This window comes from Rosa chinensis, chromosome 5, assembly GCF_002994745.2.
Source record: "Rosa chinensis cultivar Old Blush chromosome 5, RchiOBHm-V2, whole genome shotgun sequence".
Lineage (NCBI taxonomy): Eukaryota > Viridiplantae > Streptophyta > Magnoliopsida > Rosales > Rosaceae > Rosa > Rosa chinensis.
Genome location: NC_037092.1, coordinates 65,102,851 through 65,174,649, shown reverse-complemented (window position 1 = coordinate 65,174,649; position 71,799 = coordinate 65,102,851). Strand labels below are relative to the sequence as shown.

Below are 71,799 nucleotides of genomic sequence, written 5' to 3'. Positions count from 1 at the left end.
TAGAAGTGAGCACCAAATCGATTTGTGCTGAGTTTTGATCTACTCCAGGATAGGAATAAGGTGTTGAAAGGGGACCTTGGAGATTCAATCATGCTCCCGTGGTGCTACGTGAGTATGACTGCATTACACCAGTACAAGCAGTGGACCTAAACTTGCTTTATTTCTGGGTTCGTATCACGAACATCCTACTGTTATATAAGGTATGTCATACTATCAAGAACATCGCTTCTGTGGCTGGGAAATTCATTGAATTGGATGGCAAGCTTTTTGATAATTCTAGGAAGGTAAGGGTTAGGGTTTTTCATGGTATTGACAAACCTTTCTTCCTCAAAAGACTCTAAAACTAGATACTAATTTTGAAGCTGAAATTTCATTTTTCTTTGAGAATCTTGTGGGTAAGTGCAAGGCTTATGACCTCATTTTTCATGAGGAAGGACGCTGCCCTGTAGCTGATGGTCGAGCAGCACTAAGACTAGAACATGCGATCTAGAAAAGAGGCTGGAAGTCCTTAGCCCTTCTTTGGGTTTTGCCAATAGCAGGTTTGTCAATGGAGCATTCAAATTCCAAGGCCTTGAAACCCCCATCCTGCCTCCTATCAGCAGAGTGCTCTTTGGATCTAAAGAATCTACTTCTGGACGTAAACCAGTTCTGCTGTGTGACCCGGATGCCGATTCTCCTCCAGTGCAGATGACTGTCTTGCACTTGTTCAAGTTGATGAGATGGTATTCACCAAAAGGGACAGGCCTGCTTCCCCGTATTCATCCTCAAAGAAATTGAAGGTACTGTTACCTAACTTGTTTAACACACCAGCATGCATGGACTTGCCTACAAAGACGTTGAAAATGCCGAAATTCACTACCAAGTTCACTGCTAAATCACTTGGGATGGTTGAAGCTCCAGGTAGTATTTTGGTGCCTAAAGAAGCAGTGCAGGAGGGGAAGTCCGAGACACGGAAGAAAAGAGGAAAGCCTTTTGGTTCCAAGAACAAGAATCCTTCCAAAGCAAAGAAAATAGTGGAAGCACAAGAACTTTGCCTGGCCTATCTTGCCAAGCCTCCAAGCCCTAGTTTGAAGTGCAAAGAGAAAATTTAAGTCTTTATTTTTTAGAACTTTGCCTATTTACTATGCTTTGTTTTCATAGTTTATATGCTCGCTTTAATAAGTGAGGATGATATGTCTTAATGAGTGGTGTTATCCTGTATACCACTTGTTTTTATTTGCCCTCTATATTCAAGGCAGTGGAAAGGTATATAATGTACCGTTCTAGCTTGAGCTAATGAAATCGTTTTAATTTGATTCAAAAAAAAAAAAAAAAGTGAATTGAACTACGTGTATCTGGAAACCTAGTAGAATAATCAACAATTCAAAAACTATTTTTGGGACTAAAATGATCAACCAATAAATACCCTTTTCTCAAAATTTGATTGAATTTCTTCTCTTTTTCAACAAAATGCAATCAACCATGACATTATCAATCAAAGAAAATGATTTTGGATTTGGAAAGAGAAGAAATTTAATCAAATTTCAAAAAAAGGTATTTCTTGGTAGCTAAAGATAAAGAAGAGGGTGACGTGGAGCTTTGTAGATGTTGTATAATATCCAAATTATGATAGAAATTTCAGAACTACAATAACGATTTAAGTGAATTAAACTACCTATATCTGAATGCCCAATAGAATAATCAATAATTCAAAAACTAATTATGGGACTAAAATGATTGACCAAGAAATACCCTTGTCTGAAATTAGATTCAATTTCTTCTCTTTTCCAACAAAAAGCAATCAACCATGGCAATCAAAGAAATTGATGAAGGTCGGAAAAGAGATGAAATTGAATCAAATTTCAGAAAGGGTATTTCGTGGTAGCTAAATAAGACGAAGAAGAGGGTGATGTTGACCTTTGTAGATGTTGTATAGTATCCAAATTATGATAGAAATTTCAAAACTACAATAATGATTAAAGTGAATTAAACCGCCATCTGTATCTGAATGCCCAGTATAATAATCAACAATTTAAAAACTATTTTTGGGACTACAATGATCGACCAAGAAATACCCTTTTCTGAAATTAGATTCAATTTCTTCTCTTTTCCAACATAAAGCAATCAACCATGACATTATCAATCAAGAAATTGATGAAGGGTCAGAAAAAGAAAAGAAATTGAATCGAATTTCAGAAAGGGTATTGCATGGCAGCTATAGATGAAGAAGAGGACAACACCGGAAAATGCAATCAAGCATGACATTATCAATCAACGAAAAAAATGATGGGCAGCAAGAACCATAATTGAGAATCATATCAAATTGATAATTCCTAAATTAACAACCAATTAAGGAAATGAAAATCAACCTTCTCGATAAAACATGATAGATAGAGAGAGATGAAGGCAGAGACTTGACTCAACGTTAGTTATGGAGACAGAGAAGCTTCCCAAAATAATAAGCTTTTATTTATTTATTTATTGAAATAGTACTTTATTAACTCCAAAGATTACCTTAAATAATAAGCTTGTTTAAGGTAACTTATATAAATGGGGGAGGTAAGAAGAATATTTTTTTTCTCTCTTTGTCCTTTATTTGTCTTTTCATATGAGTTGACAAACTCTAATAACAATTGAAAAAAGATGGAGGTCAAAATATCAAATTAGGAGGTCAACTAGAACCACCCTTACATAAATAAATCATGTAAAAAAATAGGTCAAGAGAGAATTTTATGGGTACTTTGAGGCAATGTTTTAAAAAAAACGCGCCTAGAGGCGTCCTATGCTCAAAATTTCAATTAAATTGAGTCAATTTTGATGCCAAAGCAACGAGGCGCAAAAAGCGCATAAAGCGGTGCCTAAGGCACCAAAGGCGCACGCCCAGCAATTTTTTTTTTTTTTTTTCAAAACCATACCTCATGTGGAGGAAGGTTTTCTCTCAAGCTCTATTCCATGTAGTTGTGCTAATCCTTGGTGTTAGTTAGAAGGTAAACAACATTACGATCTTTACCGTGTTTGTCTTGTGCCAACTATTGAATGAATTTAATGGTGCTGGTGAGGCTACTCTGCAACACGATCTGGTTGCTGACTTCTTTTTCTGCCTCTACATCTATCTTACTCTGTGATATTTATGAATTTGGTTTGAGATCGTGTTTTCTTGAAGTTAAGATTGAGACTAATGGAAGATGAACTTTTTTTTTTTTTTACAAAAAAGAAAGAAAGATAAGAGGATAAGGTTTTAAACTGCTTTTGGAATTAGGATAGAGAGGTTAAGTGAAGATAAAATTCCCTTTGTTTGAACTAGAAAAATAAAAATGAAGACAGATAGAGATTAACTCTATCAAGATAACTATAAAAAAGGGCTAGAGATTAAGTCAAAATTAGTAGTGAATAAATTTATTTTCTTACATTATTAATGTTCTATAATTATAATATATATATATATATATATATATATATATCAATCATAAGACTTACGCCTTATGCCCCAGGGTATGCCTCAGCATTTTAAAGTATTGCTTTGAGGTTTTAGTTAATAAGTGAGTATATTTTTGGTAGATACAATATATGCTGAATTTATTCCTAATATTGTATCTGTACGTTTTTATTTTGGATTATTTAGAAATTGAGTTTTAATATTGACCCGAGAGCTATATCCATCATAAACTTGAAAGAAATTTATAAAATAATGAGAGTGAAATCCACACTCAAAAAATTACATTTTACACTCCCACTTTCTAGTTTTTATGTATGTTATGCTGCTTACTAATTCACTTCCAATTTTGCCCTTCTTCCTATCAAAAAGAGAAGTCATTCGTCATCTATTATCTTAACCAAAATGCCAACTGATTTCTTCATTGTTAAAGAAAAAATACTGGAATTGGATTGATCAATCTGCAACTCTATTGGAGTCAAAAATGGATCACACTAAGAAGACTGTTTAGAAATCCACTAGAGGCAAGGCACCAAGGAAGCAGCTGGCAACCAAGGCGACCCGGAATTCAGCTCTGGTGATCGAAGGACTGAAGAAGCCCCACCACTTTAGAGTGGGAACAGTGGCTCTGAGAGAAATCAGGAAGAACAAAAAGAGCACGAAGCTTTTGATCCACAAGCTTCCATTCTAGAGGCTTGTGAGGGAGATTGCTCAGGATTTCAAGATTAATCTCAGGTTCCAAAGTAGCACCATGGCGGCGCTTCAAAAGGCGGAAGAGGCTTACTTGGTGGGTCTGTTTGAAGACACCAACCTCTGCACTATTCACTCTAAGAGGGTCACCATTATGCCCAATGATATTCAGCTGACTAGGAGAATTAGAGGCAAGAGACCTTAGGAAAATCCATATCCCATTTCTTTGGTATTAATATTTGCTTAGCTTAGAATCATGAATGAGATTAGAAGGAGAGGAAATCAATATTAAATACAGAATCCTTGAATCTCTAATTTGCTCTACTATAGCTTATATCATTGGCTTAAACACTATTTTTCCAGAGCCCTACGACTTACCGTAAACTAGTTACTCTTGAGAGCTTGTATGACTTTCTTACAATCAGAGACTTTATTCCTATTTTTACTATGCATGCTGTGAAGCTTTACTTCCTTATTCCATTGGCAATCAACTGGATTTTCTGAAACAAGCTGTCAATGGGTATCGGGGTGGCTTAAGTATGTGAAATGGTGTTGTAAGATCAAACATTTCCAACATCCTCATACGAAATTCCAGTTCGAACATCAATATGTCTTCGTCTACCCTCCTAGGAAAGACAAGGTTGAGTAGCTAATTAAGAGAAAAAATTGAAGTTTAGGTTCAACAGACATTATAGGATTGAGTTTGAACGTGATGATTGATACGCTAAAATTAGCGCGCAATTTAACCCTGAAAATGTCATCGTTAGTATATAGTAAATAGGGATCGTTCTATTCCGGGGATTGAGGGTACACCTGTCATTGTAAAACAATTAAAGAATTAAAATAAAAACAAAGTATAATATTTACACATATATAAACAACTTACGAAAATGAGGGGGATTTAGGTTTAGGGTTTTCGAAAATTAAAATAAATAAAGGGAAGAAAACATAAAAACATGAATACAAGAATGAAACATAAGAAACAAAGATCAAAACCAATTCCATAATCAAATTCGAATCAACACTACAATTATTCTTCCAAGTTATGAGAAAGAAGTTGATCATGTAAAACATTTGAAGCAAATGATTTTCCATATTTTACTTTCCTTTACTAATTAATCTAAGTGAAATCACATAGATCAATCCTATCAAACATGCAATCAAAGTCTAGAAAGCTAGCAAATCAAAACATGTTCAACGCAATAAACAAGAGAAAGGTTATCAACTTAAGTGCACAACTTAGTATGAATAAGTTCATCTAATTGCAATCCTTTTCAATTAAATTCGATTCTTGTCCAAAAAATTTACTACTTTTGATTCAAGTTCACAAAACTATTAGGTGAATCATAAACTTAAATCTAGCATCAATTATACATAAACCCTAAAATGTTTCGAACCACTTATAATAAACATATAAAAAATATCAATCAAGCAAATTTAATTGAACAATCTCACAAAAGCAACTTAGAATCATAATCATAGGAATCAAAAACTTTATTCAATCATAAAATTTCAGAATTAAACTTAGTTCAAATATTGTTGTCAACTAGAAACAATTCCAACGAAATCAAACAAGGTTACAAAGAAAGAGGGCGAATTACACCGTGAGATGGAGATGGGGATGGAGAAGTTGACGTTATGGAGTCTTGAATCTTGGAAGCAAGTCTTCAAGGTGAGGGATGCTCACGGCTTGGTTCTTCTCTTCTTCTTCCTTGCTTGAAACCGTGGAGATTGCACTAGAGGATAGAGAGAGCTTGATGTTTTTTTAGAGAAATTTCTGAATTGTAAGGTGTGTAAAACGTCTAGGGAGAGGGAGTATATATGGGGAATGGCCAAAGTGCTTTCCAAGCTTCTTGATTCTTCTATTATTTTCCAAGGAATTATCAGAAAATGCCACATAACTCCAACCAATCGAAATTTGACATGTAAGCCCTATTGTGTTGTCCAACCAATCAAAACTCTCCAAAATAAATCTAAATCCCTTCATTATATATTATTGCCGAAATATATAAGATATTTTTCTGATTTTCTTCACCAATTTCGGCAACAATATCTTTAGAGAAAATAGGGGACGAATCTAGACTTGTTTTGAACATTTTCTTGTTGCACACACTTCTTTCCTTAAAACTCTCCCTTGAATATCTCTTGCGTAATCTTTTTATTTTCTTCTTGATTTTCACGCCATCTCCTTCTTTTCCTCTTGGTTTTTCACGGCAAACACTCCAAACATGTTTCTTTGCATCACAAACCCTAAAATCCAATGGGCTTATATCCATTTTGCCGAAAATCCAAGTTAATCTAGAGAGTTCTTAGGCCATCTTGCGTCATCTTCAAGCCTTTATGCCTCCAACATCATTTCCTTCAATATTTCGATCAAGTTTCTTGGTTAGCTCTGGAATCTTGCTTGATACACTTTGCTATTTTGAACAGGGTTTCCTGATTGGAACAGGAAAGCTTCATTTCTGCTCATTTGCGCAGTCCTTTGCCTCTTGTCTTAACTCCTCTCAACGTTGGCTAGCTCCTCTTCCCTTTCTTGAGTTCATTTCCACTTGTTTGCTCCGAGGACCTGAATAAAGAAACTATTACTAAAAATAGAAACTTTCCTAAAAAGAAAATAAAAAGTTTCCAAAAATGAAAAATAGAAACTTCCTAAAAGTAAGAAATGGAAACTTTCCTAAACTAAAAGGGAAACTTGCTAAAAACAGGAAAAAGAAACTTTCCTAAACTAAAATGATTCATTTAAGGAAATAACTAAGTAAATACGAGGAAATAACCAATAAAACGTCGCATTAAAATGCTCCTATCAATGATTTGACCAACAAAAGAAGAAGAAATTAAAAGTGGGAGGCTCATGGTGAGCTGGGAATGAAGGTTGGTTTATGAACATTCATCCACTCTTGAGATGGGGACTTGTGTGAATGAGAAATGGAGGAATAGTAAATTGTTGTTAGGTATTGCAAGGAAGATGGTTATGATTGATAGGACATAGGGAAAAACGATAAGAGAAACAAATGTAGTCATAAAATATAGGGCTAGGCACGGGCCAGGTTCAACAAAAATTTTGCTGGGCCAGCGCCTGGTCGGTTTTTTAAGGTTTGGGCCCAAAACCCGTTTTGCACTCAATAGGGAACGACCCGTTTCATTTCGGGCTAGGCTTCCGGGTTCACAGGCCCAAACAGCCTTATAAAAAAAAAAATAAAAAAAAAAGACCAAGATCGACATCAGCTGGATTTTTAGGCCACCACAATCTTCCTTGCCTAGAACACCTCGCTTTTGACCTCGAATCCCACAGCCTCAGAGCCTTTCCAAGACGCAAAGCAAAACCCCTAATTCCAAATCCTGTAAGCTTATTAATCAAACACCCAAAATCATGGAACTAATCCGATTCAATTGATTCGTAACCCAAAAATTCAGTGCATGATTCAAAGCTATTTGATGAAAAGTGAATTGAATCAAAATAACAGCTACAGGTCCTCCTCTAGCGAGTACCTTCCTCGCATAAACACAAAATCAATTACTAGAAAGCCTTAATATATAAACACATTCATAGCAAGAGAGATACAGTAAGAAAGAGAGAGAAACCTTTGGATGTTGGATTGGAGGTCGGAGATTAAGAGGTCCATGGCCTTAGAATTCAGAGAAAAGGCCTCAGAATTCTAATCAACTCCATCAGGAAGCACTCCGAGGCTATAATCTCTCCTTATCTGTATTGCACTTACTGGCCTCCATGAAGCTGAAGCTCCTCTCTTCGCCAAAATCTTAAGCATTGGCCGATTTGGTTCTGGAGCTGGTCATAAAAGTCGGGGACTCAGGGCTAGTTTGGGATTGCTATGACTTTTAAAAAAAACTGTTGCTGCTGTGTTGTGAGAATAATTAGTTGTGAATTAAAACAGTTTCGTGTTTGGTAAATAATATTTTTAAAAGTGCTGTCAGTACATAAAACAACTGCAGAGTGTGTTTTGATCCACAACAGCTTCTAAAAGAAACCTCTAGGCTGCTTCTAAAATCTGCTGCTAGTGACCTATAATTTTCAATTAAAGCTGCTTTTTATTTATATACCAATCACAATAAAATTTAAAATTTTGAACAAAAGCTGATTTTTTTAAAAGCGAGACAATCCCAAACAAGACCTCAATCTCAAATAAGACATTGAAGAATACGACTACTGAGGACTGAAGAATACTAGTATTCCTATTGAGACTTTTAACAATTCGGGTATGACAGGCTTTCTTTGTGTGAAAAAAAACTAGGCTTTCATCCTCTTGGTTCCATACTGTCTTGTTGTAAGAGACTAATTCAGAATTTCAATCCCTTTCGCTGAAGCACATTTTTTGTTACACCCCACATCTGATATACCTTTTTACTGAGTTACGTGAAATTCGTTATGGTTACCGTTCGCAGTTATAATTTTAACGTTTAGGGGGTGGTTAAAAATTGACTTTTTATGAGTTATTAATTTGAGAAAACTTCCTTCATGAAAGTTGTAGAGAACGTTAAACTGAGCGCGTGCATATGTGGTACGTAAAAATCGGAGTTCGTATGTGAAAGTTATAGCTTAAAATGTGAAAGTTACTGTTCATGGTAACAAAAATATAAATATGAAAAGTTACCACTGTGGGTTTCCATTTTCGGAAACCCGGTAACTCTCCCTCTCTCTTCACCCCCGACTCCTTCCCCTTTCTGCCCGAACTGTTCCACCTTCGATTTCTCCCTCGTCCGGCCGACCCACGACGGAATCCGGCTATCCCCGAGCTCGCCTCCTCCCCCTTGACACGTTGGCGGTGGTATTTTGCGAAGATTTGGCCGGAGAAGCTTGATTTCGCGCCGGGAAGGTAAGGGGTGCAGTTTGCTATTTTTGCCGGTTTCCGGCGATTCCGGCCTTCTCCGGTCACTAGACCGGCGTCGAAGGTCGGGTTTTTGCTTGAGATTATTTTCCCTAAGGTCTTGCTTCTCAATTTGCAGTGTAGAGGTCGAATCGATCGAACCCGATCCTAGGGTTCTTGAATTTTTCTGGAAAATCTTCACCGGCTTAATTGGAGCTCTTCCAGGTAAAATTGGCACTTGTTGTAGTTGAGAAAGAGATTAAGCATGTTGAGTAGGTGGTGCTGCCAAAATTTGGTGGCCATTGGTGGTGGTTGGCCTGGGGCGCGTGGGCCCCACGCGCGGCCACTGTGGGTGGCGCGTGGAGGCGTGTGGAGCTGCAATTTATTCTCTGTTTTGGCTCCATAAATCCCTTAACGATGGTAGTAGTATATACATGAAGTTTGGTGGAGATTGGAGGGATTACAAATTGTGTATAAACGAATAATTAACGATTTACGTGAATTCGATCGCCGAAATTCGTTCGAATTCACTTTAGAATTTATATATCGATGAATGGATATTGATGGAATTTCGAGGATGGATTTATTGTGAATTAAGGAGTTGGATTTGAAGGGGGGACGTTATGAATTTCAATTTCTAATTATCATAAAGTTACTATTCGTACAGGACGAGAGGAATCTTCGTACGAGGAAAATACCGAGCGATGTCAGGATTGAGCATATATAGTGAGTGGACTTTTATTTTTCAAAGAATGATGCATGCATTTATTTAAACGGTTCCGAAGTTATAAATTATTTATCAATTTACTTTCTTGAGCATACGGTTATTTTCGGAAACGGTTTTGGTTAATTGATTTACTTGGAGATTTTATGGCGTGCGGGGTCACGTCATTGGTTTACGCTTATCTTCTTTTATTTATTTATTTCCGATGTGATTCCCGGATTTATACTATTTATATTATACTTATATTCGGCGATTTATGATTTTTATGAAATGCGATGAAGTTAATCTTTATACTTATTTATATCCTAATTATTTTTCTTGAATTTGAGACTATCTTGGCATGTGGGACACGTCATGGGAAATTCTTTTACGAAATATGGGGAAGCCTTATGTGTTTGTGGTTTTACTTGGTTTTCGGATTTCTTATGCCATACTTTGGGTGACTTGTCATTGCTAGCATTGATCTTCCGCCTTTGTGGCAAGGTGATGGGATCACCGAAGCCCTCCGCCTTTGTGGCGCTGGTTACTGTCTTTGTGACAGTAATTCTAAAGCCCAGTATCCTATCGTGACACATAGTGGCGTAAGGGTATATTACGGGAGTAATGGGAGTACTTTAGCCTGGGAGGCTATCACCCGAGCCTGGGTGGCTCACTCGTATGGCTATCGTCTTCCCCTACTCATTATACTATTTTTGACTAGCGGGGCTAGTCCGATTTGTTTTAGCCAGCGGGGCTGGTTCTATTTCTTTGAGTATCGGAGTTTCCACCTTTTCTTTTATTCGTATGTGACTAGCGGGGCTAGTCGGCCTTAAAGAGCGAAACTCCTCTTATTTTATTTTTGTTAATCATTGCATGCATCGGGAGTTTTGATTGTTATAAATGTGGAAAAGTATAAAATCCCTTTTTCCTTTCAATGATTTATTTTTGTCCACTCACGCTAACGTTTTTATATACTTTTCCCTGGGCCCTTCGGTTTCAAATGCCCAGATTGCAGTATTGCTGCTCGGTGTACGAGTGTGAGCCATAGTGACCGTACCTGCTTCAGCCATCACATTCTGTAGGTTACCTGTTTAACCTACTGCACTCCTTGTCTATTTATATTCCTAGAATGCTCTGATTACTAAGGGATATGTGACCCAAACTTGTATGAATTATATTTGAGGTCTACGACCTAACTTTGGTGATTGTAGTAACTTTTAACTTTTGGAGATTGTGTATGATGTTATTAGCTTTGAGATGGGATTGGTTGAATTTAGGAGCAGGGTTGCTCCAAGAGTTATGGTTGGATTATTTGAAGTGAATTTTGGTTTTCCGCAGGATTTTGGGTTATCCATTTTTAAGGGAGGTTATGCCGAAATTTTTAGTAAATCTCCTTTAAAGGTGGGTCCCGCAGGGCCACTTCTGATTCCAGGGTGGAATTCGGGGCGGGTCTTGTCAGTTGGTATCAGAGCACTAGGTTTCTAGATTATGTAGACTTCCTTACTTCCTTACTACTTTATATGCCTAATGACGCCTGGTACCTCCCGAGTGATGGCCCGACCGCGGCGGATCCCCATCGTGTGCTCTTCGGTATTAGTGTGTTATTATGCATGTAAAGTAGATACCTTGTTGTACTGATCCTTGAACTTCTCAAATACTCTTTCTTCAGGTACTATGGCCCGAAATCGCCGAGCACGTAGGGAAACTCCTCCTGTTGAGGATGATGAGCAGATACCTAGGAGGTTTGCGGATACTTTTGGGCAGTTCTTTCGGCAGATTGCTGCAGCGCTCCCCGAGTCACGTACCGACTATACTGTGGAGCGTGCTAGGAGGCATGGGGCCCAGAATTTTTCTTCTGCCGCCTCACTTGTAGAGGCTCAGCGGTGGATTGACAGGATGGAGAGAGTTTTCTCCCAAATGGACCTTCCAGAGGATAGGAAAGTGACTTTGGCGGTACAGTTCCTTGAGGATACTGCCTGGCATTGGTGGACTGGTGTTGTCAATGACCCTGCAACTGTTGGCCCGATGACATGGGATGTGTTCAAGACCCATTTCTATGGAAGGTACTTTAGTGATGCCCACCTTAATCGGATGCAGGATCAGTTCTTGGGCTTGGTGAAGAGAGATGATCAGTCAGTGTTGGAGTTTGAGCAGGAGTTTCTCTCCTTGGCCCACCATGTGCTGGATTTGGTTCGCTCTGAGCAAAACAAGATTCGTAGATTTGTTTTGGGACTTGGAGGAAAGTTTAAGGATAAGATGTTAGGCACACCGTACCGGAGTTTTGCTGAGGCAGTATCTTATGCCATGGACATTGAGTCGGACTCACCTGCTGGATTTCACCCTAGGGATCCTGGTGGCCCTAGCCAGGGTCCATCTAAGAGGGCTACTTCTACGTCCGGTTCTGGTTCTTCAGTTGGTAGTAGGAAGAGCAGTGGTTCCAGTTCGAGGTCCCGTACTAGGTTCAGAGGACGTGGCAGGAGATTCTCTCGGGGTTAGTTTAGTGGACAGCAGTCTGGGCAGCTCGAGAGGTCGAAGAGTTATCATGGTGGTTTGAGTGGGGCTTCGTCTAGCCAGTCAGCTCAGTTTGGGCAGTACCAGACAGTGGGATGTTTTATGTGTGGTCAGCAGGACCACTTCAGGAGAGACTGCCCTCTTTTGGCTCAGGGAGCCAGATCTACCCCCACTCAGACTGTTGGTCAGTCCTCTGCTGGCGGATCGACTAGCGGTGCCCGCACCAACTCGGTAGGCCGAGCTAGTTCTCAGCAGGGCAGGGCTCAGCGAGGTCGTCCTGTGACCCATGCTAGACTGCACGCCATGACGCAGCAGGAGGGCCGTGATTCACCGAAGGTCATTGTTGGTACGTTGTTTATCTTTAATCAACCTGCTTTAACCTTAATTGATCCTGGTGCGACGCACTCTTTCATGTCAAGTAGATTCGCCTGTTTTGCAAATGTGCCATCATCACTCCTTATTGGTGAGTGGTATGTTTTTTTACCTGCGGGAGAAGCACTTAAGATAGATTGGGTTTTTAATGGTTGTGGTGTAATGGTTGACGGTTTTTGCCTGGAGGCCAACCTAATTCCTCTAGATCTTGTTGAGTTTGATGTAATTCTGGGGATGGACTTTCTGGAGACACATGGTGCTTTGGTTGATTGCTTCCGTAAAGAAGTAGTGTTTCGAAGTTCAGGAAAACCGGAAATCACTTTCCGTGGTGAGAGGAACATTCTCTCCTCTTGCCTGATTTCGGCCATTACAGCTGAAAAGCTTTTGAATAAAGGTTGTCAGGCTTACTTGGCTCACATTGTGGATACAAAGAGGGAGGTGTTAAACATTGAGGATATTCCTGTGGTCAGGAAGTTTCCGGATGTGTTTCCTGATGAGCTACCTGGTTTGCCTCCAGAAAGAGAAATAGACTTTACCATTGAATTGCTTCCGGGTACTACACCTATATATCAAGCACCTTATAGAATGGCCCCAGCCGAGTTGAAAGAGTTGAAGACCCAATTACATGAATTGTTGGATAAAGGTTTCATTCGGCCAAGTGTGTCCCCTTGGGGTGCTCCGGTACTTTTTGTTAAGAAGAAGGATGGCACTTTGAGGTTGTGTATTGATTATAGAAAATTGAATAAGGTCACAGTGAAGAACAAGTATCCATTACCACGGATTGATGATTTATTTGATCAACTGCGGGGTGCCAAAGTCTTTTCTAAGATTGATTTGAGGACAGGTTACCACCAGTTACGGATAAGAGAGTCTGATGTACCCAAGACCGCTTTCCGATCACGTTATGGTCATTATGAGTTTGTGGTGATGCCTTTTGGATTAACCAATGCTCCTGCAGCCTTTATGGATCTCATGAATCGAGTATTCCGCCAATACTTGGACCGTTTCGTGATCGTGTTTATTGATGACATTCTGGTTTACTCCAAGAGTGATGAGCTTCATATTAAGCATTTGAAGATTGTACTTCGGACTTTGAGGGAGGCTAGACTATATGCCAAGTTGAGTAAGTGTGAATTCTGGCTTAACAGCATTGGATTCTTGGGTCATGTGGTGACAGCTGAAGGTATTAGTGTGGATCCTCAAAAGGTGGAAGCGGTTTTGAATTGGGGAAGACCCACCACCGTGACGGAAATTCGAAGTTTCTTGGGTTTAGCTGGTTATTATCGGCGGTTCGTGCAGGATTTCTCTAGACTTGCAGCCCCCCTCACTAAATTGACCAGGAAGGGTGCTAAATTTGTTTGGTCGGAAGAGTGTGAACAAAGTTTCCAAGAACTCAAAGGACGTTTAACTTGTGCCCCAGTTCTAGCATTGCCTGATGATAGCTGGGAGTATGTGATTTACAGTGATGCCTCAAGACAAGGTTTAGGTTGTGTGTTGATGCAGCATGGAAATGTGATTGCTTACTCATCTAGGCAGTTGAAACCTCACGAAATGAACTACCCGACTCATGACCTTGAGCTTGCTGCTGTAGTTTTGGCACTTAAGTTATGGAGACACTATCTTTATGGGGCACGATGCCAAATCTTTACGGATCACAAAAGTCTCCAGTATCTGCTTAACCAAAGGGACTTGAATTTGAGGCAAAGGAGGTGGTTAGAGTTGATTAAGGACTATGATTGCACTATCGAGTACCATCCAGGAAGGGCCAATGTGGTAGCTGATGCACTTAGCCGAAAGCCCTCTAGCTCTTTAGCCCAGTTGAAGGCAGTTCGAGTTCCTTTACTCTATGAATTGTGATCTACGGGGGTTAATTTGACGATTGAGAATGAGTCTGGAGCATTGATAGCTAGCTTCCATGTGAGGCCGAATCTCATTGATAAGGTGCGGGAGGCACAAGATGAAGATGAATATTTAAGACAATTAAAAGAGGCAGTGAGTGATGGCACTAGAACGGACTTTATTCTTAGAAGAGATGGAGCCTTAATGTTTGAGAATAGAATTTGTGTGCCTAATCTTCAGGATATTAAACGATAAATTTTGGAAGAGGCTCATAGTTCTGCATACGCTATGCATCCCGGCGGGACAAAAATGTATCGAACTTTGAAACCATACTATTGGGGGAGAAATATGAAGAGAGAAATTGCAGCATATGTGAGTAGGTGCTTGGTATGCCAACAGGTAAAAGCAGAAAGACAGAAGCCTTCAGGATTACTACAGCCGTTGCCTATTCCGGAGTGGAAGTGGGAGCACATCACCATGGATTTTGTTTCAGGTCTTCCACGAACTCGCAATGGTCATGATAGTATTTGGGTGATTGTGGATCGACTCACCAAGTCTGCTCATTTCTTACCTGTTAACAAGACTTATGGGATGAACAAGCTAGCGGAACTTTATGTTAATGAAATCGTGAAACTTCATGGACCACCCGTTTCCATTGTCTCTGATCGAGATCCTCGTTTCACCTCAAAATTTTGGAAGAGTCTACATGAGGCTTTAGGTACTGGATTGAGTTTTAGCACGGCATTTCATCCGCAGACTGATGGTCAGTCTGAGAGAACTATCCAAACTTTGGAAGACATGTTGAGATCCTGTGTTATGCAATTTAAAGGAAGTTGGGATAGCCATCTGGCATTGATTGAGTTCGCTTACAATAATAGTTATCATTCCAGTATTGACATGGCTCCTTACGAAGCTCTCTATGGAAGACAGTGCCGTACTCCCTTATGTTGGAATGAAGTGGGAGAAAGAAAGCTCATAGGTCCGGAGATTGTGCGGATTACCACCGAAAAAGTTAAGTTGATCAAAGAAAAACTCAAGGCAGCTCAGAGTAGACAAAAGAGTTATGCGGATAACCGCAGGAAAGACTTGGAATTTCAAAAGGGTGATTGGGTGTTCTTGAAATTGTCTCCTTGGAAGGGCGTAGTAAGGTTTGGAAAGCGGGGGAAGCTTAGTCCCCGATTCATTGGACCTGTTATGATTAAAGATCGAGTTGGCCCAGTTGCATACAGATTGATTCTACCTCCGAGGTTATCAAAGATCCATGATGTCTTCCATGTGTCCCTGCTCCGCAAGTATATTGCTGATCCCTCCCATGTCTTAGAAGAACAGCCCATTCGTTTGAAGGAGGATCTTATTTATGAGGAGGAACCGATCCAGATACTCGATAGAAGAGAGCACGTCCTTAGAAACAAGACGATACCTTTAGTTAAAGTATTGTGGAGTAATCATCTGGTGGAAGATGCTACTTGGGAACCGGAAGACTTAATGAGACGACAGTACCCCCACCTGTTTTGACAGGTACGTAAATTTCGAGGACGAAATTTTTTTTTGGGGGGGTGAATTGTTACACCCCACATCTGATATACCTTTTTACTGAGTTACGTGAAATTCGTTATGGTTACCGTTCACAGTTATAATTTTAACGTTTAGGGGGTGGTTAAAAATTGACTTTTTATGAGTTATTAATTTGAGAAAACTTCCTTCATGAAAGTTGTAGAGAACGTTAAACCGAGCGCGTGCATATGTGGTACGTAAAAATCGGAGTTCGTATGTGAAAGTTATAGCTTAAAATGTGAAAGTTACTGTTCATGATAACAAAAATATAAATATGAAAAGTTACCACTGTGGGTTTCCATTTTCGGAAACCCGGTAACTCTCCCTCTCTCTTCACCCCCGACTCCTTCCCCTTTCTGCCCGAACTGTTCCACCTTCGATTTCTCCCTCGTCCGGCCGACCCACGACGGAATCCGGCTATCCCCGAGCTCGCCTCCTCCCCCTTGACACGTTGGCGGTGGTATTTTGCGAAGATTTGGCCGGAGAAGCTTGATTTCGCGCCGGGAAGGTAAGGGGTGCAGTTTGCTATTTTTGCCGGTTTCCGGCGATTCCGGCCTTCTCCGGTCACTAGACCGGCGTCGAAGGTCGGGTTTTTGCTTGAGATTATTTTCCCTAAGGTCTTGCTTCTCAATTTGCAGTGTAGAGGTCGAATCGATCGAACCCGATCCTAGGGTTCTTGAATTTTTCTGGAAAATCTTCACCGGCTTAATTGGAGCTCTTCCAGGTAAAATTGGCACTTGTTGTAGTTGAGAAAGAGATTAAGCATGTTGAGTAGGTGGTGCTGCCAAAATTTGGTGGCCATTGGTGGTGGTTGGCCGGGGGCGCGTGGGCCCCACGCGCGGCCACTGTGGGTGGCGCGTGGAGGCGTGTGGAGCTGCAATTTATTCTCTGTTTTGGCTCCATAAATCCCTTAACGATGGTAGTAGTATATACATGAAGTTTGGTGGAGATTGGAGGGATTACAAATTGTGTATAAACGAATAATTAACGATTTACGTGAATTCGATCGCCGAAATTCGTTCGAATTCACTTTAGAATTTATATATCGATGAATGGATATTGATGGAATTTCGAGGATGGATTTATTGTGAATTAAGGAGTTGGATTTGAAGGGGGGACGTTATGAATTTCAATTTCTAATTATCATAAAGTTACTATTCGTACAGGACGAGAGGAATCTTCGTACGAGGAAAATACCGAGCGATGTCAGGATTGAGCATATATAGTGAGTGGACTTTTATTTTTCAAAGAATGATGCATGCATTTATTTAAACGGTTCCGAAGTTATAAATTATTTATCAATTTACTTTCTTGAGCATACGGTTATTTTCGGAAACGGTTTTGGTTAATTGATTTACTTGGAGATTTTATGGCGTGCGGGGTCACGTCATTGGTTTACGCTTATCTTCTTTTATTTATTTATTTCCGATGTGATTCCCAGATTTATACTATTTATATTATACTTATATTCGGCGATTTATGATTTTTATGAAATGCGATGAAGTTAATCTTTATACTTATTTATATCCTAATTATTTTTCTTGAATTTGAGACTATCTTGGCATGTGGGACACGTCATGGGAAATTCTTTTACGAAATATGGGGAAGCCTTATGTGTTTGTGGTTTTACTTGGTTTTCGGATTTCTTATGCCATACTTTGGGTGACTTGTCATTGCTAGCATTGATCTTCCGCCTTTGTGGCAAGGTGATGGGATCACCGAAGCCCTCCGCCTTTGTGGCGCTGGTTACTGTCTTTGTGACAGTAATTCTAAAGCCCAGTATCCTATCGTGACACATAGTGGCGTAAGGGTATATTACGGGAGTAATGAGAGTACTTTAGCCTGGGAGGCTATCACCCGAGCCTGGGTGGCTCACTCGTATGGCTATCGTCTTCCCCTACTCATTATACTATTTTTGACTAGCGGGGCTAGTCTGATTTTTTTTAGCCAGCGGGGCTGGTTCTATTTCTTTGAGTATCGGAGTTTCCACCTTTTCTTTTATTCGTATGTGACTAGCGGGGCTAGTCGGCCTTAAAGAGCGAAACTACTCTTATTTTATTTTTGTTAATCATTGCATGCATCGGGAGTTTTGATTGTTATAAATGTGGAAAAGTATAAAATCCCTTTTTCCTTTCAATGATTTATTTTTGTCCACTCACGCTAACGTTTTTATATACTTGTCCCTGGGCCCTTCAGTTTCAAATGCCCAGATTGCAGTAGTGCTGCTCGGTGTACGAGTGTGAGCCATAGTGACCGTACCTGCTTCCGCCATCACATTCTGTAGGTTACCTGTTTAACCTACTGCACTCCTTGTCTATTTATATTCCTAGAATGCTCTGATTACTAAGGGATATGTGACTCAAACTTGTATGAATTATATTTGAGGTCTACGACCTAACTTTGGTGATTGTAGTAACTTTTAACTTTTGGAGATTGTGTATGATGTTATTAGCTTTGAGATGGGATTGGTTGAATTTGGGAGCAGGGTTGCTCCAAGAGTTATGGTTGGATTATTTGAAGTGAATTTTGGTTTTCCGTAGGATTTTGGGTTATCCATTTTTAAGGGAGGTTATGCCGAAATTTTTGGTAAATCTCCTTTAAAGGTGGGTCCCGCAGGGCCACTTCTGATTCCAGGGTGGAATTCGGGGCGGGTCTTGTCATTTTTAGAGAATGCAACATGATACCTGACCTTTTTAGCTAAAAACTAATATGGCATAGTTTAAACCATTTCCCCCCATTTGCATGGTTCTAAAGTGCTATTCTTGATGATCTTGATCCATGTTTATAACTACTAATGCCAAAATCTACATGATGCAACAACCAACACATCAAACACAAGATCATATCATACAACACATATACAATATCAATTAAACCAGCTGCACAACATCCACACAGAAACTGCAGAATAGCTTTTCTAGTGGTACTAGGACTCCACCTGGATCATTGACCCTCTGGATCCCTACAGAAACAACTTGACCAAAGTTAGACATCTTGAGCAACTGGAACTGAGAATGAATAGCAATAGAACTAGAGCAGAAAGCCTTATGTATGTCAACACCAAAAGCTTCAGAATGGGGCTGAACAATATGCTTAACAACGGGTGATGAATACAGGGACTTTGCTCCCTTTATATATTGGCCAAAACCACGAGTTAGACTCATCCCGTAAGGAGTCCAACACTTCTTCATGTTTATCGAGATAGGAGACTTAGAGTTTATCACAAACACTTAATGTAATTCAGGTTGATTACAAATGAGTTCCCTACTTCTACTAGGTGATATACACCCACGTAGATAACTGGAATTAGAGTTATATTCATGTACTTCTTGTTATTTACATAGGATTAAATCAGCTGGTTTTATCTCAATGTGATTAAGATAATGTTAAGTCCACATATTCTAACATTCTCCCACTTGGACTAACATTGTCTGTACACAACACAACTGAACTAATAACCCCATATAGACAACAAACTGAAGTGTGCACTGAAATACACAAAAACTCATAGCTCATTCAGCTTGGTCAATTTGCAGAAAATAACGCAGAACCTCAAACCAATTTTGATTAAATAACCAGATTGATTAAAGATCACCAACATCAAATACTGCAATCACATAAGCTCAAAGTGATAATAAGAGCAAAATTTGGATAAGTATATCTACCTGCAAAAATCCAATGCTCATAGTCCAACAGAATGATTTTGACAACTCAAAATCTTAACAGCAAAACTGAAAACACTAGTGAACTGATATTTGCTTAACTGAAAACTGAAACTGAAGCTGCAAAATTACTCAATGCAGAAAAGTTCACTTGATAACACACACTGATATTTTAAAGTTCAAAAAACTGTAATTTGCAAGACTGCAGAAAATAAAATAATGCTGAAACCAAAAGAAACACATATATGAAATACCTCATTTTATTCAGAAACTGCAGTATCAAAATTACAAGCAAAAACAAAAACGACAATAACTGGAGCAAGAATCCTATTACACAAAATAAAATTCTAAAAATTAAAATTGGCTCCCACTGAACTCAAGCCTCCAATTCAGATAGAATTCCCATGTTCTTGGTGTGCTTCTGAAAACTTGTAATTGATAACACTTTAGTGAAGGGATCTGCTAGCTGTGACTCTGTATTTATGTTCAAGACATTTATCTCACCATGCTTCACTCTTTCTCTAACACTGTAGAATTTTAAATCTATGTGTTTAGAGTTGTTGGACCTCTTACTGTTTTTACCAAAAAATACTGCAGCCTCATTATCACAAAATATTTTCAATGCATCTGAAACAATTGAACTTAATACTTTAGTATGCAATAGAAAATTTTTGATCCACAAGCCTTCACAGACTCCTTCATAAATGGCTATGAACTCAGCCTGCATAGTGGAGGTTGAAATCAATGACTGTTTCATGGTTTTCCATGCAACAGCCCCTCCTGCAAGCATGAAGACATAACCAGATGTGGACTTTTTAGAATCCGGATAATGGCCTGCAAAGTCTGAATCAGTATAGCCAACTAGTTCAAACTTCTTAACTTGTCTGTAAACTAACATGTGAGATTTGGTTTTCTGCAGATATCTAAGTACTTTCTTTCCTGCAACCCAGTGTTCATGGGTAGGATTAGACTGAAACCTAGATAAAATTCCAACTGCAAATGACAAATCAGGTCTAGTGCAGACCTGTGCATACATTAGGCTACCAATTAACCTAGCATAAGGTTTGCTTTCCATATCAGACATCTTCCCCCATTTTTAGAATTTTTGTTTTTGGACAGTTTGTCACCCTTTATCATAGGTGCATCACCTGAAGCACAAGATTCCATACCAAATCTCTTCAACACTTTTGTGATGTAATTGTGTTGAGATAAGCCTAATAAGCCTTGTGACCTGTCTCTCTTAATTTCAATTCCTAAAACATAGGATGCCTCACCCAAATCTTTCATGTCGAAATGACAGAAAAGCTTTGGTATCTCTAAGCAATTTAAAGTCAGTACTAGCTAAGAGAATATCATCCACATACAGTATAAGAAAAATAAAATTACTTCCAACTGTCTTAATGTATACACATTCATCCACAATATTTTCTGAAAAAGCAAAAGATGAAATTACTGAATCAAACTTCTTATACCATTGTCTAGAAGCCTGCTTAAGTCCATAAATTGATCTTTTCAGTTTGCATACATGATCTTCTTTTCCTGTTTTCACAAAACCTTCAGGTTGTTTCATATAGATGATCTCATCTAATTCCCCATTCAAAAAGGCTGTTTTCACATCCATTTGATGCAGCTCCATGTTATAATGAGCTACTAGAGCCATTATAATCCTAAATGAGTCTTTAGTTGAAACTGGAGAGAATGTTTCTGTATAGTCTATCCCTTCCTTTTGTGTGAAACCCTTAGCTACTAGCCTGGCTTTATGTCTTTCTACATTTCCATTTGCATCTCTCTTTGTCTTAAACACCCACTTGCAGCCTATTGGTTTTTGGCTTCGGTTTGTTTTAACCAATTCCCATACTGAATTCTGCTGCATTGACTCAATCTCAGCCTTCATAGCCTTCTGCCATTCTTCAACTTCATGGCTGTCAACAGCTTACTTGAAGCTTGAAGGATCATTATCTTCACTTAGAATATCAGTTTCTTGCAGGTACACTACAAAATCACTATCTTCCCCATATACTGGTCTTCTCTCTCTTTGGGATCTCCTAGGCTGAGGTGGATTTTGTTATTCTGCAGGGTTATTTTCTAAATGGACATTATCCGTAGGTTCATCTATATGAGGTTCTAAGCCTACTGGTTCTTCTAAAGCTTGATTTTGGCTTGGAGTTTCTGTATCTGCATTATCTGCATTGTTTGACTGAATTAGAGGTAAGATATTCTGTAAATTTTGGTTTTCAGTAATTTCTTCTAACTCCAAGGACAAGTCTTCAAAGTTTGTATATCCTTCATCCAGAAATTTTGCTTGATGAGTTTCAAAAGTTCTGGTAAAATTTTGAGCTGCATAGAACCTATAGCCTTTAGATTTCTCACAGTAGCCAATAAAATGGCAACTGACTGTTTTGGATTCAAGTTTCTGTGTCTGTGCATTTGGAAATTTTGCCTCAGCCTTGCATCCCCACACATGACAATGATGCAAGCTAGGTTGCCTTCCACACCACAACTCAAAAGGTGTTTTGTCTACTGATTTACTAGGTGATCTGTTGCAAATATAATTTGCAGTCTTAAGAGCCTCACCCCATAAAAATATAGGTAGACCTGTAGTGCACATCATACTTCTCACCATGTTTAATAAAGTCCTATTTTTTCTTTCTGCTACTCCATTTTGTGTAGGATTATAGGGAGTTGTGTACTGAGCCTTAATGCCATTTTCCTGTAAATATAGTGCAAAAGGACCCTTCTGCTGGCCTGCTTCAGTGTGTTTCCCATAGAACTCCCCTCCCCTATCAGATCTCACTAGCTTAATTTTCTTCTCTAGTTGCAATTCAACTTCAGTTTTATAAATTTTGAATGCATCTAGAGCTTGTGATTTTTCTGACAGTAAATAGATATAGCAGTACCTGGAAAAATCGTCTATGAGTGTGATGAAGTAAAAATTTTCACAGATAGTTTTGTTTTTAAATGGACCACATATGTCTGTATGTATTAGTTCTAATAGGTTTTGACTTCTTAAGGCCTTTTTCTTTCTGTAGTTTGTCAATTTCCCTTTAAAACACTCAATGCAGTCATTTAAATCTGTATAATCCAATGCAGGTAAAATTTTATTTTTCTCGAGTGTTTTCAGTCTTTCTTTGGATATATGGCCTAATCTTCTATGCCATATATTTGCAGACTTATTATTGAACAATGTTCTCTTTGTACCTATGACAGTGTTATTCTTTATAGTGTTTTGATTATTTTCAATCAACATAATTTCCTGTTGAGCAACAGAACAATCTAATTTCAAATAATCATGCATAAACACACCACAGCCAAGATAATTTGAACCCTGAAATAACTTTATTCCACTGAAATCAATAATGAGTTTGCAACCAATCTTAACTAAAAGACCTACTGAAATCAAATTCCTTTTCAAGGAAGGAATATAATAAACACTATCTAGAAAAAGAAAATTTCCTAAGCCTAAATCAATCTTCAGAGTCCCAATGGCCTTAACTGCTACTCTCGAACCATTTCCCACACAAACTTGGACCTCACTTTTCTTTGGTGTCCTCCTGTTTGTTAAACCCTGCAAGGAATTCGTAATGTGTATAGGTGAGCCTGAGTCTAACCAGTAAAAGTGAGATGCTATATTAACAAAATTAACTTCTAGAGAAAAGACAGAATTTTGAAAAGACTCACCCTTCTTTATCATCCAAGCCTTGAAACCACTGCAGTCTCTCTTCATGTGCCCTATTTTCTTGCAAAAATAGCACTTAAACTTAAAAGGTTTGTCAGCTTTATGTTCTGCAGGTTTGCCAGGTACTTTAGTGGTGGTAGTCTTCTTGGCCTTAAGTATGTTCTGTTTCTTCCACTTAGGCTTCTCAACTAGGTTGACTGCAGTAGCTGGTCTGCCTTCCTTCCTGATTCTCTCTTCCTCTACTACACAGATAGAAATTAACTTGTTCAAGTCCCAGTTAGACTCTTGGGCATGGTAGGAGGTTCTCAGGTTACTGTAGGTGTTAGGCAATGACTGAAGTGCCACATGCACTACCTGAGAGTCTTTAACTCCCATGTCTAAATCCCTCAGCCTTGAGTTGAGGTCAATTAGCTCCATAATGTGCTCCCTCACACTTCCTTTTCCTGAAAACTCCAGCTCATTAAATCTTTTGGATAGCCTAGCAGCCTCAGCTTTGTCACTCTCCTGATATTTATCTCCTATGGCTTCTAGAAAATCCATGGCAAGCTCTGGCTCAATGATCGAACCCCTAACTGTGTCAGACATAGAGGTTCTTATCACATTTTTGGCTTTCCTATTGGCGCTATACCACTCCTTATAGTATTTTCTATCTTCTTCTGTGCTCTCAGTGTCTAACTCTAATGGTTGTTCCTCAATCAAGCAAAGATCCATATTTTGATGCATAGACAGATAAAATTCAACTTGGTTTCTCCACTTCTTATAATTCCATCCATTAAGCAACTGAATTTGGCCTATAGTGACCACATTTAGACCTAAAAACACAGAAAAATAAAGAAAATAAGATTTCTGCAGTAAAAGATTTTATCTGTGTGTTAATCTTTAAAACAAAATCATGTATTTGAATAACACAAGCAAAAGACATAAAATTTAAAAGTAGTCATGAGCTTTAAAATTTTAGCAGATACATGATTAGTTTTCCATAAAACCCCATAACTAAAATAACATCAAGTAACACCTTTGTGGCATAAAACTCAACATTCTAAAGTTCTAAATCACCATACTGTATTTAACAAAAATCAGTCATTCCTTGAACCAGTCAAAGTCTTTGGATAAGAAAAGCTTCAAGGTATCTAAATAGATAGTTGTGATTACATATGATGCTGTTCTGCATTCAGAATTACACAGTGAACAACTTCTTTGGAAGACAAAATATAAGTGCAATTTTAAATGCAGAAACACAAGTTCCAGTTTTGTTAAAACTTAAAATCCTTGAAGAGTGATAATGAAAACTTGCTTTGTGCAAAATGACCAATACAATCTTTCAAGAATATCAAAACTAGAATTAATAACCATATGCTCAGTTTCTGTATGAACTTATTAATTTTATGCCATGAAAATAACAATACTGCAGATTTTATGTTGGGAGATATATTCCTAATTGTTAGCTAAAAACCATAGCATACTTAAAACAACCAATACTCAATCAAAATCATCAAATCATACCATCACAGTAATCATATAGTTCTCAAAACCAAAACTTCATATCACACGATTACAGTAAGTCATTCAACCATATATGCAGAATTCCTTCAATATGCATGATCAAGCATTCCAAATATGATTATGACAACCCTTTCCATATGCTAAACAGTAATCCATATGACAACCCTTTCCATATGCAGAAATTGAAATACAAGTTTTGGGATTCCCAATGAACATACCTTGGCCTCTGCTACAGCGCTGCAACAAAAATTTTATAGCGGAAGCAAAAGAAAACAAGCAGCAAATTTCAACCCTTCCACATGATCCAATCAATTCTAAAGAGGGGTCTTGAATCCCATAACCGAGAATTTATCTCAGTGAGCCCTAACTCAATCCGATCCCTAAAGCAAAAGTGACCGTTATGTTCCAACGGTAATATTCTTAAATTTATATATTAATTTTGGACACGGGTTTGGGCTTATTTGCTTAATGAATTGGATTAGTATTAAAGCCGGGTTAAAACCACTTAAGGCCTGCTTTTAGTCTAAACAGAAAATAGTTTTCACAATATGAATTTTCTGAACCAAAACAAAAAACGCATGATATGTGTTTTATGAAGTTCCTAAGCTCTGATACCAATTGTTAAATCTACATGATGCAACAACCAACACATCAAACACAAGATCATATCATACAACACATATACAATATCAATTAAACCAGCTGCACAACATCCACACAGAAACTGCAGAATAGCTTTTCTAGTGGTACTAGGACTCCACCTGGATCATTGACTCTCTGGATCCCTGCAGAAACAACTTGACCAAAGTTAGACATCTTGAGCAATTGGAACTAAGAATGAATAGCAATAGAACTAGAGCAGAAAGCCTTATGTATGTCAACACCAAAAGCTTTAGAATGGGGCTGAACAATATGCTTAACAACGGGTGATGAATACAGGGACTTTGCTCCCTTTATAAATTGGCCAAAACCACGAGTTAGACTCATCCCATAAGGAGTCCAACACTTCTTCATGTTTATCGAGATAGGAGACTTAGAGTTTATCACAAACACTTAATGTAATTCAGGTTGATTACAAATGAGTTCCCTACTTCTACTAGGAGATATACACCCACGTAGATAACTAGAATTAGAGTTATATTCATGTACTTCTTGTTATTTACATAAGATTAAATCAGCTGGTTTTATCTCAATGTGATTAAGATAATGTTAAGTCCACATAGTATTGGGCTGAATGATTAGGCTTATTTTGCTTTTGTGTTTTTTTGTTTGGTCTTTTTTAGGCCCCCCATTTGTGAAAGAAATAGTAATAACAATAATTCTGTACGGCAGTCATTAGCAAAGTGTCCCAGACTCAAGGACGAGTCATCGATTCGATAGACACAAGGGAATATCACTCCATCACAACAGTACAATTATCTGTGCCTAACTCCAGCTTGGCTCCATCACTTCTTGTCTCTCTCCTCTCCTCTCCTCTCCGCCACCAATCACCTCAGACCACGTCACCAAGCCTCCAACTTCAATCTCACTACGTGACTCAAACTCGGCTACTTACGAAAACCAACCTCCCCAGTTTAGCCTTAAGCGCCACATACCATCTTCTTCTTCATCTTCTCTCTCTCTCTGAAACGAAGGTGTGAATATGCAAAGACTGGTTTCAGCGAGGTCTGGGATTACAAGTCTTCTGAGAAATCAGAGACACGCGGCTTCTTTCTCTACCTCTTTACTCTTCGATGATACTCAAATTCAGGTCCCTCTCCCTCTCTTACTGTATTCTATCAATCAAATCAAATTCACAAGCCTCTGTTATGTTAAATTTCATTTCTTTGCCAAAACTTCATTAAAAAAAAAAAAAAAAAAGGTGCCTTCTTTGTATTGAACCGATCAAGTTTGCAGCATCAGAAGTCAATACTGATTGGGCCCATCTAAAATAGTAGATCATTTGGACAATTTGGTATTCTTACTGTTAATTTCTTTTTATAATGATGTTGAATTTTGATGCAGTTTAAGGAAAGTGTGGGTCAATTTGCACAAGAACACATTGCCCCACATGCTGCAAAAGTAGACCAAACTAATAATTTTCCCAAGGAGGTCAACTTATGGAAGCTCATGGGAGAGTTTAGCCTTCATGGAATTACTGCCCCAGGTATCATTTTCATCAATTGTGATTTGGCTGCTTTATCATGTACAGAAGCAATTTTCTTTTTAACAGATTATGTATCAATTTTCGGGTGTGTATGCGATGCTATGAACTTATGTTTGCTCTTCAGTTGTTCAGGGTCTAGTTTACGTAACAAGTTTCTTGTTATGTGAATTTGTAATCGAAGAAGCTGTAAGATAGGCAAAATAATCTTCCTAAGAAGATCTCACTATGTACTATGTATGTTGCATTAGTTGACTTCTTCATTTCATTCGTCGTATAGAATGTCCTACCTATTTTAAATTGGAACATGGAACTTTTGTTCCATCCCTATCTGCAATTTTTTTTTCCTCAGAATACAACCATCTTCTAACATACTACAAATTTTTGTTGTTCCTTATGGTTGGCAGTCTCTACTGAGTACTGAATACCAAGTGAGTTGATATTCATCCTCAACCTGTTGTAAATGTATGAGGAAGTTATTTGAAGTTGTCTGGTAGGATGGGTAACGAATCTGTAAGGCACATAAAAACAAATGGGAGAAAGGAAATATACACTGTTCTATTCATTATTTTGGTTCATGTAAATTCTGAATAATTGGAACTTGATTATTGGTTTTCTTGTAGAGGAATATGGAGGGCTGGGTCTTGGCTACTTGTATCACTGCATTGCTATGGAAGAAATAAGCCGTGCTTCAGGATCTGTTGGCCTATCATATGGTGCCCATTCCAACCTGTGCATTAATCAATTGGTAACAAAACAAATGAGTACATTTGTGACAATAGTTGCACAGATAGTATAATTGTTAAAGTTTCTATTTTTATTCTTTGTTTTGTAGGTGAGGCATGGAAATCCTACTCAGAAAGAGAAGTATTTGCCAAAGGTTCTACTTTTATTTGAATTATTAGTATATACATTTTTACTTCATTGCCTCTTAGTATAGCTTTTATTTGTGTTCTCAAGTTGTGGATTGGGACAGACAGAGAGGGAGGTTGGCGTGGGGCTGTGGCCCAATTTGCTTTAGTGATTCTAGTACAGATGGCTGGTTTACCGCTGGAAAAATGTTAGAAGTTAGAACCAGCCAAACTATCTGTTTATGTAAAGAAGAAAAGGAGAGAAAAAGAGTCGATCACTTGAGGGATCACAAGTTAACAGCATATCTAGCATGTCACATTCATGACCTGATTATGGGACTGCCAGCTTATTCGTTTCGGTTTCAAACATTTGTCAACAGTATTTTTTAATTTTTTTATTGCAAAACTGCTGACATTACATATCTTGGTGATACTATTGAACTAAATATTGATCAGAAAACTCATGGGTAGCTTGACGTCCATTGTTCCATTCTTCCTTCTCCTTCCACTCTTATTTCCAGACCAATGAAGTATCATGTTATATGGGATATTCTTTCTTTTGTTCAAGATGCTTTCTTAATTAGTTCATCTTCAATTTGTTTGTCCTTGTTAACTAACAAATTCTATCTTTCATATGAAGCTTATTAGTGGAGAGCATGTAGGGGCTCTTGCAATGAGCGAGCCCAATTGTAAGTTATGTGTACTATTTATTTTAATTATTTCATTTTTCATTTATTGAGATTCTGATCTCTCTCTCTCTCCCTCCCTCCTTCTAGCTGGTTCTGACGTAGTTAGCATGAAGTGCAAAGCTGATCGAGCAGATGGGGGTTATATCTTAAATGGGAACAAGATGTGGTGCACCAATGGCCCAGTTGCTCAAACATTGGTAAATTTGTTAGAATATCGATATGCTTCTCTCTCTCTCTCTGTGCTTTACCGTTGCTCTGTGTGCATCTTCTGTTTATATCAAATAGCCCAAGAAATGGGATATTTTCATGATCAGTCCTCTATACATATAAAGTAAATATGTGCAATACTAATATATTTACACACAGTCACACACACACACACATGCATTAATATAATTTTTTTAAAAGTTAATTCTATGTGGAATATAAGTCAACCAACCCACACTATTTCTCTTTGGTGTACTTTGTGCTTTCACTATATTTTTCCAACGAATGTGAGGAGTTTGAGCTTTCCTACCACTTACTCTAGGAACCTAGAATAGGCTTATACACAAGATGTTTCATGATGCTAGATAGCATTCCAAAAGCGAATTCCATGAATGCTCTTAAGATATATCTCATAATTGAACTGCACCAGATGTGAACCAACCTTCTGTCACCCTATAATCTCTAAAATGTATGTCAGACCCATATTCATATGGGATTTTGTTTTGGCGGTGGTAAAGCACTATCTTTAGGATACCGTTTGTGTCACAAAGAATGAAGCGAAGGACACTGCAATCTGCATGTATTTATATTTTTATTATTGATGCATAGTGCTCAGGTAATAAATTTGTCTGTATGTATGCATGTAATTTTGCCATAAGATTTAACTCGCATTTATAATTTTTTTTTTTTTTTGCTGCAACTAATATTTATATGGATCAGGTTGTTTATTATTTTTATTATTGATGCATAGTGCTCAGGTAGTAAATTTGTCTGTATGTATGCATGTAATTTTGCCATAAGATTTAACTCGCATTTATAATTTTTTTTTTTTTTTGCTGCAACTAATATTTATATGGATCAGGTTGTTTATGCAAAAACGGACATAAATGCGGGCTCAAAGGGAATCACAGCGTTCATCATTGAGAAGGGGATACCCGGGTAATTGCATGATCACACAGCTATTTTCTGTTTGAAACAGGTGATATATGTGCATAAGTAAAAATGTCAAATTAGGTTATACGGTACCCAGTTTAAATGTGGCCATAAGTGTAGTTTGGATTTTTGAATCATTAAACAAACTTTTATTGGGTATGATTGCTATCTTACATTGTTACCAAGACTTATGCATTTTATTAAAACATAAAAATGTAATAACAAAATGAAAGAGGAACATCTTAAAATTCTTCATGTTTATCGAGTCAATTATACCTCCATGCAGATTCAGTACTGCCCAGAAATTAGACAAACTCGGCATGCGAGGAAGCGATACGTACGTCTGCAATGCTTTAATTGAAATTATCTATATCACAGTCCGCCCCCTCTCGTTTCTCTCGTTTTTCTACTAACAGTGGCAATGGTCTGACCAGATGTGAGCTTGTCTTTGAGAATTGCTTTGTTTCGAATGAAAATGTTCTTGGCCAGGAAGGAAAAGGTTAGTGATGCTTCACTATTTTACTAATTTCGTGACTAGAAGAGATTGTTTGGAATATGTTGCATGTGTTAATTACATAAACAAGTAATGTTATGTTGTATAGTTAGAAGCTGGCTGCTTAGCGATCTTATAACTTATTAAACTTTTGAAGCTGGTTTTTAGGATTAAGATGGTCAGAACTTTACCTTGAAGCTGCCAGTTGCAATGGGACTAATGACTTATTCTTGTCTCACTCTAACAACTCAACCGGACACGTATTCGCATTTGTCTATAACATCACTCATCGTGCAATACTAATATTTGGAAGACGAATTATTGCTTCCCATGACAATTCTTGTTTAGGGAAGGTAGATAACATCTTTAGGACCTTTTGGTGATTTACCGTATGCATTTAGTGCTGTTAGAATCAGTGTCCTATGTTTTCATGATTCTAATTCAATTGAGAAATAAATATCTTCAACCACCATAACTCTGTTATATTACTGTTTCTTTCAGGAGTCTATGTCATGATGTCAGGGTTAGATTTAGAGAGGCTTGTTTTAGCAGGTGGGCCCCTAGGTATTATGCAGGCATGTATGGATGTTGTCCTTCCTTATGTTCGACAGCGAGAGCAGTTTGGCCGTCCTATTGGAGAGTTTCAGCTTATACAGGTGTATTGTTTTGTCTAGACGAATTTCTTTCTCATTTTCTAGCTCCTTCTATGTGAACTTTAACCCTTGCGCTGTTAATGGACTACAATTACAGGGGAAAATTGCTGACATGTATACTTCTTTACAATCTTCAAGGTAGAGGATTTTGATTCCTTTATGCGCTGTTCTATCATCTAATGTTTACATGGTTACAGAAATAACTCTCTCTGGCTCTCTTCCCTTCTTTTCAGGGCCTATGTGTATTCTGTTGCAAGGGAATGTGACAATGGAAGAGTTGACCCAAAGGTACTTTTGCTTTCTGATTCTGTTTTCTTCTTCATCAGTCTTAGCATTTGGCAACATAAATTCTTGGCAAACCATAACCTCTGTGGATACAATTTTCAGGACTGTGCAGGAGTTATACTATCTACGGCTGAAAGAGCCACGCAGGTTGCTTTGCAGGTAAAAGATTCTGGTCTAATTCCATTCTATCTCTCTACTTTTGCAACCAAGTAATTTGGCTATTCAAACGCAAACCTCATTTAGGCAATCAACTTAGCTTGTATATTGCATATTGCTTTAATGCCCCCCCATATTGAAGTTCAGAATCTCCGTTTGGATTATTTTGCTGAGAGGTTTATACAATTGGAACTAGGATCTTTATATCCTTATCCTTGAAATTTGGAGAAAAAAACAGCTTACAGGAACGTATGATAACTTTACATCCATGAATTTTGCCATGACAAGTTTGAACCTTGCAGGCTATACAATGCTTAGGTGGTAATGGCTATGTAAATGAGTACCCAACTGGCCGTCTCCTTCGAGATGCCAAACTCTATGAGATTGGAGCAGGGACTAGTGAGATCAGAAGGATGATAATTGGTCGTGGGCTATTTAAGGAGCAATAGGAGACATGATGTACATTTTCAGTTGCTGGATTGAGATATCTGTAGAAACCCATACTTTTCCAGGATACTGCTGATGTTAGAGTACAGCCTTTCTGACTTTACTTCACTCACATATTCCGGAATTGAGAATCAAGGGATCACACCATCATTATTGGCATCTATGTTGAAATTGCCGTATCCAATAAGAGAACGAATGGCGGTTCGATGATCTTTAGGTAGATTGTCAACTGAGGTCAATGAGAATCAGAGTTTCTAGCGGTGACAAAGTTATTTTCCCATGTAAATTGGGAAATTCGTACTTCTCTGTAGACTTTTTTCCATGCTACAAAATAGAAGAGAACCTTTGTTTAGTTGGTGTTCAGTGACTTGTATGATGGGATTTCTTTGATTATTCTGAGCCACACACTCTGCAATACCTCGTCTTACGGCCATTGCCTTGTCTCTTACCTCTTTTGTTACTGTCATATATTGATTTTAATGCATAAAATTTAGAGCAAGTAGATTTATATCAATGTATTAATCCTTGAGAGAGATTAATATGTAAATTGTTAAAATCGGTTAGCTTTCAACCTTCACTAGTCACAACCATCAACTCCACACAACGCATTTTTCTTTTTTGGGGACAACATCGCACGTAGGAAGATGCATTATATTCTCTTGTTTTGGACATAACTCGTCCTTTTGGGGACATCCAAATATGATTGGAACAATACATCCAAATAAGATTGGAACAATACAGAGAAGGTTGGATCCGTATCCTCTCCTTGGTTAACATCGCTCCTTGGTTGTCCTTAAGTTTTGTTTTCATCCGTTGATGCAAAATCCAGAGGTTGATAATTGTCCACGTCAGCTTTTGACCACTAAATACCCCAAAATCAACTTCATAGGACAATTTCTCAGAATTCATCAGCGCTCGTACAGAAGCTTAAAGCTCAGGTAGTTCTCTGTTTTCCTTCTGGTCGTCATCTCCTACGTGATGATGGGTAGAAATTGAAGTAGCTTACATTCTACAATCTACAGTTTACAAGTTCATGAGTTTTCATAGAAAGATTTTTTTTTTTTGGCCAGCTGGTTTTTCATAATTAGAACTCGGTTTTTATATCCAACTATCTGTTCAGATGAAATAGGTTAGAACAAATGTAAGCACATATATATGATAAATCTTTCAGTGTCTTTAGGGAGAATTCCACAAATGGTTACTCAACTATGACTCATTCGATACTTTGGACACTCAAGTTTCAAATATATCACTTTGGTCACTCAATTATTACACTGTCAATCACTTTAGTCACCTTGTTAATTTTTTTCATTAAAAAAAAAAAAAAACTCCTTGGGTGACTAAAGTGATTGACAGTGTAATAGTTGAGTGACTAAAGTGATATATTTGGTACTTGAGTGACCAAAGTGTCGAATGAGTCATAGTTGAGTGACCATTTGTGAAATTTTTCCGTGTCTTTATATCGTTTTATTAATGCCTTGGAGGTAATGTTTCAAATCATCACAAAGGTTTTTAATAGCATATCCCCAACCATAGAATTGCACTTAAAGTCAAATTCCTATCCAATAGTGCCGCACAAGTCCCACATCGGAAGCAAGCGCTTGAAAGAAGGTTTATTAATAGACGGTCTTGCAAGTAAGCTTGTCCCTTTGGGGACATCCGATAAAATTGGAACGATATAAAGAAGATTAGCATGGCCCCTGCGCAAGGATGACATGCATAAATCGATAAATCGTCCAATTTTTTTTTAAAAAATTTTGTTATGACCTTTGATGTTTTAAGATAACTGAATTCCAAGACAACAAACCATGTACTCCTTGTAGAGGTGGTAAACGGGCCACTAAGCACGAGCACGGCACGGGCCCGACACGCTTAAAAGCGGCCTGGCACGACCTGAGCACGTTAGAATAACGGGTGGGGCTGGGCCTAAGAATATTGGCCCATTGGCCCGGCCCGGCCCGAGCCCGTAATGGGCCTGGCACGACCCGAGCATGATATATTGTGGGTCGGCCCGTTACAAACACAAAATTTCATTTTGTTTTTAAAAATATTTAAAAACTACAATGATGAGATTTGAATATGAAACATTTTTATTTAAAATTTCATGACAATTCCACCAATGCTTTCTTTTATATTGTCAAAATAATGAAACAAAACATTATATCCTTATTTTGACATAAATATTTTTTCTAAACATTAAATATATGTTTATTAATAAAAACTAATCTCATAATAATACAACTATAGAATGAAGGGAAAAAAGAAAAAAAAAAAAAACTAGAGAATGAAGGAAAGAATTATAGATGATTTAGTATATTAATAAAGATTAATCTCACAATAATATACTAAAAACAATATATTTTAAGTTTTTTTTTTTTTCTTTCTTATAGTGGAATATAAAAAATTATTAGAAATCTAATCTTAAAAAGCTAAGATTAAGAAAAACGTTGTAGAACTTAATTTATTTTAATTTTCCAAATAGTTAAATAAAATTAATTTTTATTTGTTCAAATTAAGATTTTAAAATCGTGTTTTATAGTGGGTAGACACGAGCACGGCCCGTTATTGATCCGGCATGAGCACAGCCCAGCACGATATGGGCTCGAGCCATAGGTCGGGCCGGGCTTAATGTTTAAGTAAATGGGCCGGCACGAGCCTGGCACGATAATAAATGGGCCGGCCCAAGCACGGCACGAAGCACGACTAGGCCAGCTTAAAATGGGTAGGGCCGGGCCGGGGCGGCCCGTTTGCCACCTCTAACTCCTTGGGTGACTAAAGTGATTGATAGTGTAATAGTTGAGTGAAATCTGTTCTTGCCTTTACTGAGACACAATTCAATCAAAAGGTACAACACATTCGTTCTGATAATGGAAGTGAATTTTTATCCATGCGTTCATTTTTTTCAAGCTAATGGCATCATTCATCAGCATTCTTGTGTTTACACACCCCAACAAAATGGAGTTGTGGAACAAAAACATCGCCATATAATCACGATTGCCCGTGCTTTACTTTTTCAAGCTAATCTTCCATTAGAGTTTTGGGCGGAATGTGTTCTCATAGCAATTTATCTTATCAACCGTCTGCCTACACCACTTTTTTCTGGTAAATCTCCATTTGAAAAAATATTTCAACGTGTTCCCCAATATTCTCATATTCATGTTTTTGGTTGTCTTGCATATGCCACTAATATTCACCCCAAACGCAAATTTGATCCTCGTGCTCATAAATGCATATTTGTTGGATATCCTTTTGGTCAAAAGGCATATAAACTTTATGATCTAACTACCAAAAAAATTTTCACTAGCAGGGATGTTGTTTTTCGTGAGGATATATTTCTTTATAAGCAAGATTCTCCTAATCTTTCTCTGCAGCCTCATGATGCAGTGCTTCCTAATGTGATTCCTGAAAATGATATCCCTCAAGAACCCTTGTCTGCATCTAGGGTTTCTCCCATTGAACACACCCTTCCTCAAGTTGACAATTCTTTATCTCCAGATGTCTTGTCTGACCATGAGACTTATCCCAATGATCAGACACCTCCATCACCATCTTTACATCATTCATCCCCTCCACTTGACAACTCTTTACCTTCATCACCATCTTCACCTCCTTCTTCTCCTCCAGTCCTTAATGAGGATATTGTCCCTGCACTTTGCCGCTCAGAACGCATTAGAAAACCAAATGTCAAACTAAAAGATTATGTTTGTTCTCATGTTGTGCTGCCTACCCAGGAGGATTCATCATCTTTGTGGCCATTTCCTAATAAAGTACGCGTTATCCACTTTCTAATTACATTTTCTATCACCATTTTTCTTCATCTCACCGTTCTTTTATTGCCAATATTACTCGAAATGTGGAACCTAATAGTTTTGCAGAAGCAAAAAGCAATGACATCTGAAATTCAAGCTTTTGAGGCTAACAACACCTGGAGCCTTACTCCTCTTCCTCCCGGTAAGGAACCCATTGGCTGCAAATGGGAGTACAAGATCAAGTATAATTCAGATGGCACCATTGAACATTACAAGGCCCGCCTCGTTGCCAAGGGTTAAACCCAAGTTGAAGGAGTGGATTATTGTGAGACTTTCTCACCCACTGCCAAGCTCACCACATTTAGGTGTCTCCTCGCTATTGCTGCCTCCCGAAATTGGAGTCTTCGTCAAACGGACGTCCAAAATGCGTTCCTTCATGGTGACCTTCATGAAGAGGTTTATATGCTTCCTCCACCTAGATTCAGTCGACAGGGGGAGAATCTGGTATGTCGACTAAATAAGTCATTATATGGTCTCAAACAAGCCTCCCGATATTAGTTCTCCAAATTTTCCAATGCTTTCAAAAGGCTGGTTACAGGCAATCCAAGGCTGATTATTCATTATTTACACGTGTGGTTGGTAATTCTTTTACTGCTGTGCTCATTTATGTTGACGATATTGTGCTCACTGGAAATGATCCCAAAGCCATTGAATTATTAAAGGTATATCTTCATAAGGAATTTCGCATAAAGGATCTTCGCAATCTTAAATATTTCTTGGGCATTGAAGTCTCACGGTCCAAGAAAGGAATTTTTGTTTCTCAACGAAAATATGCATTAGATATTCTACTTGATGCAGGTCTTACAAGAGCACGTCCATGTCATTTTCCTATGGAACAAAATTTAAAGCTTACACCTACAAATGGGGAAATTCTTAAAGATCCCACACATTATCCGAGATCGATTGGGAAACTCATTTATCTCACTGTGACAAGACCAGATATTGTGTATTCTGTTCGGATTCTTAGCCAATTCATGAATCAACCAAGGAAACCTCATATAGAAGCTTCCATGAGAGTATTGCATTTTATTAAGGGAAATCCGGGTAGAGGCATTTTCTTTCCATCAGAAAATGATTTGGCTTTAAAAGCTTATTGTGACTCAGATTGGGCAAGTTGTCCAACAACAAGAAAGTCAACAACTAGATATTCTGTTTTCCTTGGTAATTCATTGATTTCATGGAAATCTAAGAAGCAAAGTAATGTGGCATGTTCATCAGCAGAAGTCGAGTACCATGCTATGGCTATAACTTGTCGAGAATTAATTAACTTGGCTGAGGTACATTTTACAAGATTTTTAGATTATTCAAGATAAACCTGCTTCTTTGTATTGTGACAACCAAGCTGCATTACATATTGCCGCCAACCCGGTTTTTCATGAAAGAACAAAACATATAGAGATTGATTGTCATGTGGTTCTAGAGAAGCTACAAGCCGGATTGATTTCTACTAGATATGTTCCTTCTTCTCTACAAATCGCAGACATTTTCACAAAGGCATTGCATGGGAAGAGATAGTTTTGAATCTTTAGTTTCCAAGTTGGGACTTCATGACATTCACTCTTCAACTTGAGGGGGAGTGTTGAGAATCTCTCATGATATGGAAAGATTTAGGTGTAAATGCTAATTGTTTCCCTTCACATTTTGTCAATCGCTGTAATTTATTTTTGTGATAATACTTAGGATCTAGATTATTCCATACCATAGAAGGTAGATTGTTTTCCTATATATCTTGTAATATTCTGAATTGTAATTATCTTCAATATACCAATTATCATTTTTTACTTTTACACCTAAATCTTTCCATATCATGAGAGATTCTCAACAGTATATGCTATGGCTAGCAATGTTCACTATTTATATAATTTACATAATGGTGAAAGATAACACATATTACAATTTCAATAAGTAAAAATAAGTGAAACTGACTCAAGCTTAAATAAATATGATATAACTGTAACTTTGCAAATTTTTTTTTAAAGGAATTACAACAAGCTATATTAATTGGAACTGTGGAGTACATGGAGCAATGCAAACGCATCAAAAGAAAATCAATGAAATGAAACAAGATGCACAAGTGCATCTAAAATAAAAAAGTAACCAGAACATGATTAAATGGCGAAAGGCATCGAACAGCATTCCATATGTTATTTGAGCAGTATAAATGTAGTAGTAACTGTAACCACGACCGTAACCGTAACCAAGGAGATACACCTCAATACAATTTCCAATACCAGAGTAGGGTGAGAGCCCCAAGAGAAAGAAGGCCACCAAATTTGTCAAAAGCTTGAACGTTAGCAATCGAACTCTCAAGAACAAGAATCAGGAAACCAGGGACCCCAATCCCAACCTTTTTAAGTAGAATCCTTCTGGATCTCAAATATGGACCCAAGAGTGAATGGGTCTAAGAACCACAGCCAACAAAAGACCAATTAAAATCAAAGCACAAGCCAAAACCACAGCAACCCGTGCCCAAAAGAATCTACTTTGGACACCCAACCCTCAAGGCACCCAAGAAGGCTGCGGCCTTTGATGTACACAGCAGAATGAGCACCTAGCTCCACTGCCACGAGCATCACCGTGTAGTCTCATTACGCCTCCGTCAAGATAGTGGCGACTATTAAGCTAAACAGCCGATCCAATTGCTTGAATTTATTCTCCTTTTGGCTTGATAAGCAGGCCAATTAGTCGTAATATTTGCAGATCTCCTTCACACAACTCTAGCTACAAGGTTTAAAGGCTGATTGAAGACTTTTTATTTTATTGAGAATATGGTAGATTTCCAAGGGAATTATATGAGTCTAAATTTAGAATACATTTCACATTCAACATTAATGTCACATATATAAGTCTAAATTTTGATACATTTCACATTCAAACATTTATCTATCCAGCCATAAGGTAGATCAATCGATGCTCCTCGATTCAAAAATAATTATGCATCATTCTCATACCGGTGGCAGCTTCAAATAGATCATATATTAATTTTTTTTTTTTTTTCTGAAAATATAGGAAAAAGGGAGTATGTACGTGCACGAATATCAACCATAAAATGACCAAGCCATAACAAATGAGAAGCTATACAATTCAACTCCAACATAGTTTTCTAATATAGTTGGCTCTTTAGGTACTTGGATATTTTCCAACTGTTTCGGTCCAAAATTATGACCATTAATCTTATGTCAGAGTTCCGGTAGTGATGACCCAGTTTGAGACTGTAAAGGACTGATCCAACTTCTTTAGGAAATCAGGTTGGCTCGAATATCTGATCTTGGTTTAAAGGAACCGAAGGCAGCCTATTTGCTAGGTTATTGTTGTTCATAAATGTTAAGCCTTCAATGTGATTGAACAAGGCACTCTCTTGGCGGCATGAGTGACTCGGCGTCACGAGTGAAGTCATCAAACAGGGTACACCAGTCTCCCAATGTCGGCCAAAATTTTCCGTAACACCCTTTTCACTTAACTAAATAAAGGGAAGCATAGTGATTTTTATTTCTTTTCCACCTTATCTCTCCATCTACAAGTAACTTATTTCTCTACTCTCAACAAATGGTATTAGGCTTCTTCCCTTTCTCTCTTATAACTTATTTCATAACTGTTTTTTTTTTTCCTTTAAAGTTGTATAGTATGTACGTGTATTGATCTAGTTTCGCTATAATAAATCCAAAATATCTTCCACGGATCAGTACCTCTTCAGGTTCCAAACAAACTCAAAAATTTTGTTGTTTTCTGCGCTGTTTTTAGAAACCTAGAGAATAATACTCCATATCCAATAATTTATACTCATTAAAAATTTAAAACATTGAAAAGTCAACCACAACAAGTGGCTTGAGCGTCCTGGTTGAGAACCTCCATACCAGCATTCAACTCACGAAGTTGTTAAAAAGGCCGGACAATATGTTGCAATACATAATTGGAGCATTTAACATGTACCAATGAATTTTTAGACTTAAGAAGTCTTTATAATACCCTGACACTATCTAAAAAAAAAAAAATTAAAGTCGCAGAGTATATCATACTATTTACTGTTAATGAGAAAGCGGTCAATCGACAAAAGCCAAACACATCTCGTTTTCAAGACCATGATAAGGCCGATTAGAACTTATGTCTTAAAATCCACAAAACGGCAACTACATATAAGTCTAAAAGGAAATTATTGTAAAGACTACACTAGATGGAAAAAACCCCAACCCAAAACTCAAAGCCCAATAGGGCAGCCACCAAAGAAAAGTCCACGCAAGGCCCATCAAGCTTGGTTAATTTGGTCCAGTCCACCGTCTCTATCTCCATGCCCATCGTACAAATAGTCCGGCTGAACTTCGTCCACCACACGCCGCCACAACCTACCCCACCACGGAAAACCCATCCTCGATCCAGGTCCTCGCAACCTCACACCGCCATCGATTCAGATCCATGGAGCCATCGACCAAGAAACCGTCAACGGGGATGGACCACCGCTCCTGTATAGCACGACCACCGCCTCGCACCAGCCCAGCCGAAACCATCTGATAAATTAAGCCCCGAGCAAAACCCCTCTGACGGAGCCCCATGAGCAGTAGCCATCGATTACCCGTCCAGCAGTAGACCTCATGACGGCGGTGAGGCCAGAGGCCAGCCCGGGAGTCCGGGCAAGACGAGAACGATTTCTTAGAATGGAAAATTCCAGCCTTCGGGCTTTAGAGAGAGAGAGAGAGAACGAACTATATCTCTCTTTTGACTAGGAAACAAAAATTAAAACTCCCACTTTGTTATTTGACCGGCAAGTAAGGGTTTTAGGGTTTTGTTTTTCTTATTGCATTATATATTTTTGCTATAAATTACACTAACAAATCCACACTTACAAAACCCTAGCAGTACGTTCTTTCTTCACAATATATACGGCCTGTCCGCTCTTCGATCTCTTTTCACAACAACGCGATCTCTCAAAATTATCTCGAAAGAATTAACAAGCACCAACAAGTTTAATCTTGAAGAACCCATCAGCAACCAGACCAACGTCGCACTGCAGATAACCAAGCAGCTCCTTGAAACTGGATTCGATGGCAAGAACATGATCTACTCCCCGATATCCATCCACATCGTCCTCAGCTTAATAGCCGCCGGGAAGAACTGTCCCCAGTTTCTTTCTTTTCTCAAGTCCAAGTCCATCAACGATCTCAACTCCCTCGCCTGCGATCTCGTCACTTCCGTTTTGGTCGATTCACCCACTAGAGGTGGGCCACGTTTGAACTTCACAAATGGCGTCTGGGTCGACAAGTCTGTTCCTCTGCAGGAATGTTACAAACAGGTGGTGTTGGATTCTTACAAGGCGGCTCTGAACCAAGTCGATTTCAAAACCAATATAGAACAAGTGAGAATTCAAGTGAATTCATGGGTCGAGAAAGAGACGAAAGGCCTCATCCCTCAGATTCTTCCTCCCGGCTCAGTCAACAGTGGGACGAGTCTCATCTTTGCAAACGCCTTATACTTCAAAGCAACTTGGGGCGACACGTACTTTAATGCATCGAAGACAAAAGAGCATGAGTTTCACCTTCTGAATGGGGACTTGGTTAAGGGAGTGCCTTTCATGACCAGCAAGTATTGTCACTCAATCGGTACCTTTGACGGCTTTAAAGTCTTGAGACTTCCTTTCAGGACGTATGACCATGATGACTTATTAAGGGATTGCCCACGTAACCGTAAATACGACCCCCGGCAGTTCTCTATGTTCTGGTTGCTTCCGGATGCAAGAGATGGGCTGCCGGCTCTGGCCGAGAGAGTTTGTTCCGAAGCTGGGTTTCTAGATCGCCATAGATCGTGTGGGAGTGTTAGGGTGGGGGACTTCTTGATCCCAAAGTTCAAAATTTCTTCCAGGTTTGGAGCTTCGGCTGTTCTAAAGAAAATGGGGCTGGGGGATGTTTGTAATTCAATGGAGATTGTTCACGAATCTGTAATAGAGGTTGATGAAAATGGCACAACAGCTGCAGCTGCAACTTGTGGTCAATTGTGTTTTAGCTCAGGCAAACACTATGAGCCTAAAGAAAAGGTAGACTTTGTGGCTGATCACCCCTTCATGTTTCTGATAAGGGAAAACATGACGGGAACAGTGCTGTTCATGGGGCAGGTGCTCAATCCTCTTGCGGGATGATTATTATTGCTGGAAGATATGTTTACAGTAGTTTCAATTTCTAAGAGAGTTAATTAGGTTTCGCTATGTTTCCTATAGCTAAATTTTATTTTCTAGTTTACTTCTTGTTCTCTTATGAAATTATCTCGTTGTGGACTTGCTGTTGAAAATAGTATAGGTGAGTAGGGATCGTTTCCGCAAGAGATTGTGGTCTAATCACTAATCTAAAGACTCAAAACAAAATAAACCTAAACTGTCCAGTTATAAAGATCTGACTGGCAGACGACTCTAAACTATTCTAAATGTCACGAAAATTTACAGACAGACTCTAGACATGATAAACTAACTACTGACAAAGTTTGATAATTTTTGAAGGTGTTTTGGTTGACGAACTAGTTAAATAAAAACGAAACACTAAATGACTCCGAAAATAAAAAGACTTGATTTAGGGTTTTGAAAATCAAAGATAAAACAAGTTAGAGGAATTGCATCCACCGCCAATCAATCAAGTAAACTAATCATGTTCAACCTAATTTCATTTATCTATGGATGAAGATGCTCAAGTTAACCCAACGCCTGAATTAACCTATTGTTCTTCCTTACTTGTATGCTAGGTGAGAGACGCTCTACACCTAACCTATTTTCTAAAATGCAACCTAGGTTGACGCAACTCTAGATTTAACACATAGAAATCATTAAGATTAAGAAAAACGAGACATCACAAGACATCATGAGTACGACGCGTCTCAATTAATCTAGGAACCTAATCACTCGCCTTATAGACGATTTACTACTCTAGAACTCTCAACGGAACCCTCGAAACAAGACACAGGCAATGATCATTCTTAGCAATAGAATCCTAAACATGCAATCTAAGTTGCGCACCAAAGAAAACATGCAAAGGAATCATCAATGTGAAGATAGAAATTAGGTTCTCATCCAATAGATAAACAAAACTAATTGAAAGTCATAATAAGTTTACAATCATGATTTGGGGCTTCAAGCAGCCCCCTAACTAATAAAAACTAGTTAGTTCAACATAGAAGAAAACAAAACAAAGAAGGGGAGGAAGAGAGAGGAGAGAAAAGAAGACAAGAGCTGCTGCAGATTGATCTCCTTTTATATGCTTAGAGGTTGCCTTCGTCTTTCTTGTTGTGTAGGAAATCTAAAACCTAAAAGAATTAGGGTACGTTCACATGCTTAGGTGGAGTTTTCCTATTGCCTCTTGAACTTGATGACTTATTCCAACCATTCACATCATGCCAATTGTCCATCATAAGTCGGAATATGAAGCACAAAATTGTCCTTGGGCTTCGAAACATAAATTCCCGTCCAACCTCAGATTCACGCACTGCCTGACCTTGTTGTACTAAATCGGCCATAACTTCTTCTAGAAAAATGATATTGACAAGCCGTAAAAAGATCTGGAAACTAGACATCTGAAGCTTTCCATCAATATAAAGAAAAAAATCTGGTTCATTGTGAGCTGGTCTCAGTGATCTGTCGAAGTTGACTGATCTGCACAGGCAGATTTGCCGATTTTGCCTTTCAATCCCTCTTTTACTTCTTTTCTCCTTCTTTGCTCAAAATACCTATAAAACAAGTAAACAACGTAAATAACTAGAAAATATACTAAACTAACAAAGAAAGTACAGAGATTAACATTATTAATATCGCATAATTATGCTCCTATCATGTTATATTCCTAAGAAAAGAAAAAAATTCCTTTGTAACCGTATCCTTGTTCTTTTTGGACAATACTGAGTTTTACAAGCTCCAATATATGCATTTGTCTTCAGTATCATTCTTCTAATGTTTCTGATAGAAACTATTGGCGCTTATGAAGCATATATTTTGAAAGAAAAAGAAAATAATACAGAGAACGGGATTCTTAGAGTCAAACATATTAGTTGATCGAGCTGTTTCTTTTCAGATTGACCTCATGTTAACCCGAAACGCACACATTTAGTGAAGACCATGCATTTTGAAGTTAACCCGCTTGCAATTGTGGAGGTTTCAGACCCGCTAAATTTGAGTTACGGTGTTAGAATTGTTCAATCTTTTAAAAGCTCTTTTTTTTTTTGTTGAAAGATACTCTTGATTAGAGTTTACATTATATGATAGTGAATCTAATAGCCTACCATATCCCCATTATATTTAGGGAAAAAAACATCACAGATGGTGTATGAACTTTAGGCATTTCTTTACTTTAGTGTACCAACTTTCATAACTATCAGAATGGTTATCAAGTTTGCTCCAATATTTCATTTTGGTGCACGCCGTTAAATTTTCCGTTATCTTTACAAAAAAAAAAAAAAAAAAACTGACAAAGCTAAAGGAAAGATAAAGGATTTTTTTTTTTTGCATAGATAACGGAAAATTTAACGGCGTACACCAAAATGAAAGATTGGAGCAAACTTGATACACCATTCTGATAGTTATGAAAGTTGGTACACCAAAGTGTAGAAATGCCTAAAGTTCATACACCATTTGTGAAAATATCCCTTACATTTATAGCTAACTTTCATGAGCACCAACATCAATGAGTGACCCAGTTCTATGTATCACTATTGATACTAACGCATCTTTTTGTCTGTCTAGATGACAGCGGAAGGGTATGTACGAGCCATTCTGATTTTTTATCAATATATTAACTGCCGCCTCCTTTCAATAAAAAAAAAAAATAAAAAATAAAAATAAAAAAAAAAAAAAAACCTTTCTTGAGCACCAACATCTATAGCGATTTGTAGCTAAAACTTTTGCATGTTATCATTTCATTCCAAAATATCTTCCACGAGATTATCACCTCTTCAGGTTCCAAACAAATTCAGAAATTCTGTTCTTTCCTACACTATTGTTGGGAACCTAGAGAATAATTCCAACACTCATTAAAATTTTAAAACCAGCATACAACATACTTATAGTGTCAATGAGAAAGAGGTCAATCGACAGAAAGCCAAACACATCTCGTTTTCAAGAGACTGGAAATGGCGATTACTGAACTTACGTCTTAAAACCCAGAAACCAGCGACTACACAAGGTTCTGGTGTGCATGGTATATGCATATGCAGACATTAAATTATAACATAATGACAGCATTGAAACTTTCTCAGACCCTAATTGCTGTTGGAGAAGAATCCGGCTGCCCAACTGATGAGGACTTTGACACTTCCAGCATAGGTGGAGCTTGTTCCAAACAACTTTGGGTATCATCACTGATCATTCCGATTGTCATCTTCTCCACTTCTTCCTGGGTGTATATGTGAATTTTGGAAACCACGTTGCAGAACTCACTGCACCAAGAACCCATTATTTCCAGAAAGTTATATATAAGAATTAAAAGTTCAAACAAAAAATAAGAACCTATATTTATAAGAGTTAATCAGAAGCATATTCCGAAAATAGAACTTCAAGCTTGTTATATACATTGGATGGAGAGGGTTGTGGTCATTAGAAAACAGCAAGCAACTGAAGTTAGAGATTCAATTATGCTATTGCTTCCAAACATGCTGAGACTTTACCATGTGAAAGTTTAATTTAGAGAGAGAGAGAGAGAGAGACTCACTGCCATGGGTCATCCCCTACAACCATGACATCATTCTCACTGTCAGTATACAAGATCCGCCATCCTTTATTAGGATCTCGTAGAAGGCATTCCATGCTAAATAGCCGCTCTAGTTCGCTCAGCAGGTCACCATAGCCATTCAGTTTTGAGAGATCAATGGCTCTTCCCACTAAGCTGCCTTGCTTGTGAACCTTCACTTAATATATGCAACGTCAGTTGGCAAACATATCCAAGACATGGCAACTAACAACCCAACTTTGGTGGTAATTATAGCATACCTTTGTACAACTCCTCTTACTAGAACTCTGACTTAGGGTGGGAGTTTCCCCCGATAAGGAAAAACCGAAAAGTTTACATCCATTAGCAGTTCCATCAGCGCTGACCTCTTTCGGACTTTTTATATTTGTCACTAAAGTAGGAAGAGCAGAGGTACTTTCCTGTGGCTGATGCTCACTAGGTTTTTTTGGCCTTCCAACTTCATTTCTTGTAACTCCCATCTGAATAGAATATGGATTCGCTTTGATACTCTCTCTGGGAAAGTTGGTAGTATTAGAGCATATCATGGGATCTTGGCCAACCTTGTGAATGTCACCATAAGGAAAATACATGTTTAGAAGCGATTCAGAACCCAGAGTGAACATATTTGGTTTGGGTGCCTGATAACTGTTGAAAGATGTGCTACCAAGATTGGACTCCCAATTGCCCAGATTGAAATTTGCTTTTCCTGTCAAAGATCTCAACGGGCATATTTCTTGACCTTGCAAGACTTTCGGAAATCTGTCAGATTCCGCAAATCCTGTGTAACTGGTGTGGTGAGCTCTCATGAACTCGCCAATAGTAGCCTTCTGGGATACATGTGATGCAAGATTTTGATGTGCCGAAGGCTGCATCTCAAAATCCACAGGGCTCTTTAATGTATCACATCCATAGTGGGGTGATATGAAACCCATATTTTCTTGACCTTGCAAGACCTTAGAGGATTTAACTGTCTCCTCAAAGTCCATAAGCCCACAACTTCCAGCTGCAAGAAAATTCAGATTCACAATCAATATGGGAAAGAAAATAATAAAAAAATAAACTTGCTATCTCACTGAGAAGTATTCTACCAGGAATGGAGTGGTTAGGTGGGAATGCCTGCAGACTTGTCCGCAGTTTCTTCAATCTTGGAGAAGACTGAATGCTCAAAGGTGGGAGAGAAACAGAAGGATCAATCTCCCACAAAGAGACTCGTTCTTGATGATCATTTCCTATATCGTCATCCCATCTCACCTGATAAACGTCAACCAAAGGGCGTAAATATAGAATTTTTACCACTGCAATAAAAGAACTAGAATTCCTGAATTTGGCAGGACTTTACAGCACGTGCATATTAGTGTATGAGTAGTCGTGTAGACGCATAATGACAAACCAACAGTGACCCTAAGAGCAAACAGTCTTGCGTTTAAATCTTCCCAGTTGCAATCTTCTTCTCTCTCAGAAAGATGCAAATAGAAAATTCAAACTTTGATGCAAAAAGGAACTTGGAAGTGGAGGCTATAATGACAATTGTCCTAGCAAAATTTAGTGACAGAAAAATTTAATAATATGCAGTTCATTACAATAAAATAAGCAACACAAAATACATGGCATACCATTAAGCATCTCCATTTTGATTTTGGCCATCGATAGGGATCCAAGTCACTGATGCCGGTCACTACACCACTGCACCTACAAGAAACCAGAATCTGCATCAATAAAAATGTGATAAGAACAACATGCTGGTCATGCTAATTATCCAACTTATGAGAGACCTTCTTTCTGGTGAATCATCCCTATCAAATCTCATTTTGAATCTTGTCCCCATGGTCACTGGAGTAGCAATGCTTCTAACATATTTTTGGTAGGGAATAACAAACTCCGCATGGCTTGCCCTGCATTCAGCAATTAAAAGTGCATAAGCATAACCAAGCACTTGTGAAATTTCCAAGGCGTCAAGCTAAAGATAAGAAGCTGTTTAATGTATATGCATCTTATACACATGATAGGCTTCATGTGATGATTTGTTGATTAGTTGTAAAAATATATATCCCCTGTTTCAAATTTAGAGAAATAAAAGGATACTATTGATTAGTGGATTTGAGCAATAGATAGAGAGGTCCTCACGATTAAGCATACAAAACCAAGTCTCATCTAAAGAGAGAATCATCCTTTAAACAACAGATGTTCAAAACCATGAGAAAGTATTTTATGGGTTTTGAAGTGAACATTATATTTATTGGCAGCTTGTCATGCAAGCTAACTACTGCTGTCAGATCCACTTAGCCAAAATTATTTGGAGTGAACAGGAAAAGTATGCATTGCACACATTGAATACTAGGTATTTTGTTACAGAAGAAGATACGACAGATACACAATATATTATTCTTGTAATGAGAAAGATTTAAGAGGACGATACATAAGGTTTAGGAAAAGAAACAGAAGAAAAATTGCTCTGAATACTCATATTTCTATTAAAATACCACCAGAAAATCAAATACTATTATTGGCAAAGAGTCAAGTGGAATGATAGCATATGTCCATTTTTCAAGTGACCATAATAGTACCTTGGACTGTAGAATACATGGAACATGCTCTTGGTGGATACAGCATTAGCGACTGGGGAAAGAACACTAGAATAAGAATTCTGGTTGCCGATAACTGAATCAGGAAGGCCATTTCTAGGCCGAACAGCTCTTCTAATGCCCAACCTAAGCTCTCCATTTTCACCCCTACAAACATCATCCGTCAGAAGTGACTTAAGATATCAAGGGCATCAGACAATAACAGAATCAAGAAAATTTTTGTTCCTAGGAGGTACATTCGCATTTTCGTGCTCATTTGTGTCATCAAATCAGTTGATATTAAGAATACACACAAGATTACAGCTAATTACGTGGGAAAACCAATTCTGGCCTCTGGGACATTGATGTGTATTCCAGCAGAACAAGATTTTAAAAATAAATTAATAATGTAAATACAATTACGTACTATAAGGGCAAAGCGGTGTTTTTACAATCCTTTGTGATATTAATAGCCCTTCAAAACGGGCAAACATCCTATCTATACATAACCTGATTGTATTCACTAAACACCATTTAAAACAAATCAAAAAAGGAGCCTTCAAATTGGTCAGGAAACAAATGTGACTGATTACTAAGCTGTGATCAATTGCAATATATTCAATTAAAAGTAATTACCTCAGAAAGAGCACAGCATCCCCTGAGACAAGATTCTTTTGGCTTATAAAAATACTCCACCCTGTGGTGAGCAGATGCCGCCGTGGCTGACCTGATGAATATTACAGAACAAATTGTATAAATTTAATCACCAAACAAACCACACAGAGTGATGAGAAAATTATTTACCTCTATAAATATGTCGAAACCTCCATTCTACACCATGTAGGTCCTTTGCAACAAGCTCTTGAGAGGGCCTTTGCTGCTTATAATCCTAAGAATTGAAAAGTAGAAATTTATTCTTTTAGTTTACGTCAAACTCACTACAACAAAAATCATAGTTTCCGGATAAAGACAAAAATGTGAATGCAAGAAAATTAGATTCATAAATCCTCACCAGAGGAGGGAAACAGTCTTCTGCAGCTCTGCGAGGAACAGAGAACCCTCCATGGGTACTGGTATCAGAAGCTGTAAGTGTTTTGCAAAACATGTGAGGGGTTGATTTTGTAGGTGATCCCCCATCCCCCTCATCCACCCCCAACTCTTCAAGCTCTTTGCCTTCCAAATTCATTCCTGCCGACTATTGAATATCCAAAATTCAACCTCATCATAACCCAAACTAAAAAAATAAATAGTATTCCAACACAAACCCTTTAATTCCACAGCAATAAAAAGAAGTCAAATAGAGTATAGAACCTCCAACAAAATTACTTATGCTTAAAACCAAGCATCATACCTCTGCCTGAGGAAGCAAAGTAACATGTGTATAGACCTCATCATTCTCCTTGTTAGCCTGTCTCAAAAATTCAAGAGACAACAAATTTCATTCACCAAATCCTATGTGTAAGAGGCAGAATGCTTGAAACTCATATGGAAGTATATAAACTAAACAAAATTAAGTTCAGCAGGCCAAAACTGTTACTCACAAGCAGCTGGACATTGACAACCTTGCAGAAGATCTGTGGCTGGAGATCAAAGTGAGGCCTCTCCATGGATGAGAAAGGAGGGGATGATGAGGCAACTTGTTCCAAGTGACCTTGTGGGAAGTAGACAACCACATTTCCTTTCTTGGGTAGTGAAATGAGTGGACCAGCACAAGCATGCCAAAGCTCCAAATAGATTGAAGAAATCACAGGAACTGATGATGAATTTGAAGAACAAGAAGAAGTTGAAGAGGACAAACAATGAGCACAACCACCCTTGTCACAATCCCCATTACAATATGCATTCTTCTCCACCACATCACCCACTACTGCATGGTTCAGATCAAATTCCATGAATTGTTCACTGGAGTTGCTCAAACAAAAACTTCAGCCAATTAGACAAATCCCACCAGCACCAGTATAGAACAAATGAAAAAAGTTGGGTATCAGTAACCAAGTGGAAAAGTAAGGAAAAACTGGAAATGGGGTCAGATTATTTCAAGAAACTCATATTTTGAGGGGTACCCAGAAAGCTAAAACAGAAGACAAGTGAGAAAACTACAAGAAAATCATATTTTGAGGCATAACCCCAAATCACACTAACCAAGCAAGCCACAACCAGAAGAGGGTTGAAGTTGAGAAGGAAAAGAAAAGGGTATCAAATAATATCAAGGAATTCAAAGTAGGATTCCTCCACACCCATTTGCAGGTAGTGAGAAGAGGGAGCAGCAGACACAGACAATTGCATATAGGATAACAAAAGGCAAAAATAGCCAATGTGGCGATGGCTTTTCGACTTCGACTGTTTACGACAAGAGGAAGAAGAGATGGAGAGAGAAAGTGAGGGGACTGTGTGTTGGGTGGAGGGGACAGGTTAAGACAGTACATTGCCCCCACACTCTCTCTCTCTCCCCTCTGTGCTTTTGCCCTTGCCCTTGCCCTTGCCCTTTGCCCTCGGCTCTTTATCTTTTTTGGGCTTTTCAAATTCAATTACTAATTTCCTTTCCAGTTCTCACTGAACCACTGTAGCCTGTAGGGGGGGGAGGCCCTCCACCAAGACAAAAGGAAGGTCTGGCAAGAATGAAAAGACAAAAAGGGGTTTCCAAACCCTTTATTTTTCTTCACAAAAAATTTTCAATAAAAAGGAAAATTGTCATCTTCTTCTGACTGAGTATTAATGAAGTTAATAAAGAAGACTGTCCTCTCAAATTTTAACCTATCGGTTTCCCTCCACAGAGAGGGGTTTTCATTCAATGAAAGAAAAGGTGAGAAAGGTAAAGAGCATCTTCGTTTTTCTTTTTGTTTAATTTCAACAACACATGTAAATTATTGATTAAAAAAAAACACATGTAAATTATGGTGAAACAAAAGTACAAAACTAGCTAGCCTATGATTCTATGAACCACACCCTATACATCGACTAGGGAGCATGAATAATGGAAGTGGGATTAGGAGTTAGGAATAACTCAATTCCAATCTTATCAACAATACAACTTTTAAAAAGAAAATATGATGCTCTGAAGAGAGAATAGATTGAGCCGTAAGCATACTATTAATTACACATGAATAACTTAATTATTATGCAAGATCTAATGATTTTCTTAAAAAATTTATTTTTATTTGGAGAGTAATCTGTCATAAAATGTTCATGTCATAAGAGTGAAATATTCACTGATATTTATTATATTGTCACATTTTCTCATTAAGCCACACATATCCAACAATCTCCACCTTAATGAGATATAACCTTTCTCAATAACCATTATCCCTCAAGTCATATAACGTTCCCTTACCCAATCCACTTTCAATCATGATTTTTTTTAGTCTAACTTGCTCCACTTTGGCATACGAGTCGCTCCAACTATGAAACTCATTCAATCAGCACTATGTTTGAGTCTCTCACCCACTCCACCTTGTCATTACATCTTTGAGTCGTACATTACCTTCAACATTTATTTTACTCCACCTTTAGAGATGATATATCACAGGCTCACAGCTAAATTTATCTCCAATACCAATTATTGACCCACTAACTACTATCTAGTAGTATTACATAACAGTAATATCATCCTCACTTAACTATTTGGACAACACCTCGATTTTGGGGTAATTTAGCTTATATAAATACGCCTTAAATCGTAATATATATTTTTTTGGATGAGACCTTATAAATCGCTATTTGCCATCAACCATGTTCAGAAAAAACAACGATTAGTGTAGCTAGTAGCCTAGGAGTGTAATAGCGATTCAGTTGGGGTTAGGAGACAGTGAAGTCAGAAGCCATTAACAAAAACAAAACTCAGAGACAGAGAGTTGTCACCCTTAAACAAGGAAAAGGGCCCCGGGCCTTCCTCTTTTGGCAGCAGCACTTATCGTGGGAGTAAATCGTTTGTTCCTTCCTGTCCTAGTTGTTATCAAGAAGAGTCTCGGGTGATTCAGACCACCACCTCCACCACCTCTCCCGCAGTCCAAATCTCTTTTCCCCATAACCACCTCTCACGTCTAATCAACCTCTTTTATCATTAACAACCAACCCTGGTTCCCCACTCCCATTTACTGCGCGTGATGAGCATGCTCTGTACATTGGAGGTGCGGAGTCGTGTGACGGAGAGGGAAGGGCGAGTGAGGGAGGTTCTGATTCGATCAGAGGGGAAAAGATGATGCAGGAGGCCTGCGCCTTTGGCGCTGCTTCTCTAGCCCCACACATACATTCTCTCTCTCTCTCTCTCTCTGTCTCTCTCTGCGCCTCGATTTCTGTTGTGACAGTTTTGCCCTCGTGGTTTGTCGCATTTACAGAGATGCCTACGATGGTCTGAGACATGAGACATTGGTACGGAGCGCAGTGGCATTTAGAGCAAGTTTCACCCGTTGGGTCACCAGGTCACCCACTATTCACTGTTTTTTAGTGTTAATTTCACCCTCTGGGTCACGAGCACAATGTATTTCGTGTCCTGGGTCACTTTGTACAGTGTTCTATGTTACTATGGTGACCTGCACAGTGTATTTCGTGCCCTGGGTCACGGGCACAGTATATTTCGTGACTCAGAAAATGAAAATATACACTAAAAAGCAGTGAATAGTAAGTGACCTAGTGATCCAACGAGTGAACTTGCTCTTACAAGCTGTCCCCCTATTTCTTATCTCACGCGCTCTGCACTTGATGCGGATTCGGGTCGGTTCGGTTCGATTAGTCCAATTGGTTTTTGGCCTAAGCTGATAATAGAATCGGGTTGTTGGTTTTTAGGATTTTAATATTTGAGAGCCAACCTCAGTTAATATTGGTATAGTTAATTTTAATTTTAGTTAGGGAAGAATTTCATAAATGGTCGCTCAACTATAACTCATTCGATACTTTGGTCACTCAACTTTCAAATATATCACTTTGGTCACTCAACTATTACTCATTCAATCACTTTGGCCACCGAATGACCATTTTGTCTCACTTTAATCACTTTTCTCATTCATTCCAATTAAGATTTCTTAATTTTTCACAATTGGTTGGACGAAAATATCCCTTCTTGATATTGTGGCAAATAAATTTTTTTCAATGAAAAAAATTAATGAAGTGATTAAAGTGATTAACATAGTTAAAGTTGAGTGACCAAAGTGATATATTTAAAAAGTGAGTGATCAAAGTATCGAATAGGTAAAAGTTGAGTGACCATTTGTGATATTCTCTTTTTGGTTAATTTCAAACTCATTTGACAGATTGTATAGAAATCAACCGGCATATCAAATTTATTTTTGAAAACTTATGACAGTGCTCAAGAATCAGTTATGAAAACTTGATTGATTATATGAATACCAATGAATCCAAGAAAATAAGAAAGATGATCCAAGAAATTCAACTAGATAACAATTCACCCTTATTTTATTAAAAAACAACTGGCATTTCTCTACACATGCAGAGCATGTGTAAGTATATGTATTTTTTTTTTTTTAAAAGATGAAAAAAATAATGGATGAAAACAGTTATTGCTGAGAGAGGCTAGTGGGAGAGAAAAGTGAAATTTGTGGGATTTATTTTGTTTATTTTTATTAATAAAAATATAATTTGCAATTGTCATAATGACCCTTGTAATTTAATTAATTCTCAAGTATTTTAATGTTTTAGGGTCATTTCTGTTAAATTTTTTTTATTTTAGCTAACAAAGCCTCTTCTTTTAATAATAATATAGATAAGCCTAAAAACTTAGAAATAAACTCCGCACACCTGAGAAAGTTGTCTACCACCCCTCTTGCTTGAAGATGCCATTTATTTATACTACAATTGCATCTTAAAGCAAGGGATGATCTCCGTATGTAAGCCGTTGGAAAGAGAAAAATAAAAATCAAATCAAATTACAATTACCAAAACTTCTACAAAGTAATCATGATTTGATGATTTAGAATAGTAGAGCTTAGCATAGGTGGTTAAAGTGGGGATCAACGACCAAGGAGGTCCAACCCTTGAACAGTCCAACATAATGATCTCAGAAGAGGATCAAACAGCCTCGATTCAGCCTCCGTTGTTGACCTCATACACATTTTCAACACTGGAACAAATAATTAATCGAGCTCAATTTTGTAATCAGTCATTTCAAATTGTAATTAAAATTTCTATATTTATAATAGAAATTATAAAATTGAAGTTCATGACTTTCGATTTTAATTGTCATTATTACTGAAATTCATGACTCTTGATAGTTGTCAAATTGTCATTATGCATCGAATATGGCATTTTTTTTTCTTTCAATTGCTTTGGCAGATTTGTTTCCCTCTTTCTTTCTCTTATATTTTCCCTAATTCCCTAAAATGAGGGTGGAATGGATAAGAAGATGCTTTCAAAAGCTCACATGCTATGAAGGGATAAAAGACAATTTTGAAATGGACATCACATACATACTTGTCTCCCTGTTTGGGCTAGGAATATGTTAATACCGGAGTCAATCGGTCTGGTATAAATCAGGAGGCACCAAACTAGAGAAAAGGAGAAATAATGTAACCCCTGTGGCCTTATTCTAGCTCGGTAGAAAAGAAACCCTAGAAGGTAGTTTTGCATGCATCATTTAAAAAAAAAAAAATCATTATTTGTATTTATTTAAATTCTTTGTTCACCCTATATATTATTTTCACTTCAGTTTTAATCAAATAATACAACTAGATATACGGACCAGAGGCCTTAATTGGTTACTGAAATTTAGATTGGAGAGAATCAAATCCCTAATTCTAACCCAATTTTCAATACCCTCTTCCTTCCTCTCCCCCTCATCCTTTGGGCTAAGCCAAGAGCACTGTCTACATATTAATTCATTTTGAGAAAGCAACTTTTCATTCAACTTATAAGTTAGACATATATATAGATGATGAAAACGTTAGTGGGAGTTAAATAACAAAACAAAGCCGGGGTAGTAGACAATCATTCAGATAGTGAAATGTCACACCAAAGTTTTGTCGCTTAGTATAATAAGAGAGCGTCAAAGCAAAGTCGACACAACCAAAGTGTCAATTCCTTTAAGTGAAAAATAGGGGATGCATCATGTGCATGATTTTGTGCCCAAGAACTTTATACATCTGCATGCTCAAAAACACAGCATGAGAGATCAGATTCAGGGCTCCCAGTTTTATCTGCAATTATCAGATCAGAGATAAACCCTCGAGAGTCATGCCGGTAAACTTTATGTGATGCTTCCGGTTTCCACTCACAGCTTGACAAACACAAAACACTAATCCATCTTTATCTTTATTCTCACTCACTCTGCAGTCGCTGTTTCCAGCTTTGCTTTAATCAATCTTTGTTTGTCTGGTGATAGGTCATGTTGGTTGTTCTTTCTCTTTTTTTTTAACTTTAATTTTGTTTATACTTTATAGATAGAGTAGTTTCGAAATTCTCATCATCTTCATCATGATCAATCATCTCTTTCTTCTTTGTTTCCCGCATTCATCGTACCCTTTTCTCAGGCTCACACGTCCATGTATGTCTCCCTCTCTCAGTCACTCCCTATGGCCAAGGCTTTTCTTTTCTATAATCACCAAATGACCCTACTTTGCCAAAGATAGCCACCATGCAGCACTGTTTGGTTGACATATATGCATCCCCACTCAAACGTGATGGATTTTTCCTCTTGGGGCAAATTTCGAATTGTAGAAATAGTGCCCTACTAGGGAAATAATGAATGCAAGTAGAGGTTACTTTTATATTTTCTTTCTACCGACATTTTACATTTCTCTTAAACCAAATATTTGCAGAAAAAGAATCATTCAAAAGCACAAAAAACTCCAAGAAGCGCAAGTAAACCCAAATAAGCCAAGCACCAAAAACCAAACAAGTCCAACTGTTAAGCCGCAACCAACCATCTCAACAAGATTCAAACACAGACCATCTCTGAAGCCACAACCAAGAACCAACCACCGCGAGTTATGAGTTATGATCATAATTTTACTTTTTCTGCTAAAAAAATAAGAATCTGATATGTAGACTAGATTAAATATATGGTAAGATTTTGAGGATAAATTTAAGCTTTTGTGCTGAAGCACTTATTACTTTGATACCACACGTACGGGAGTGGCCTTTTTTCCTTGTGAAATCTTTATTAAAAGGAGCTCAACACTTTGCAAAGCCACACACACGATTACCAGCTGCAAGGAATCTTTATCAAAAGGAGCTCAAGACTTTGCAAGGGCCAGAGTCACACACACGATTTACCAGCTGCTGCTGGGAACCTTGGTTACTATACATTGAAGCTTTGCATGGCGGGTCCATTTTTAGGGGGCAAATGGTATCCCCATGATTACAAGCTTGCAGCAACTGGGGTCACGGATTCATCATATTTCATCGATAGGATAATACTAAATTTGAAAACATAATTATAGATTAGAAGATCTTGTTTGTTTGAGGCTAAGATCTGTGCTACTGCAGAGTCTCCATTTAATCATGAAAAGAGGAAGATAAGCAAACTAGTGCGGAGTAATAGAGTTCTTGTCTATGCCCCGATTACGGATACAAAGTGCATCAGTCTGTTCTTTACTTCTTTATAAGAAAATATATATGGAAACTCTAAACCGAACTCTAAACCCTAAAATCCTGAAGTCCAATCAAGAAATAAAGATATTTACTTCTCGGAGCTGTTGGCACCTAATCCGATTACCTGGCCCTTTATCACGTTTGGTGAACAATCACTTTATCATTTTGATTAGTGGATGAGTTTGTGGTTGAATTAATCAAGGGACCATTTTGGTCTGGTTTGCTGCAACCGACGGCTACATATGTTTGGTATGTTGTTCCATCATATATACTTACGAAACCAGAATTAGTTTCAATCCCTTTACATGGTACTCAACAAAACCGTAAAAGAATAACGTTGTTTATGATGGTTCTTACTTTGTCAACTGAAGTCATTATATTGATGTTTTGGAATCGATATATCAGATCGACATGTAGGAATCTGTGATCCCTTTTTATGCGACCATTATTTAGGAGACGCATGGATAAGGAAGACTGATGATTAATCCAATATACAGTAAAATCAAGTCTTATTTGAAAGTGAAACAATCCAAAAATCTAATCAAGCTTGCACACACATACAACAAATTAACAAAAAGCGTTTGTCATGGAGTGTTAGTAATACGACTATACGAGCTTGGCTACAAAGTCTTGATATGTTCCTCGGAGTTTTAATATGGCCACTCATCTTAGTTAATGCATCAGGGCCCTTGTCAGATCGACCCAAGTTTTCATTTTGTAAGGTATTCAGTCATTATCAATGAAGGTTTCTTTCGATAGGAAGAAAGAAAAATTAATAAAAACTATGGACTCTAATGGAGAGCGATATAAAAAAGTTCAGCAGAGGTGAGGTTCACTGCATTACTTTTACTCCATTTTAACTATAAAACCACTTATTTTTAACTATAACCACAAATATACAAGTAAACAAACTATCAGACATCAAGTACTTTTATAGGCTTATCACTATTATGACAAATTATGAGTGATGGATGCTTTAGATCTCAAGCTCATTCTATACAAACTCAGAATTTCTACTGTTACTTCAGTAGAATTACCCAGATTTGAAATCTGATATACCCGTATGTCTGGAAACTCTTTCAAGGGGTAGTTATAACATTAGCCCAGTGTTAGACCCACCTTATTTCAAGATACCAATTGTGTTTTTCTTTTTTTCACTGTCTGATGTTTGTAGTCACGATCAATCAACTGTAGGGAAATTTACTGCGGAGTAACTATTCAACATCCCGACTTGCATTTTTCGTGCTATCAAACCGGAGGTAGGTTTGTGAGTGCAACTTCAATGAGTTCAAGATGGACCGATTGCAACATGGCATACTCGATCTATATGCTTACTGGGACCAGAGGTGCCCTAAGAGGAACAATCCCAGTCAAATAAGGCTGAAAACTAAGTTCCAACATGTTTTTAATAATTGTGGGTCTCAACTATAACTATGTTTTGTCGCACCAAATGTGATTGGTCGATCTTTTTCCAATAGCAAAATTGAATTGTTGGTGTTTTCGATCTGTCTTTGGGCCTGCGGGTCTTTTCTTCAACAATCGTAAGTGGGTATGCATGGGCCCTTGTCTCATATCTCGCACTGCTTCTTGATTCTCAATTCTAACATGTTTTTCTTTGCTGCCACAAGTGAGAATGATTCAGACGACGCCTTCGAGGTGATTGATGTTACTTGCGTTTTACAAATTTGACCGGAATTCCGATAGAGTTCAAATCTGTTAGGAAAGGCTCATAAATATTAAATCTATAACCACCACATGTGATCGAGTTGGTAAAAGCTTTCAAGTGTGGAACCCTTATACTCCGGTTCAAATCCTGACAACACTAATTGGAGTTTAAATCTCAATCTATTCTTAGTGATCAGTGGGAATGAAGTGTTTTCACATGAACCTCCCCCCCCCCCCCCCCCCCCCCGGCACAGATTAGTCTTTGTACTTAGAAAGCCTTTGAAGACACTGTGTAATCTCGATAACAAAAAAAAAAAAAGTCTAATTTGATTTGGGTAAAATTCTCTTTATAATAGAGATAGGTTTGGACTTCCTAAGTTTTTGATTTCGATAGTGTTGGTTTCTTATTTTGTAAGAGAGGTTCATGTCTATGTCTCCTTCTCCTTGTTTAGCTTCTCAATAAATAATCTCATTATTCTTACGAGGCTTAATAACCTCAAGGATAAAAATTTGCTGCCCACGCAACTAGTTCCACAAAGCTGGGAAATTTTCACAAAGTCCGAGAATTTTCCTTTTCCTTGTGAATTAAGCAATATAAGAGAATGAGAAAACAATAAATTTTCTCTTCAACTTCACCAGTTCGGTCAATAATGTGAATTTGGCACTCTTTTCATCTGTAGTCTCTCTCTAGTCTCTTACTCGATCTCTCTACTCACGTTTTTTTTAATATTTTTTATTTAGAAGCGAAATAAGGGCTAACTCCTTGCCCTTATTCAAAATTTTATTGATAATAAAGAGAAGGTACGAAGGAGTGGGGACTAGGCCGAAACCACTCCTGATAACAACAGGAACAATAGAAAGCGGGGACTAGGCCAAAACCGCTTGTAATACAGCAAACTAAAACTAACAAAAGAACTAAGCGATACAAATTGGAACTCCAAGTAAGAGCCCAATTGACCAAATTAAAAAATTACTAGATAAATTTGTAGTTAGTGCACAAAGAAATATCATGATTAAATTGAGAAGTGAGAAAAGGTGGAAACGAAAGCCACCAAACTGAACCCTCATGCATAGCGTCATAATTAGCCAATTTGTCTGCTACTCCATTGCCTTCTCTATAAATGTGTGAAACATAAAAATTTTGGCTACCTTGTTTCTCAAACGACAATGAATTAACATATTCTGACTGCACACATCTCATGTGTGCCGTAAATGACAGTCTTTTATGGCGCACGTCAAATATGCGCCGTAAAAGATTGATTTTGCTGTAGTGCCTTATAAACCCATAGGTAAGATCCTCATTTCCGCACGTGGGATCTATACTCTCAACAAAAAATCTTTCTTGGCGAAGATCTCCATGGGATATGCAATTGGGTCTTGGCAACATATAACATGGGCTTTTAGAGTGATTTACAACTATCAGGTAACGTTAGCAACATATTTCACTTCAAAGCCAGTATATACTCTACCATGAAGCTACCGATAAAATTGCGTATTTCTCTTTAGCACGTCCGTGGTTTCCTTTCTTCTCTCTTTGTTGCCTGGATTAAAGCACAAAGGACAGGGCGAAGATAAATGCTCTATACTTATAGTTTCAGTAGCTCTCATAGTCCTCTGACCAAAAAAAAGCTCTCATAGTCCCCTTGTTTTTAAGCCTTCTCATTTTACAATATTTTATTGTAGGAGAATCGTAATTGTGTGTTTATTATTGATAATAGGAGCCCTTTAAATAGGGAGTTACAAGGTATCCAAAAGGTAATAGAATCCGATTACAATTGAATACCTAGAACACATTCCTATTACAATTCTAAACCCTAGTTTGTAGAGGCACACATTATGTCGACATCCTTCAACACTCCCCCTTGTGCCGCTCAAACTTGATGATGACGCTTTGATCGTTGCATCACTAAAAACCTTGCCAGGTAAGAAAAACCCTGTGGGACAAAAATAACCCTGGTCGAAGGACAAAAAGAGCACAACACGTCCTTCACTCTTCGAGATCGAACATGTAGACATCATGCCTCCCCCTGATGTCAAATATCTCCCTCGGATTGCTACAATCATGGGAGTTCGGATAACTTTCTCAATCCGATGTTCTTCATATGTTTCTCGAAGGTAGATTTAGGTAACGACTTAGCAAATAAGTCCGCTACATTATCCGCTCATCGGAATTGATTCACTTCAATCTTTAGAAGTGCTTGTTGTTGCTGATTGTAAAAGAACTTAGGCGATATATGCTTGGTGTTGTTGCCCTTGATGAAACCTAATTTCATTTGATCAATACAAGCTGCATTATCTTCATAAATGCATATAGGTTCATCTGTGGTAGACTTCAAACCACAAATTCCTTGAATATGTCTAATTACAGACCTTAGCCATATGCATTCTCTCATGGCTTCATGTAGAGCGATAATCTCTGCATGATTTGAGGAAGTAGCAACAAGGGTCTGCTTTGTAGACCTCCAAGATATCGCAGTGTTTCCCATGGTAAAGACATAACCCATTTGGAAGCGACATTTGTGAGGGTCAGAGAGATACCCTGCATCAGCAAACATCACCATCGTTTTGGTGTAAGGGAGGAGGATGACGCCGGCCACCCTTGGTGGTGGCAGCTTTGCCGGTCATGGCATCTTGGATGGCGCCACTTGGGCTAATGAGATCCTTTCTCATTCTTCTGTCATTCTTTTCTCTCTGCAGGGATAGAACAAGCCCATATCTATTGTACATTTTAAGTAACGAAAGATTGTCTTTATAGTTTATACTAGTCCAATGACGTTGCGTTGGCGCGGGGCTATATCTAGCCAACAAGTTCGTAACAATTGAGGCGTCCGGTCTTATATTGTGATAAGTACAATAATGCGCCTATTGTACTCAGGTAAGCACTTTTGCTATTAACACGTTTTCGTCATCATCCCTGGGACGAAATGGATCCCACTTAGGGTCAAGACTACGGACGACCATGGGAGTGCATCTTTGACTTTATCAAAATGCAAATCATTTATTGACACGGTTACAAGTTCTAAATCTAGACAAAACTGTGTTCTCCCAATGTCCTTCATCTCAAACTTGGATTTCAGGTGTTCAGCGGTTTCCCTTAACTCTCAAGGGTTCCAATCATGTTTATCAACATAAATCGTGACAATTGCAAATCCAGAACTTGTCATGAAAACGCAGGGGCATAGTTCATCATATCCCTTCCCAATCAAGTAGTCACTTTAGTGAGTGTTTCACCCTCATTGCAAACGCGCTCCGTGGTCAAGAGCCACTTTGTTTGGGTAGATGAAGTCCACAAGAACCTTCATTATATTCCGTATATAGATCCCCATAGAGATACGTAGTTACCACATTCGTAAGCTGCATGTTCAGTTATTTGGAAACTACCAAACTGACAAGGTGGTGGAGTGCAATGACATCCATTACAAGAGAATATGTCTTCTCGTAGTCGATTCCAGGGAGTTTTTGTGAGAAGCCTTGCGCCATAAGGCGAGATTATCATCTCTTTTTCTCATCACGCTATCTAACGAAGACCTATTAATGTCAACAGGTTTTATGTTAGGAGGAGTTGGCATCTCAGGCCCGAAATCCTTCCTCTTCGTTAGTGAATCCAATTCAACTTGGATCGCATCTTTCCATTTAGGCCAATTTTCTCTACGTTGGCATTCTTCAATGGAGTAAGGTTCGATATCATTGGTCTCAATAATTCCACATCTCCATGTACACTAGTGTAATTCGTAGAGATCTCTATATTCTCAGGAATTGGTTCTAATATTGAGGCGTCCCCCAATGATGTCTTTTGGACATAACCACAATCCAGAATATTCTCATGAGACGGATTTTGAGTATCAATGATCAATAGATCAAGTTGTGCCAAACTCGCTCTCTTCCTAGGGCGAGAATCCATCGAACCTATGGGTCTCCTACGCTCTCTAGCGGAACCCATGGCCTATGACCCCATTATTCCACCTTTTTGACGTCACCATACCACCATCCATGGTAGTGGTGCAGTACCCATCTTCTCTGGGTGGCACCATGTCTCCTTGTGGGAACATCAATCCTTGCAGGCATGTTTGCAGCAGGTATATGTGATCTCGTCACTTTTAGGGGATCAAGATGAGACATAGTGGGGACAGACCACGACAATTCCTGTCTTTCCTGTTGAACATTGACGTTCTAATCTCTCCCTAACGACTGGAAGACTGTCTCATCAAAGTGACAATTCACAAATCCAGCGAAAAAGAAATCACCTGTCAAGGGTTCTACATAGCGGACTTATGGTTGGAGACTTATGTCCAACACAAATATATATATATATATATATATATATGCATTCGTTGCAATGACTCATGTTGATGCGCTGTGGCGGCGCAATTGGCACATAAACTGCACACTCAAATATGCATAAGTACGAGATATTAGACTCGAACCCAGTCACTAGCTGTAATGCAAATAAAAGTTGAGTGGCTGCTATGAGTCGTAGACGAATTAGCATAGCTGCATGCTATATTGCATAACCCAAGCGGAAATATTGGTGTGCATTACCAATGTCCGGGCTACCATTGTAGTCATTTAACGGTGGCTTTTCCGTGAAACCAATTGGGTGTGCACATGGGAATATGATACTTGATATCAATACCCAATGATATGCAATAGTCATCGAAAATTTTCGATGTGAACTCTCTAGCATTGTCAAGTCGAATTGACTGAACGGGATGATCAGGGTAGTGAGCCCGTAGCCATATGATTTAGGCTAGGAGTTCATCTTAAGCAGCATTACGAGTGGACGATAGTGCGACACGTGACCAGCGTGTCCGCATATCAACCAACAGCATAAATCATCTAAGCAGTACGCAAGTTGGTTGAGTCGATCCATAGAATCCCTTTAGATTCTCTGAGAACACATGTGTCCTTTGCATAGGATGGTCTCGATCCTTAAAGAGCGGATTTTGGGAAACGAGTGATGGGCCTTAAAAGCAACCAATGAGGATTTTGGTTGAGCCACGAAATCACAATTGACTTGAGAAGTGGAGAGAGGTGGCACATTGCCACTCTTGGCGTCAATGCCAAGCTCTTGCCGTAGGGGGTGACGGCATGACCCTTCTCCTTAGATCAACTTTTGATTCACACTTCTTTTCACTCGAAAGAATGGATGTCCGTGTGAAGTCTTTAATAAACGGATCATTATATCATGACCTGGATGTCCCAATTGGTCATGCCAAAACCTATATGTGTCAATGTCCCAAAAATCATCTCTTATGACATTATTGGACTCAATTACTTGAATAGTGGTTACATATAACTCACTAGAGCGACACATGAGCTTCTCTAATACTCGTAGTCATTAGAGATAATGCAAAGGAACTTATGTCCATTCTCGCTATGTGTTTCCACATGAAAACCGTTGGCACTAATAACTTGAAAGCTCAAAAGAGGAGACCTCCGGCCCTAGGAGCTTAGAGAGCTTCAGTGACATAAATCAATGTGCCATGTGGCAATGAGCTGGTCCTTGACCATGAATCAATTGTGATGGCCCTACCATCTTAGTCACAGAAAATTAAGTAAGCATCATCCCAAGGAATAATTGCCTATGTCAAGGTATGATGTGCGTAGCAGCACTATCTGCGAGGCATTCTAGCTCTCTGGGAAATAGACCTAAGTGAATAAAGCTCGAAAAAGGATCGACACTTTATTAATAATAGCCAACGATTACATCAAAGTTTCTTGATCAAATCTAATCCAAATAAAATGAAATGTAGACAAATTGTAGTCACTCAATCGTTTTGGTAATTCCAATCAAATATGACCAGGGAAGTAGAGAGAGATGTCGATGGAGCGAGGCTCTCTTAAGTACCACTAATCTCAATTACTTTCCTAGACATCATATTTAATTGAGTACACCTAGTGAGAAAGAGTTAAAACCAAATGTCATTTATTCATTAAGGCACAATTGCCATTACATAATTCTTGGAAAAATTGCCATTACATAATTCTTGGAAAATGAAAGACTATTTAATCAAAATCTGCGGCATCAACATTGTTGTTTTCCTAGCCAGATTTGAAGTCTGTAATGATGAGATTGACATCATTGTCATCTCCATCATCTCCTTCAGTTGTGAGATGAGCCTCATGCTCTCTCATATCTTTTATATACCTTGTATTGTGCAGCTTTGTTTTTCCACTCGCATTCTAGCGCTTAAACCAATGCTCTGAAGATCCACATCTATAGCATTACCTCACCCATTAATTGAGATGCACCTTGTGCATTTGGACATCCTCCAAGGATCCCACGTTGGCCAATGTTGCCATGTGTCTACGTATCTCGCGGTTTTCTTTCCTTTGTAGGGCGGTTGTATGGACCCATACGTCCATTTTGTTGTCCCCTAACTTTTAGGGTTCCGCTTCTTGCGCCCTTTTTCAGTGCGCTATTATAATTCGCCTCGCGAACGCTCTTAGTTCCAACAGGCCTTTGAATTATGGTTTTTCACGAGTATGTTGTCAACTTACTCAGTAACTGATATAAGTTGATGAAACCTCGTAATCCATCTAGCATTGCACACAAGCCTATATTGCTTTGCAACCAATAGTGTTGAGACGGGGAAGGTTGAGAGGATTTCTCAATTGATTCATATTCTGTGAACTCTACTCCACAGAATCTCATTAGTAATGAGGTGATTCTTGACGTTATTCACCCATCGGTGATAAAAAATGTCATTTGAATATGGTTTAGTGAAGTCGGGTTTTTGCACGTTTGCATTCGACATTCAAAGATGAAGGAGAATAGATTAGTTTCGGAGTAAAAACTTCCACGACAACTAATATAAGGTTTCCGAGCCTTAATGCTACCAAGAAACCGATTTCCAAGAATATTTGGATTAGACCAATCAATAATGTTTTAATATGGTCACAATTTGATGCTTACGGACGCTCTTAGTCTGAGCATTATGAACACTCATAGTTCATACGAACACTCTTAGTTCGTTTAATTACGAACACTTTTAGTTCGTTAAGCGTGAATCCCCACAATTCCGCTTATTAAATACTCAAAACCACACATGTTCATATATTCATATATTCCAAAATTCTGCAGAAAATAAAAGGAATTTAAAATACATGAAAGCAGCAACTTTAATTACAAAAACTTACGTGATGGTTCTGGGCTTGAGAACACTCGCATGTTGGGGCAGCAGCAGAAACAAGTGGCAGCAAACGGCGGCAGTTTCTGCAGCAGTTTTGGACAGCAGCAAGCAGCAGTTTCTGCAGCAGGTTCGCTTCTGAACAGCTCCCACTTCGAATGGTGTACAGGTCTCAAAACGACTCCAATGGGGCTGAAATTTGGAAGTCAGATAGAAGAGGCAGAGACGAACAACTTTGATGAAGGAAATATTTTGATCTGAGGTCCCGATCAAGAGGTTTCAGAGCCTGCAAGCAGACTGACGTGCACAGGAAAGGAGAAGGATGCAGTAGGTGTGTGTTGGTGCTGCAGGGGCAGCAGGGATGCGTGCACAGGGGCGCGTAGGTGCTGCAGGGGCAGGTGCACAAGTGAGGCTAGCGTGTGCTAGGAGCTGCGGCAATAGGCTTGAGGCTGGAGGCTTGCAGCTGGAGGTTTTCGGCAGTTTTGGTGATTAGGGTTTTAGGTTTTTTTTTCTTTTTTGGGCTAGGGTTAGGGCTCGTGCTGATAACGTGTTGTAGGAGAATCGTAATTTTGTGTTTATTATTGATAATAGGAGCCCTTTAAATAGGGAGTTACAAGGTACCCAAAAGGTAATAGAATCCGATTACAATTGAATACCTAGAACACATTCCTATTACAATTCTAAACCCTAGTTTGTAGAGGCACACATTATGTCGACATCCTTCAACACATTTAGAGTTTTAGACAATTAATTTGTTGGCTCATCAACAAAAGTACAAAACTGTCAAAACATATACAAGGATAACAGGGTATTTTGGACTTATAGATAATCTATGTATATATTGTATCCTTTAATTTCAAGGGCTAATTGTATTTACCAAAATTTCTTTAAATTCACGTTTGGCTTCTGTTCACCTCCGAAATTTCTATGTGTACCTCAGTAGCTAAAACAGTACTACTACTAGCCAGTTCAATTTCATTTTGGCTGCCCTTTTCTTGATGTTCTTCGACAATTTCTTGACCATCTTCGACAATCTCCATTTGGGACATTTCAGCAAAGGTTGGGTGCCGGTGGTGGGAAGAGAAATCTGGGGAATTCATGGTTCTCTGACTGCTTCCTACAGTAGAGGAATAATCGTGACCAGATTCTGAATTGTCTTGCCTATTCTTTTTCCTCTTTTGCTTCACGTCCGCATGCCACTGCTTTATAACTTTTGTTGTTTGCTCTTCAAGCACTGCTGTACTCTTCAAATTTGACCCCATCTGCATATAATACAATGTACCATCAATCCAGTTCATATTTATGGTTAAAAAAAATTATAGAGAAGATTCTGGTAAGAGACAATTGCAAATGTTATATTCTCAAACTATTCATTGGAAATAATTAACTTAATTCGACTTCTTTCTCATATAACATGCATGGACGGTAGCTCAAAATAGATACATATATATAGATGTATGTAATCATACCTGGGTCACTAGAGCATAGAGGGGAAGAGTAATGTAACTGCACATAACTTGAACGACAACCCTGCAGAAATTAACACCATTGATTTTTAGTGAACATTATCAATCAGCATTAGACCGATAAATGATCTAATTAATGTATGTGTGTCACCTTATAATTAATTAATTATAACTCAATTTATGGTTCAAAAAAGTGGAAGGGGATAGGATTGGCACTTACGCTAAGACCACCCTTATAATGATAATCTCTATGTGTTCATGGTAGCAAGAGTGTATCCCAAATTGTAACTGAAATAAGAGGCAGGCAAATATATAGCTTTCATTAGAAGGCTGTTAACTTTTGTTTAGGTTTAAGACAGATAGAAGAAAAGGTAGCCAGACTAGATGAAAACAATTTATATTCACTTATCAGACGTCTAAATTTTATGATCTGATGCAATCAATCTCGAACACATATTCAAATGAGTCGATCTTACAACACAGCAGACTGTTTGATGAGAGAGCATTTTTGAAACCTGGTCCTAAGTTGAAATAAGGACATACGTACCGTGACCCAAATGAAGAAAGCAAGTTCAAATGCATTCTGGAAAAAGATAAAAATGAATAAGTCAGTTTGAGCATAGTGCATAACTGATAATTTGAGCATTGTTACCAAATTAGTCGGAGATCAGTTAGTTACCATGAACAGTGTGAGATGTACGAGAGTCAAGACGAACCGCGGTCTATTGAACCAGAAGTGACTGTCCTTTGGTTGAACCAGAGGAGTTCCTTTGATTACATTATGCTGGTCACCGAGTTGGTGAGCCATTCTGGCCACCACCACTTCCAGTTTGGTTCCAAGAACTAGCACAATCTATAAAGAAAGAACTAGTTAATTAGCTACCAGTTAATTAGGAAAACACTTCCATATGTATAACAAAGTTAAAAATCCAAGTCAGAAAGAGTACATACGATTAGTGGCACAAATGACACCCAGAGATACACCTGCCAACCTGTTCAAGTCACAAATTTTACACATCAGTCAGAACTCAAAATTAACCAGTGGAAATATCGCTCTACATATGAAGAATTGATCATATAGGAAACAAGGCGCTTAATCAAGTAATTACCATGCACGTCTACGAGAATGAAGATTACGACGATAAACCACATGAAAGGGCTGTTGAGTGATGCAGGAAAACACACAATTAGCACAGTGCATAAGTGGTTTTAATTAACAGTCTGACAACATTATATGTCTAAAAATCTCACTCTAATAAAACAACAGTATAATGTTAATAAAATTGATAACCTTATGCCAACTACTTCTCTGAAATCATCCTCCAGCGACCGTTCTATGTACTGCTGGAAATTGAATGCGTTGTTTGTTGACAAATGAGTCTGCAATTTTTTTACAGAAGATATACTTAAATGTTGTTCATTTTGCAATTTGTTCTTAGAATTTTGATTATGATGAGGACTCATGTAAACCAATAACAATCATAGTTGAAGGGAGATGATTAGATAAAAGAGAATTTCGTAAATAATAGTATAAATACTCACAGAAATGAAGCCATGGCGTAATGTGAGATAATCAATTTTTTCAACTGAGTGGAAGAATTGTCTGAAGAAGCACTTCTGCATATATATAACAACTACTCTCATTAAATAAAAAATAAAAAATAAAAAAAAAGTTAAGATTTAAGAAGAAATTACATCGATAAGGAAAGAAAATCGACTCACAATCCACAGTTGAATAGGTGTTCCTGTACAAGAATTCATGTGTCTACGAGCAAATGTCGTCTGCCTTGTAAACCTGAATCGGTTAGGATCTACGTATGCACAAAAGTTAGAAACAAAGGTTGATTTAGTTTCTGGTTTTTGAAGCTGAACACTTGAACAAACTTTTTGTTTGCTCATATCATTTATCTTACCATTTGCGACTTGGTAATCCACCGTCTGAGTTTCTCTTTCCCACGCTTCCCAACGCTTCATCTATTGATTAATTTTGAACAAAAAATAATTATTCATACAAAGTAAAACTTTCTGGTGATTTTAACATGGTTGTTACATAATACAATGTAAAAATACAATTATACATGAGTACAGTACTTCTTGACATTTATATTTTCTTTTGAAATTGTACTTTTCTCTCTTCCTTAAATTATACATATGTTTCCATTATTATTGTCACTTTACCTTTCACGATTTGTTGGTCGTAATAAAATTTTGGTGATAAAAAAGTAATGAAGTTCACGGTTTGAACTCAACATGTAAATAAAGGATTGATGCTAAGTTGTGTAACGAGAGTACCATGTTTTTATGATCTTCATAACTAAAATTTAGTAGCAAAAATAGCATTGTGGTATACTATAAAGTATAAACAGAGTTTCACTAACACGCGTTAATCAGTAAAAAGATTGGATATTTACTTTCATACTACTAGTATGAAAAGCTCTAGCTAATTTGAAAAAATCAGTCTGGAATGTGTGATCAGAATCTTGATGCAGCAAGTCAACTCAGGAGGTTCCCAAGTCCCATGTTTACACTGCCTAAATTATAAGGTGCACAAAACTTCACATACCCGGGAGCAACAATTTCCATGTCAAACCTTGTAACACGACAAAAGGCCATGTCACACCGACTTTTACTATTGAGTCAAAGGTGGGAATGCACTCTGAGATTACCAAAAAGTTAAATTCTGGAAATTTAAACCATATTATGCGGGGTTTTATTTTAAGTAACCATGTATAACCTCCGCTGAAAATTATGGTTGGAAGGTTGTTGATGATATGGAGGTGGTCAACAAAGTGCATTACTGCTGTGGGCTTATGGCCAAGAACAAAGGGCATCTCATTGAGGTATTGAAAATAATTGATTGTTTCGCAAAATTTATTATTTAATTAGACAATAACAACAAGTCAAAATTGTGTATCTACATCCATATCACTTATATACGTGATAAAATTAAGAGATTTTCAACCGTTGATGAGTTCTGTACCTTTAACTTTCTGTTATGGGGTGCATGAAAGCCAACAATGACTCTACACCGGCACAACAAAAAGCAAATAAAGCATCAAAGATAGAATTGACTACTAAGAATAGACATGCAGAAACAGACTGTGGTGGAAATAGGGAGGATTCGAAGCAATTATGCACATACCTTGGCTCTTCCTAAGGCCATTGTCAGAACACTGTACACGATCTGCATAATTGCCAGAGCAAAGATGAAGTTGTTGAGCTGATTTAGTCCCCCTTGTGATATAAATGAGGTCTTCCCCTGCAAAATAAAATCCATAATTAAGATAAACAATATTAAAAAGATAAAAAAGAATTGCTCTTTTTTTTTTTTTTATGCAAATTAAATCAAATCATAATTTATCTGTGTACCTGGGATTCGCAGTGATCCTCAGAAGTGGTAGAAGTGGAACTAGTAGTACTATCTTCTGTTTCTGCTAGTCTTCTTTGTATTACTTCAAAAGTTGTAGATGCCCCGGTGCTCCACATGCGATCGAAACCAACTGCTTTGGTTGTTTTAGTTGATACTGATTTTCTGCAAGGAAGCATAGTATATGCAACTTCTGTGGGTATGCAAATATTGGCTATCCATCTCTGTGTTACTGTCAGTATTAGGGACATGAAACCCAGAAAAATAAGCACTGCACCAAAAAAGAACACAGCAATGATTTAGCAGAGATTGTATCACTGTAATTAGTATATAGAATTAATGAATCTGCGATTAATTTGTAAATTGCTCAAATTAGCTAAGCCTAGATATATGATTAAAATTAGAATACGTCATGGCATGGGTTCGATCTCAAATTGCATACCTGATTTGAGCTTCTCTACGGCCTCGAACAATGCAGTCTTTCTATGCTTTTTGAGAAACTGCACAAAATACATGACCAAAAAATGAATAAATGGGTGTACTAATCACTTTCCAAAATCACCCATGACTGTTTCTTCAAAAGTTGAATACGTACTTGGGAAAGGAGATGGATCAAGTGCTCTATGAAGAGAGAGAGAAAGATGAAGACGAAGCAAACTGTTGCCAGAGCCCAACTGGGTGTGTCTTGCAGGGAGCGACTTGTTCCTTCGGAAGCCATATTTTGCTTTTACTTTCTTGTCAAGAAATTGATTATCAGCATCAATGGAGGAACCAATTGAAGAAGTAGAACCACAGAGAAAGGATAGGTTTAAATAGCTAGCTCGGAATTAAGGAGACTGGGACCAAATTGAAGAAGAAGAAAAACCGATGAAGAAAATGGAAATGTTCAAATCTTCCCTATGCTAGCTGCAGTCACTCTAGAGGGGGTGATAATTTGAGTCCAAGCAACTTGCAACCTGTGAAGGTCTCATCCAAACATGTAGAGTTTGACACGGTATGTGTTGAAGTTTAATTAATTTATATTGGATTTTCTTTTGGCTCATTCCGGGAAGAAACATCCAAGGGGTGGTTGGGAGTTGGGACAGGGTTGGTTCCATTTATTTGGGAACCCCTACTCGTCTGGGTTTTTACTACAGGAAGGCCTTGGCGGCTGGAATCAATTATTATTGTGGCGCGTCCATATATGTTGACCGCTTCAGTGTACTTAAAATATTTACATCGAAATTAGTCAACGATGTTAACAAATTTTTTTGAAAATGATTATTGGCCTTAATGAAGTCTAAAATTTGTGGCTTCAAGTTTAAGTGTCATGTCATGTCATGTCACAACACACATTATCTATTTGTCAAATCATATCATGTAATTCTTAAAAAAAAAAAAATTTATCATTTCAAAATCTAATGGTTCTTAATTATTTTAGCTTTCTTCTAAAAAAAAAAACTTATTTTAGTTTTTTTTTATCACATTCATGCTTAGATTTAAACAACAATTTTTTTTTTCTTCAATAAAGAATAGAAAAAATTTCATGTAATTCAATTAATAGATTTGCATAACACATGTATATGAATTTGAAGTTTGTTGAGTTTTTACAATACACACACACACACATATATAGGCATGTTCTAGAGAGGACCTCCTTACTTTAAAAATTTGAGATTTTTTGTAAATTTACACATGTGACCTAATTCAATGATCTCAACCGTTGATCTTTTAGATTCCTATATAAGAATGATGTCAATAAAAAACCAACCAAATCCATAATAATTTGGTTATTCAAAATTGTGTAAACAAATGTTATCCGTTAGATAAAATTAAAGCAAACATTGTGCTAATCAAATGGTTAAACATTTTCCGATTTGGCTAATTTTTTGTAGGATTCATATGTATGTAGGTAACTAGAGAATGAATGGTTGTGATGATTAACATACATGCTAAAAATAAAAACATCCTCACTTTAAGAGTTTAAGGACAT

At 37.9% G+C, this 71,799-nt stretch overlaps 5 protein-coding genes, 1 non-coding gene and 1 pseudogene across 7 annotated transcripts; 4 read left to right on the top strand and 3 right to left on the bottom strand.

Annotated features, from left to right (window-relative positions):
* Nucleotides 1–3,896: 3,896 nt before the first annotated feature.
* Nucleotides 3,897–4,307, top strand: LOC112163853 (annotated as a pseudogene).
* Nucleotides 4,308–23,286: 18,979 nt separating this feature from the next.
* On the bottom strand, nt 23,287–23,953 carry LOC121049249. The gene is made up of 2 exons (XM_040505929.1): nt 23,369–23,953; nt 23,287–23,295 (listed from the first exon to the last, which is right to left on the bottom strand). The coding sequence occupies exons 1-2, from the start codon at nt 23,951–23,953 to the stop codon at nt 23,287–23,289; spliced, it is 594 nt and encodes a 197-aa protein (XP_040361863.1).
* Nucleotides 23,954–26,183: 2,230 nt separating this feature from the next.
* LOC112165761 (isovaleryl-CoA dehydrogenase, mitochondrial) lies at nt 26,184–32,035 on the top strand. Its single transcript, XM_024302401.2, has 14 exons — nt 26,184–26,495; nt 26,750–26,891; nt 27,512–27,636; nt 27,724–27,768; nt 28,380–28,428; nt 28,516–28,625; nt 29,498–29,574; nt 29,855–29,905; nt 30,003–30,067; nt 30,563–30,717; nt 30,812–30,852; nt 30,948–31,002; nt 31,102–31,158; nt 31,458–32,035. The coding sequence occupies exons 1-14, from the start codon at nt 26,388–26,390 to the stop codon at nt 31,602–31,604; spliced, it is 1,227 nt and encodes a 408-aa protein (XP_024158169.1). The 5' UTR covers nt 26,184–26,387; the 3' UTR covers nt 31,605–32,035.
* Nucleotides 32,036–33,245: 1,210 nt separating this feature from the next.
* LOC112168601 lies at nt 33,246–33,348 on the top strand. Its single transcript, XR_002924360.1, has one exon. It is a non-coding gene; the product is annotated as a U6 spliceosomal RNA (small nuclear RNA).
* Nucleotides 33,349–40,458: 7,110 nt separating this feature from the next.
* On the top strand, nt 40,459–41,535 carry LOC112163852 (serpin-ZX). Its single transcript, XM_024300118.1, has one exon. It carries the CDS (start codon nt 40,459–40,461, stop codon nt 41,533–41,535), a length of 1,077 nt encoding a protein of 358 aa, XP_024155886.1.
* A 2,805-nt stretch (nt 41,536–44,340) lies between these two features.
* LOC112167135 (auxin response factor 4) lies at nt 44,341–50,127 on the bottom strand. 2 transcript variants are annotated; one of them, XM_040506777.1, is made up of 13 exons: nt 49,801–50,127; nt 49,200–49,560; nt 49,010–49,066; nt 48,671–48,853; nt 48,463–48,547; nt 48,295–48,385; nt 47,662–47,826; nt 46,870–46,989; nt 46,711–46,780; nt 46,186–46,348; nt 45,358–46,100; nt 45,080–45,270; nt 44,341–44,807 (listed from the first exon to the last, which is right to left on the bottom strand). In XM_040506777.1, exons 1-13 carry the CDS (start codon nt 50,082–50,084, stop codon nt 44,624–44,626), a joined length of 2,697 nt encoding a protein of 898 aa, XP_040362711.1. In that variant the 5' UTR covers nt 50,085–50,127; the 3' UTR covers nt 44,341–44,623. The 2 variants fall into 2 exon arrangements, with proteins under 2 accessions (XP_040362711.1, XP_040362710.1); XM_040506776.1 differs by having other exon boundaries at nt 46,711–46,786; nt 49,801–50,126.
* Nucleotides 50,128–65,787: 15,660 nt separating this feature from the next.
* Nucleotides 65,788–70,839, bottom strand: LOC112167042 (MLO-like protein 3). Its single transcript, XM_024303999.2, has 15 exons — nt 70,423–70,839; nt 70,270–70,327; nt 69,830–70,098; nt 69,603–69,719; nt 68,374–68,434; nt 68,183–68,271; nt 68,003–68,077; nt 67,752–67,840; nt 67,570–67,619; nt 67,412–67,452; nt 67,140–67,313; nt 67,008–67,043; nt 66,681–66,748; nt 66,464–66,524; nt 65,788–66,256 (listed from the first exon to the last, which is right to left on the bottom strand). The coding sequence occupies exons 1-15, from the start codon at nt 70,543–70,545 to the stop codon at nt 65,888–65,890; spliced, it is 1,680 nt and encodes a 559-aa protein (XP_024159767.1). The 5' UTR covers nt 70,546–70,839; the 3' UTR covers nt 65,788–65,887.
* Between the last annotated feature and the right edge of the window lie 960 nt (nt 70,840–71,799).

Coding starts and splice junctions, on each gene's coding strand:
- LOC121049249 (XM_040505929.1), bottom strand. CDS start 23,953: ATGGATCTTTGCTTGATTGAGGAACAACCATTAGAGTTAGACACTGAG.
- LOC112165761 (XM_024302401.2), top strand. CDS start 26,388: ATGCAAAGACTGGTTTCAGCGAGGTCTGGGATTACAAGTCTTCTGAGA. Junction 27,637..27,723: donor ACCTGTGCATTAATCAATTG/GTAACAAAACAA, acceptor TTTGTTTTGTAG/GTGAGGCATGGAAATCCTAC. Junction 28,626..29,497: donor GCCCAGTTGCTCAAACATTG/GTAAATTTGTTA, acceptor TATATGGATCAG/GTTGTTTATGCAAAAACGGA.
- LOC112163852 (XM_024300118.1), top strand. CDS start 40,459: ATGATCTACTCCCCGATATCCATCCACATCGTCCTCAGCTTAATAGCC.
- LOC112167135 (XM_040506776.1), bottom strand. CDS start 50,084: ATGTACTGTCTTAACCTGTCCCCTCCACCCAACACACAGTCCCCTCAC. Junction 48,854..49,009: donor CTTTGCTTCCTCAGGCAGAG/GTATGATGCTTG, acceptor GATATTCAATAG/TCGGCAGGAATGAATTTGGA. Junction 45,271..45,357: donor GTAAGAGGAGTTGTACAAAG/GTATGCTATAAT, acceptor TATTAAGTGAAG/GTTCACAAGCAAGGCAGCTT.
- LOC112167042 (XM_024303999.2), bottom strand. CDS start 70,545: ATGGCTTCCGAAGGAACAAGTCGCTCCCTGCAAGACACACCCAGTTGG. Junction 69,720..69,829: donor AGGATCACTGCGAATCCCAG/GTACACAGATAA, acceptor TTTATTTTGCAG/GGGAAGACCTCATTTATATC. Junction 66,525..66,680: donor ATTATAAGGGTGGTCTTAGC/GTAAGTGCCAAT, acceptor TAATTTCTGCAG/GGTTGTCGTTCAAGTTATGT.